The sequence below is a fragment of the Theropithecus gelada genome, chromosome 4, assembly GCF_003255815.1.
Source record: "Theropithecus gelada isolate Dixy chromosome 4, Tgel_1.0, whole genome shotgun sequence".
NCBI lineage: Eukaryota > Metazoa > Chordata > Mammalia > Primates > Cercopithecidae > Theropithecus > Theropithecus gelada.
This window is the reverse complement of record NC_037671.1, coordinates 62,239,689-62,311,777: the sequence shown is the minus strand read 5'-3', so window position 1 is coordinate 62,311,777 and position 72,089 is coordinate 62,239,689. Positions and strand designations below refer to the sequence as shown.

The 72,089-nt window shown below is 37.3% G+C and overlaps 1 protein-coding gene across 1 annotated transcript; it reads left to right on the top strand.

Annotated features, from left to right (window-relative positions):
- The first annotated feature begins 23,986 nt into the window (after positions 1–23,986).
- Positions 23,987–68,817, top strand: LGSN (lengsin, lens protein with glutamine synthetase domain). Its single transcript, XM_025383552.1, has 4 exons — positions 23,987–24,054; positions 49,354–49,480; positions 58,698–58,864; positions 63,214–68,817. The coding sequence occupies exons 1-4, from the start codon at positions 24,025–24,027 to the stop codon at positions 64,411–64,413; spliced, it is 1,524 nt and encodes a 507-aa protein (XP_025239337.1). The 5' UTR covers positions 23,987–24,024; the 3' UTR covers positions 64,414–68,817.
- The last annotated feature ends 3,272 nt before the right edge of the window (positions 68,818–72,089 follow it).

Here is a 72,089-nt window from a genome sequence, read left to right as displayed (position 1 = left end):
AGCCCTTTTTATTGTAAGACTCTGGTTCCTGTTTCCTTGCTGGCTCTTGGCCAAGGGCACTTTCAGCTTCCAGAGGCCATCTGCATTCTTTGCCGTGTGGTCCTCTCCATCTTCAAAGGCAGTGGTGGAAAAACTCTCCCTTGTTGAATTGCAGTCATAGTTTGAATCTCTCCAACTTCCATGTTGCTGACCTCTAAACACGGATTAAAGGGTTCATGATTAGGTCAGACTCTCTTAGAATGTTTCTCAACCTTAACTGATTTGAGGCCATAACCGCATCACAAATCTTTTCACAGCAACACCTAGATTAATGTTTGATTGAATACCTAGGAGAAGGTGTGTTTACACTAAGGTTGGAAATTTAGGGGGCCTTTTTAGAATTCTGCCAACCATGCTTCTCATCAGCTACAAGCATTTCCTAATTTAGCCCCCAGTCTCCAATCTCTGCCTTAATACTCCCACAATTTACATTACAGAGTGGCTTCTTAATGAATCATTCCAAAGCACAGTTCTGATGAAGTTTATTATCTTACTTAAGTCAATAACAACAAAACAACCAAAAGTTTGAGGGCAGCCTATGGCATGTAAACAGGTCTTTGAAAATCAAGGTCTAAAGGACCCCTGTTTCTGTTCCTTTCTTCACGCATCATTAAATTGAGTATTCACCTTGTTTTTCGGTGCATAGTAAGCTCAGTGCTTTGACTCTGCCCCCTTTTCCTTATCTTGAACTTTACAGGAACAAGTCTCAATTGTTTCAAGCTGCATTCCAATGCTAACTCTTCCAAAGAACTTTGCATTACCCTGTTCCCCTTTGAAAGCCTTTACTACCTTGTTTTAAAAATCTGTCCTTCTGACCAGATGTGCTGGCTCATGCCTGTAATCTCAGTGCTTTGGGAAGGCGAGGCAGGAGAATTGCTTCAGGCCAAGATTTCAAGACCAGCCCAGGCAACACAGAGAGACCCCACCTCTATTTTAAGAAAGCAAAAAAAATAAAAATAAGAAAATAAAAAAAGTAAAAATCTGCATTTCTAGTGCAGTTAGTATCCTACTTTGGGTTAAGATACTAAATAAATGCTCCATTACTCCTACCAAATGCAGATTCCTATAGGCCAGATCTGCAATAAGATGTCTCTCTTCAACATCTAGTAGTGCCTTGCAGAGATGATATGTTCCAAAATATTTGTTGAGCCATTAACTAAAAAATCAAAATAGAAACCAGAATGCCATGCACACTAAGAGCTCATAGACCTGCATTGTGAATACTTAATTATATTTCCATATATATATATATATAGAGAGAGAGAGAGAGAGTCTCACTCTGTCGTCCAGGCTGGAGTGCAGTAGTGTGATCTCGGCTCACTGCAAACTCCGCTTCCTGAGTTCAAGCCATTCTCCTGCCTCAGCCTCTCCAGTAGCTGGGATTACAGGCATGCACTACAGCTTCCAGCTAATTTTTGTATTTTTAGTAGAGACGGGGTTTTGGCCATGTTGACCAGTCTGGTCTCGAACTCCTGTCCTCAGGTGATCTGCCCATCTCTGCCTCCCAATCCATACTTTTATATTAGTGTGATAGTCTGTTCTTTGTTTTGTGGCTGCTAGTTTTCAAGGTCATTGTTTCCTGAGCTGCTGTGTTTACGTTAGACTATATTCTTCAGCTCTTGGCTAGTATTGAATGACTAGCTTATTTATGCTTTCTTTTGTTATAAATCAGTAGTTTTATTTGTTTTTTGTTACCTGGAGAAAGAAGTTTCTGCTCCAATTTTAAGAAAATTTTCAAGAGCTAGAAGCAGACTTGATCTTATATCTTATTTTCTTATTCACATAATTAACTTTTTTCTAATATTAGGAATATTTCCCTACAAGTCATTCCTGACTAAGGGACTCTGCTCTATGAGTCATATATGACTCAGCAAGCATTTCGGATTTTTAAATAAGTTACCGCTTATTTAAGCAGGCTACAGAAACATTAGTCATTGTGAGATTCAGCTTACACGTTTTCACTTAGTGACTAATTGAGAATAAGAATGGAACAGATATTTACGTGGTAGTTTTCCAAATTTTCAAAAGACTTTGGCATCAATTATCTTATTTCATTAAATGTGTCACTGTAAGATAAAGCAGTACCTTATCTTAGAGACCTCTCTAGCCTTTTAAACATACTCAAAAAAGCCATCTTGGAAAAAAATGAATGAATGAAAGAATGAATGAGTGAATGAACTGATGGAATAATGATGGATTAGAAAAGACACTGAAGCAGGAAAGACATAGAACTTGGAATTATATGTCTGAACAGTAAATTAGACCTTATTACTTATCTGAAGAGCACAAAGAAGACCTAAATAAATAGTAAACTATATCATTATGATAACCCTCCAAATTGTAAAAATTTCAATTTCCCCCAAATATTTAGTTAATGCAAATTCAAAGTACTGTGGAGTTTTTTTCAAAAACGACTGCTTTTGAAATTAATCAGTATGGAAAAGTACCTAAAACTAAGAAAGTTTTGAAAAGAAATAATGAAGTAAGACTTGCCCTATGAACTGTTTTTCCCTCTCCTACTCACTACTCATTCTCATTTCCTCACTTCTGACACCAGAGTGTAGGATTTATTTTTGCCCACATATTAATGCTCCAGCAAACATCAACTGGGTGTCTCTGGTGGCACAGAGCTTCCAGTCCCTTGAAATTTCCTAGATGATAGGAGTGCCTCTTGTTCTAATGAGGCAACTTTTGGTGGGCATCTGAATGGAGGCTGGTAACCAGAAAGACTAAGCCATGATTTGAAGACTGGAACTTTCAGACTTTGCCAGAACATGCTACCCCTCTCAGCTTTTCCATGTGTTCAACAGTCCATAGCTCTGCAAATTCATTGTTCAGGGATTTTTATGAAGGCTTTTTCGAGAAGGCATGACAGATCCTTAACTCAATCTCTACCTTCTCTCCTCTTCCAAAAGGATGGTGGGGTGAGCTCGAAAGTTCCAGGCCTATAATTCAATTCAGTTCTGGTAATACCTACCTAGAGTTAGAGTCACATCCCATGGGTTAAGGGCTCATTCTCACAGGTTTGCCCCACTTCAGAGGCCAACTGCAATCTGGGAACTTCTGACCGGCTGGCTATGAATTGGGATTCACATGACTCCCTCCTTAGGTTAAATCATTTAATCGTTTACTAGAGTGGCTCAAAGAACTCAGGAAAGCACTTTACTTTTGTTTTCCAGTTTATTATAAAGGATATTATAAAAGATATAGATGAACAGTCAGATGCATAAGGCAAGATATGGGGAAGGGGTACAGAACTTCCACGTCCTCTCTGGGGCTCAGCATCTCCATGTGTTCCGCAGTCCAGTTGCTCTCCAAACCCATTGTTCGGGGATTTTTGTGGAAGCTTTTTCAAGAAGATATGATCAATTATTAACTCAATCTCCAGCTCTTCTCCTCTTCCAGGAGGATGGTGGGGTGGGCTCAAAAGTTCCGGGCTTCAAATCATGGCTTAGTCTTTCTGGTTACCAACCTTCATGCAGATGCCCACGAAGAGTTGCCTCATTAAAACAAGAGACACTCCTATCACCTAGGAAATTTCAAGGGATTGGGAGCTCTGTGCCAAAGACTTTATTAGAACAAAATATTCACCTAGCACCCCTATTGCTCAGGAAATTAGAAGAGTTTTGGGAGTTATTTGCCAGGAACTGGGGACAGAGACCAAATAGATATTTCCTATGTCACAATATCACAAAAGTATACTTAAAATTTGTGGTAAATAAAACAGTGCAGAATTAGTGTAAGATTCAACAAATGCATCAACAGAATGGAATATGGAATCCAGAAACAGACCATTTAGTTTTGGAAATTTAGTTTATAAAAAGGATGGTCTTTCAATAAGCGGGGTTAAATTTTTAAGTAAAAGATATTGGACCAAAGAGTGTTCGTTGGCTCATTCTTTGCTGCTTCTGTAGTTATGGAGCCCATGATTTCTAGATGGACAAACGGCTGCCCACAGTAGACAATACTTCCCAATCTTTCTTGGAGTAGGGTGGCCATGTGATTAATTCTAGACCAGTAGGATGTAAGCAGAAGGTTGTAATCTTAAAGTGAGGGACATGACCACCTAGACAGGGATTTCCTGCTGCCTGAAGTGAGAACATGATATCAGCTACCTACAACTATCTTGGCTCATGTGGAAAATGCAATGGTTGTGACTGGTGGAGCAACAAGATATAAAAAAAGGTATCTCTGGCACTTTTAATAACCTAAGACAGGCCTCATAATGAAGATACTATATCTTTGGAATACATTACAAAACTTGAATTGCCTGTCTTTAAATTTTATTTTTGGAGGAAAATAAAATTCTAGTTAGTTTAAGCTACTATTATTTTAGATTTTCTGTTATTCTCAAATGAACTCAATCTTAGCTGACACAGATGTGAGGTTATTGAATATGCATTTAAAATGTAAAATTTACAGAAAAGTAAAAGAGAAGAAATAGAAAAGAAACCACCTTATTAAAATCTGTTAAACAGGAAACAAAGAATTCCCCAACCCAAAACATATATTTCTGAGTCTGGGTTTCATCCTTCTATTGCTCATGTTATAATTTTTGAAAGGAATATCTATTTTTGTGGGCTAATGGTGTCAATTCCAAAAGTGTATTTGTAAATCTTTTATTTAGGTCATAGAATGTATTTTCCTTTAGAAATTAAGTGATTAAGGATGATTGGGTTTCCTGTGAACCAATGCTACAGAGGACAATGGTAGATTTTAATGAACACATAATACTATAAACCAAAATACTGATAGTGGTATGCATTTCTAACACAATCACATTATCACATTGTAAGTTTATAGTATTATGTGTGCTTATACTATCTTGACTATAAAGGCTATTTATTCCTTAGCCAAATATTATTCTATGATTTTTTTTTCTGTACTACAACTTTTCATTTTCCTTTGGGCTAATAACGGTTTTTTTTTTTTTTTTTTCTCTATTTGCTTGTCTTTCTATATACTAATAATCAATTTGGCTGTAAACTCTCAGCCAGTTGTCTAAATCTCCTCTTCATACATTCAGACCCACCAGGCATTCTTACAATGTCCATCATTCTGAAGAATCTCTCCCAGGCCTGCAGAACTGCTTTTATCTGGAATGGTTTCCCTGTGGGCCCTGTGTACAGCCATCATCATGGGAACTCTTTTCACTTCTTCTGTAAGTAGGATCTGTTGTTTCTTGAACTGCATGATTTCTTCTTTTTTATTTGACTTTCTTTGTAGTGGAGCACATCTTCTAGTAACCTTCTAAAAGACTTCATAATCACAATACTGTGTCTTCAGCATATCTTGGTATATCCTCACGTCTGCTTGATAGTTTGACTGGATAGATAGTTTTTTTTTTTTTTTTTTTTTTTTTTTTTGAGACGGAGTCTCGCTCTGTCGCCCGGGCTGGAGTGCAGTGGCCGATCTCAGCTCACTGCAAGCTCCGCCTCCCGGGTTCCCACCATTCTCCTGCCTCAGCCTCTGGAGTAGCTGGGACTACAGGCGCCCGCCACCTCACCCGGCTAGTTTTTTGTATTTTTTTAGTAGAGACGGGGTTCCACCGGGTTAGCCAGGATGGTCTCGATCTCCTGACCTCGTGATCCGCCCGCCTCGGCCTCCCAAAGTGCTGGGATTACAGGCTTGAGCCACCGCGCCCGGCCTGATAGTTTTGAATTTGAAATTACTTTTCCTCAGAATTTCAAAAGTAACTTACATTTTCTTCTAAATTACAGCTTTGCTCCTGAGAAGTTCAAGCCACGCTTATTTCTAGCCCTTTATCACTGTATTCATTTTCTACTACTGTGTAATGAGTTACTACTAATTTGGGGACAACATCTATTTATTATCTCATAGTTCTATAACTTGGAAGTCAGAGTGAGTTTTCTTGTTTTAGGGTCTCACAAGGCCAAAACCAACGTTTTGATTTTGGGCTGGGCTCTCATATGGAGGTTAAGGGGAAGAATGTACTTCCAAGCTCTTTCAGATTTTTGATCAAATATGGCTTCCATCTGTAGGACTCAGGTCCCCGTTTCCTTGCTGGTGGTTCTCTGGGGGCAGCCCTCAGCTTCTAGAGGCCATTCTCATGGTTTGTCATGTGGCCTCCTCCGTCTTCAAGCTCGCAATGGTGCACTGAATCCTAATGGTTTCCTGCCTCTCTGAATTTCCCTTCTGTCAGTCAGAGAAAACTGCTTTTAAAGGCCTTATAGGATATGATTAGGCCCACCCAGATAATCTTTGTATTTTAAAATCAGTGATTTGGGATTTTAGTTGCATTAGCAAAATCCCTCCACAGCAGTACCTGGAGTAGTTTGATTGGAAAACCAAAGGAAAGAAATCTTGGGGGATCTCTCTTTAGAAGTCTGCCTACCATCATATTTTGCAAAAAGCATTCCCTTTCCTGGGAAGTTCTGATACTCTTCCTTGCTGCTTGAGTAGGAATGTTCCCCATACCCTACTCATTGTCATCAGCCAGAGCCTAGGTTTCCACTATAGATCACATGGAGAGTGACAGGGAAGCAACTAATGGCAGAGCAGGACTGCTTATTTATAAGCTGAAAAAATTGTGAGCTGGGTAATTCCTTTTTAAACACACACATTTATTTAAGTTACATTTTTGACTGTTCTGTTTTATAAACATATAATTCAAAGTGATAGGAACTCTTAAATGGCGGATCATATCTCAGACTGATGAAAGTAACTAGGAAATAATAAATATGTAATTGAATGCCTAATCTTTTATGGAGATTAAGGTTGAAATGTGAATAGGACTTAATTAAAAAATTATGCAAGCCTACATAATGAGTTAGTTTACAGACTGTTTTCTTTCAACTGTTTTGTTGGTATAAAATCATAATTAACATTCAAACTATTATATTTATAACTGATGTGAGTAGGCAAGTCATGATTGCAATGAAAGCCTAAGGAACTTGAAGACTTTTATATTAAATACATTTTATAATGTCATTAAAACCAAGAAGTAAATCTGAAAAGGTCTCATATGTTTGAGAAGAAGCAATATTTTGATCCAGCTAGGAAAAACTTTCAACTCAAAAGCAGGCTGAATAAGTAAATGTAGGGGAGAGAGGAGATTGGTGGTTCTCCTCAGTGGTTAATGGTCAGTGTGACATCACTGCAGGAAATGGTCAGTGTGACATCACTGCAGGAAACATGATTGGTGAATAAAGGATTAAGGCTAACTGACACAATCAAGCTAACATAGGCTAGGGCCAGAATTTGAAAGCCTGGTGTTATATCTGAGTCTCAATGCATGGTTCTGATCGATGTAAAAAGGGACAGTATTAATTCCTATTATTTTGCAAGTAAAACTTAAAAAGCTGATCCTCAAACCTTCCTATATAGAATACACTTCAGTGCTTTTAGTGAGATCTTATGAATCACACTATAATGAAATTATTGAGCAGTTTTCTATTTGGTAGTTCTTGGACACTGACATTCAAGTTCATTTTGTTGACTGAATTTTAAAAATATGGTTCTAATATTTTCTTTATAGACATAAAGTATAACTATTTTCTGTGTACTACTTGCTATGTTCATTATGTTTATTGAATCATAGCGTGTGTCATGACTATTTCCAACCCTCTTTTAACTATTTAAAATAATTTTAACAGCTTTAAATAATCTATTATATGCCAATACATAAATAATAACATTTCAAGTTAAAAAAATACTATTTCTTAAATCGTTTAAACTGAACTAATTCTATAATTGCATAAATAATATGTGTCAATTGGGGTTCTCAGTGACAGAAATCAAATTGGTTGATTTAAACAGAAAAATTGTAAAGACATTGAACAGCTTGCAGAGTTATCAAGGAACTTGGAAATGAAGAGTAACAGACTGAACTACAACTAAAAGCATGACACAGAACTGGGCTTACAAAGATACCTCTGCCATTGTACACTGGGTGATGTAGCTTGACCCACTGATATCACCCATGGGACACCATGTCTTGCGACTTGTACCATCACTACTTTTACCCATGGAAACTAGAACTTTCAATCACTGCTACCAGCTCTAAAATGAAATCTTCACCATCCCTGCTGCTTTGTATCCTTGCTCCTTTGACTCAGAATCCTGGTAGCTCTAAGTGGTTAAAGAGAGGGCACATGTCTGTGCTTAGATAAGGTACACAGGTTGGCTGCATTGTTAGACATTTGAGAATCTGATATTTTCTGTTTCTGTTGTGATAATCAGTGTATAGCTTGCACAAAGACTCTCAGGATAGGGTTTTCCCCCAGTATAGGAAGGGTTATAGAGGCTAGGCAGAAACCTTTAGCCCCACTGACATTCTCAAATGTCAGTTTAGGGTTTGCAGTGCCACAATGCTAACTGGACCCTTCCTTTCTAGTGTTGTAGGGGGTTCCATCACACTAGCCAATGCAGTGTCCTATATCCCAGGGAACAGGTGGACTAGCACACCAGGAAGTCTTCCCCCAGGACGAAGGAAGCCATAATGCATAATCTCCAGAGCCTTGGGAGCTACTTTCCTGGGGTTGCTGCTACTGACAGCAACCCCATCCACTCCAGAGTCAGGGTGGACAAGCACCTGAGCATGCTTTCAGGGATCCTGAAGACCGATCCACTCAAACACATTGCTTGGGAGTCTAAGGACAGGCCTGCCTAGCCCACCACTGCCGGTGTCTATACATGTTGTTTGGAGGCTTGAGGATCAGTTGATACCACCTACAACCAGTGATGCCCATGCATGCTGTATGGGAGCCTGAAGATTGGCCGGCCCTGTCCACTGCCACTGCTAGAATCATGTGTGCCATCTTGGGGCCTGAGGATCAGCTTGCTTCTGCTGGTACCTATATGCACTACCCAGGAGCCTGAGGACTGGCCTGCCTGGTGTTCCAGTTTCCAGCAAAGCCTCACCAAAGCCAACACTAACAAGTGCAGCCTAAGTCACTGAGGAACTCAGAGACACTGCTGGTGTGTTGATTATAGCTGAAGAAATCATATGGAGACTACGCTACTGCATCCACCCATAATTAAAGCCAAAGCACCTACCCAACGAACACTATAGATACTTTGACAGGAAAAAAGTCTTTCACCATAAAAACCAATCCATAAATTTGGAATAAGTGACTGTTACCCCAGGTATGCAGATAACAATGTAAAGACACATACACACACACACCCCACCATAAAAAAGCAAGGGAATGTGACTTTCCAAAGGAAAATAATAATTCTGTAATAACAGATCCTAAATAAAGGAAAACTATGAAATGTCTAAGAAATTCAAAATAATGATCTTAAGGAAACTCAGTGAGACATAAAAGATAAACCATACAAGGAAATGAGAAAAACAATTCATAATATGAATGAGAAATTCAACAAAGAGGTAGATATCATTAAAAAAACAAACAGAAATCCTGGAAATGAAGAATTCAAAAAAAGGGAAAAAAACACAAGGGAGAGCTTCAACAATAGACTAGATCAAGCAGAAAAAAGAACTTCTGAACTTGAAGACTGGTCTGAAGTAACCCAGTCAGACAAAACAACAACAGCAGAATAAAAAAGCATGAAGAAAGCCTATGTTACATGTAGGGCACCAAAAGGTAAACAAATATTTAATTTTGGGAGTTTCAGAAGGAGAGGAGATGGGGAAACATGTAGAAAATCTATTTAATAATATAATAGCTGAAAACTTCCCAAATCTTCAGAGAGATATAGACATCTAGGTACAGGAAGCTCAAAGATTCCCAAATAGATTTAATCCCAAAAGGTCTTCTCCAAGGCATGTTATAGTCAAACTATCAAAACTCAAAGAAAAATTCTAAGGACTGCAAGACAAAAGCGCCAAGTCACATATAAGGAAATTCTCATCAGACTAATAGCATATTTCTCAGTAGATATCTTATGGGCCAGGAGGAAATGAGATGATATATTCAAAGTGTTGAAAGAAAAAAATACCACCCCAGTAGTTAAGAAGAAAAATATAATCAGTACAGCTTTTTTTTTTTTTTTTTTTTTTTCCCAGAAAATAAGGAGAAGTAAAGTCTTTCTAAGAAAAGCAAAAACTGAAGGAATTCATCACTGTTAGAGGGAATCTACAAAAAAGCTTAAGGGAGTCATACATCTGGAAGCAAATGAACCCTATCTAACATCATGAAAACACATGAGAGTATAAAAGTCACTGGTAGAGCAGATACACAAATGAGAGAGAGAAACAAATCAAGTTATTACAGAAAATCACCAAATCATAAAGGTAAACAATAAAAGAGGAAGAAAGGAACAAAAGATATACAAAATAATCATAAAACAATTAACATGATGACAGGAGCAAGTCCTCACCTATTGATAACAATCTTGAATATACATGGTTTAGATTCCCCAGTAAAAAGATACAGACTGGCTAAATAGATGGAAAAAAACCAAGGCTGAACTATATGCTACCTACAAGTAACTCACTTCACCTGTGAAGACACACATACACTGAAAGTGAAGGAAGGATAAGAATATTCCATGCAGGGTGGGTGCGATGGCTCACGCCTGTAATCCCAGCACTTTGGGAGGCTGAGGCAGGTGGATCGCTAGGTCAAGAGATCGAGACCATCCTGGCTAACATAGTGAAACCCCGTCTCTAGTAAAAATACAAAAACTTAGCTGGGCGTGGTCGCGGACACTTGCAGTCCCAGCTACTTGGGAGGCTGAGGCAGGAGAATGGCGTGGACCCAGGAGGCAGAGCTTGCAGTGAGCCGAGATCGTGCTACTGCACTCCAGCCTGGGCGACAGAGCAAAACTCCGTCTCAAAAAAAAAAAGAATATTCCGTGCAAATGGAAGACAAAGCATGCAGGAGTAGTTATACTTATGTCAGACAAATTAGATTCCACATAAAAACAATAACAATGAAAAGACAAAGACCATTATATAATGATAAAAGGATCAATTCGGCAAAAGCCTATATCAATTATAAACATATATGCACTCAACATAGGAGCACACAGATATGTAAAGCAAATATTATTAGCACTAAAGAGAGAGTAGACCCCAATACAGTTACAGTTAGGAACTTCAATATCCCATTCTCAGCTTTGGAGAAGTCATCCAGATAGAAAATCAACAAAGAAATATCAGACTTAATCTGCACTATAGACCAAACGTACCTAACAGGCATTTATAGAACATTTCATCTAACAGTTACAGAATACACATTCTTCTCATCAGCACATGGAACATTCTCCAAGATAGACTATATGTTAGGCCACAAAACAAGTCTCAGCAAATTACAACAAAATCATATCAAGTGGCTACTCAGATAAAAATAGAATAAAACTAGAAATGAATAACAAGAGGAACTTTGAAAATGTACAGTTTTCAAATATATGGAAATTAAACAGCATGCTTCTTAATGATTATTGGGTCTATGTAGAAATTAAGAAGGAAATATAAAAAGATCAAAACAAATTAAAATGGAGACACAACACAAAAAAACCTATGAAATACAGCAAAAGAAGTTCTAACAGGGAAATTTGTAGCAATAAATGCTTACATTACAAGAGAAAGATTTCAAATAAACAACCTAAGGAAATAGAAAAGAACAAACCAAACCCCAAATTAGTAGAAAGAAAGAAAAATAATAAATATCAGAGCAGAATGAAACAAAATAGAGACTAAAAAAAGGATCAATAGAATGAAAAGTTTGTTTTCTGAAATGATAAAATCAATAAACAGTTAGCTAGACTAACCAAGAAAACAAGAGAGAAGACCCAAATAAGTAAAATTAGAAATGAAAAAGGAGCCATTACAACTGATACTATAGAAATACAAAAGATCATCAGAGACTGTTATGAACAACCATATGCCAAAAAATTGGAAAACCTATTAAGAAATGGGTGAATTCCTGGACACATATAACCTACTAAGATTGAACTGGGAAGAAATAAAATCCCTGAGGTTCAGAGCTTCAGTGAGGACCTGAAGAGTAGACAGATGCTACAGAGGGATCTGAAGTGTAGCTCTACCCCTACCCCAAACCCTACTCCTATGATCTCAATCATGGTGATGTTAGAGTGCATATAATGACATCTTATTTATTTATTTATTTATTTTTGAGATAATTTTGAACTTACGGAAGAGTTGTCAAAATATTACAGAGTTCTGGCTGGGCACGGTGGCTCACACTTGTAATCCCAGAAATTTGGGAGGTCAAGGCCAGTGGATACCTGAGTTTGGGAGTTTGAGAGCAGCCTGGCCAAGACGGTGAAACCTTGTCTCTACTAAAAATACAAAAATTAGCCAGGCATGTTGGTGCCTACCTGTAATCCCAGCTACTTGGGAGGCTGAGGCACGAGAATTGCTTGAACCTGGGAGATGGAGGTTGCAGTGAGCCAAGATTGCACCACTGTATTCCAGCCTGGGCAACAGAGCAAGACTCTGTCTCAAAAGAAAAATAAATACATAAATAAAACAGTACAGAGTTCTTATATAATCATTGCCAAGCTTCTCTTATGTATTTTTATTGTTTGTTTTTTTTGTTTTTTTTTGTTTTTTTTGTTTTTTTTTTTGAGACGGAGTCTCGCTCTGTTGCCCAGGCTGGAGTGCAGTGGCCGGATCTCAGCTCACTGCAAGCTCCGCCTCCCGGGTTCACGCCATTCTCCGGCCTCAGCCTCCAGAGTAGCTGGGACTACAGGCGCGCGCCACCTCGCCCGGCTAGTTTTTTGTATTTCTTAATAGAGACGGGGTTTCACCGTGTTAGCCAGGATGGTCTCGATCTCCTGACCTCGTGATCCGCCCGTCTCAGCCTCCCAAAGTGCTGGGATTACAGGCTTGAGCCACCACGCCCGGCCTATTGTTTGTTTTTGAGACAGTATCTCACTGTTATCCAGGCTGGAGTGCAGTGGTGCAATCATGGCTCACTGCAGGCTCAACTTCCTGGGCTCAAGTGATCTCCCATCTGAGCCTCCTGAGTAGCTAGGACCACAGGCATGTGTCACCATGCCTGGCTAAATTTTTTCTATTTTGTGTAGAGTTGCAGTTTGGCCATATTACCCCGGCTTGAACTCCTGAGCTCAAGCAATCTGCCTGCCTCGGCCTCCTAAAGTGCTGGATTACAGGTGAGAACCACCTCACCTGGCCCAAAGTCTTTTTTGTATGTATTTACTTATTTGTTTTTAAAATTGAGACAGAGTCTCGCTTTTGTCTCCCAGCTGGAGTGCGGTGGCCCTATCTTGGTTCATTGTAACCTCTACCTTGCAACCTCTGCCTCTCAGGTTCAAGTGATTCTCATGCCTCAGTCACATGAGTAGCTGGGATTACAGGAGTATGCCACCATGCCTGGCTAATTTTTGTATTTTCAATAGAGACAGGGTTTTACCATGTTGCCCAGGCTGGCTTTTTGTATTTTAGGAAACTACATTATATTTAGAAATGTCAGGCCAGGTGCGGTGGCTCACGCCTGTAATCTCAGCACTTTGGGAGGCCGAGGCAGGTAGATCAAGAGGTCAGGGGTTTGAGACCAGCCTGGTCAACATGGTGAAACCCCGTCTTTACTAAAGATACAAAAAAATTAGCCAGGCATGGTAGTGCGCGCCAGTAATCCCGGCTACTTGGGAGGCTGAGGCAGGAGAATTGCTTGAACTCAGGAGGCGGAGGTTGCTGTAAGCCGAGGTCCTGCCGTTGCACTCCAGCCTGGGTGACAGGGCGAGACTCTGTCTCAAAAAAAAAAGAAAAAAAAAAGAAAAAGACATGTCATCATTTTTGGGGCCGTGTGTGGTGACTCACTCCTGTAATCCCAGCACTTTGGGAGGCTGAGGCAGTACTATGGCCTGAGGTTGGGAATTTGAGACCAGTCTGGCTAACATGGTGAAAACCTGTCCCTACTAAAAATACAAAAATTAGCTGAGCGTGGTAATGCACGCCTGTAATCCCAGCTACTACGCGGGACACTGAGGTGGGGGAATTGCTTAAATTTGGGAGGCAGAGGTTGCAGTGAGCTGAGATCATGCCACTGCACTCCAGCCTGGGTGACAGAATGAGAGTCCGTCTCAAAAAAAAAAAAAAATCATTATTTTTTATTATTCCATGTAATCTATACATAGAAACTTTATAATTTTATACATGTATACATATATACACATTCTATAAGGAAAATGACCTTATAAATTGTATTACAATTACAGCATGGGAGTGAAGTCATATTCAAAACTAGTAATACCATCGGAAGCATAAGTAAGTGCAGGGGACTGCAGATGGGTCTCTATCTTTCTTTTACTTTTATGCTCTACATGTGTACATATTTATAGGCTACACATGAATCTGTTACATGTATAGGATGTGTAATGATCAAATCAAGGTATCAATTATCCAAGTATTTATAATTTCTATGTGTTTAGTACATTTCAAGTCCTCCCTTCTAGCTCTTTAAAAAAATACAAAACGTTGTTAACTTTAAAAAAAATACAATACATTGTATAGTCACCTTACTCTACAATCAACATTAGAAATTATTCCTTCTATTTAACTGTATGTTTGTATCCATTAACCCACCTCTCCTAATCCTCCCCCACTCATACAATCTTATCGGTTTGCGGTATGTATCTTTACCTCCATATGATCAACGTTTTTAGCTCCCACATATGAGTAAGAATATGTAATATTTGTCTTTCTGTGCCTGGCTTATTTCACTTACCAGAATGACCTCCAGTTCCATCCATGTTGCTGCAAATGACATGATTTCATCATTTTTTATGGCTAGATAGTATTCCATTGTGTATGTATAGCACATTCTCTTTATCCAGTCATCTGTTGATGGACACTTAGGTTGACTTCATATCTTCTATTGTGAATTTTCTTTATCCAGTCATCTGTTGATGGACACTTAGGTTGACTCCATATCTTCTATTGTGAATAGTACTGCAATAAACATAGGAGTGCATTTATCCTTTTAATATGTTGAATTATCTTTCCTTTGAATATCCAATACACTGCTGAATTGTATGGTAGTTCTATTTTTCAATTTTTTTTTTGAGAAACTTCCATTCTCTTCTCCACAGTGGCTATATTAATTTATATTTCCACTAACAGTGTGTAACAGTTATTTTTTCTCCACATTATCTTCAACATGTTATTTGTTGTTTTTTTGACAATAGCCATTCTAATTGGGGTAATAGGACATCTCATGTGATTTTGATATGGTTTTGATTGGCATTTCCCTGATGATTAGAGATGTTGAGCATTTTTTCATACACCTGTTGGCCATTTGTATGTCTCCTTTGAGAAACGTCTATGCATGTCATTTGCCCACTTTTTAATGGCATTATTGTATTTTTTACCGTTGAGCTGTTTTTGTTGCCTGTGCTTTGGATGTTTTACTGCTGAGTTGTTTTTGTTACCTTTGCTTTTGAGGTTTTAGTCATAAAGTCTTTGCCTAGACAAATATCTTGAAGAGTTTTCTCGATGTTTTCTTCAAGTAGTTTTATAGTTTCAGGTCTCACTTTTAAGTCTTTAACCCATTCTGAGTTTATTTTTGTGTGGTGAGAGATAGGGGTCTACTTCCATTCTTCTACATACAGTCATCCAGTTTCCCCAGCGTCAATTATTAAAGAGACTGTCCTTTCTTTAATATATTATTATTATTATTATATTTTGAGATGGAGTCTCATTCTGTCTCCATGATGGAATGCAGTGGTGCAATCTTGGTTCACTGCAACCTCCACCCCCAGGGGTTCAAGCGATTTTCCTGCCTCAGCTTCTTGAATAACTGGGATTACAGGCATCCACCACCATACTTGGCTAGTTTTTTAGTATTTTTAGTAGAGACAGGGTTTCACCATGTTGGTCAGGCTAGTCTTCAACGCCTTACCTTGTGATCCACCTGCCTCGGCCTCCCAAAGTGCTGGAATTACAGATGTGAGCCACTGTGCCCAGGCCAAAGTATTTTCCTGATGGCTTTGTTGAAGATCAGCTCGCCGTTAAGTATGCAGATTTGTTTCTGGATTTTCTATTCTGTTTCATTGGACTATGTGTCTATGTTTATACCAGAACCATGCTGTTTTGGTTACTACAAACTTGTAATATATTTTGAAGTCAGGTAGTGTGATGCCTCCAGCTTCGTCCTTTTTGCTAAGGATTACTTTGGCTATTTGGGCTCATTTTCAGTTCCATAGAAATTTTAGAATTGTTTTTTTCTGTTTCTGTAAAAGTGACATTAACATTTTGATAGGGACTGCATTGAATATGTAGCTTGCTTTGGGCAGTATGGTCATTTTCACCATGTTATTTTTTCTAATTCTTGAGCATGGAATTAGTCTTTCCATTTGTTTGTGTCCTCTGCAATTACTTTCATTAGTGTTTCGTAGTTTTCCTTGTAGAGATCTTTCATTTAATAGGTTAAATTTCTTTCTTTCTTTCTTTCTTTCTTTCTTTCTTTCTTTCTTTCTTTCTTTCTTTCTTTCTTTTCTTTCTTTCTTTCATTTCTTTCTTTCTTTCTTTTTCTTTCTTTCTTTCCTTCTTTCTCTCTCTTTCTTTCTTTCTTTCTTTCTTTCTTTCTTTCTTTCTTTTTTTTTTGTAGCTATTGTAAATGAGTTTGTCTTCTTGGTTTCTTTTTCAGATATTTCGTGATTGGTGTATAGAAATGCTGCTGGTTTTTATTATAATTTTGTATCTTGCAACTTTGCTGAATTCATCATTTTTTATTTTTTTGTAGTCTTTAGCTTTTCTAAATGTAAGATCATGTCATCTGCAAAGAGGAACAATTTGCCTTGATCTTTTCCAGTTTGGATGCCTTTTATTTCTTTCTTTTGCCTGATGCTCTGGCTAGGACTTCTAGTAGTACTATGTTGAATATGAGTGGTTAAAATGGGCATTCTTATTTTCTTCCAGTTCTTAGAGAAAAGGCATTCAACTTTTTCCTATTTGGTAAAATGTCAACTGGGCATTTGTTATATATGGCCTTTGTGATTGTGATGTATATTCTTTCTACACCCAGTTTTTTGAGAGCTTTAATAATGAAGCCGTATTGAATTTTATCAAATGCTGCTTCTGCATCTATTTAGATGATCATATGGTTTTTGTTCATTCTGTTGATGTGATGTTTCATGTTCACTGAGATGCCTATGTTGAACCATCCTTGCACCCACAGTATAAATCCCACTTGATTATAGTGTCTTATCTTTTTGATGTGCTGTTGGATTGAGTTTGCCAGTATTTTGTTGAGGATTTTTGAGTTTATGTTCATCAAGCATATAGGCCTGTAGTTTCCCCCTTCCCCTTTCCCTTCCTCTTCCCTTCCCGTTCCTCTTCCCTTCCCCTTCCCTGCCTTTTTCTTTTCTTTTTTCCTTCCTCTCTCCCTCCCTCCCTGCCTTCCTGCCTTCCCTCCTCTTTCTTCTTTCTTTTCTCCTTTCTTTCTCTCTCTCTCTCTCCTCTCCTTCCTTCCTTCCTTCTTTTTTTTTTTTTTTTTTTTTTTTGAGACGGAGTCTCGCTCTGTCGCCCAGGCTGGAGTGCAGTGGCCGGATCTCAGCTCACTGCAAGCTCCCCTCCTGGGTTCACGCCATTCTCCTGCCTCAGCCTCTCGAGTAGCTGGGACTACAGGCGCCCGCCACATCGCCTGGCTAGTTTTTTGTATTTTTTTAGTAGAGACGGGGTTTCACCGTGTTAGCCAGGATGGTCTTGATTTCCTGACCTCGTGATCCACCCGTCTCGGCCTCCCAAAGTGCTGGGATTACAGGCTTGAGCCACCGCGCCCGGCCCCTTCCTTCTTTCTTTCTTCTTTCTTCCCCCTCCCCTCCCCTCTTTCCTTTTCTTTTCTTGTCTTTTCTCCTTTCTCCTTTCTCCTTTCTCCTTTCCTTTTCTTGTCCTGCCTGGTTTTGGTGCCAGGGTAATACTTGCGTTGTAGAATGACTTAGGGAGAATTTCCTTCCTTTCAACTTTTTGTAAGGCTTGTTATTAGTTCTTCTGTGTACATTTGGTAGAATTCAGCAGTTAATCCATCCAGTCCTCAGCTTTTTCTGTGTTGGGAGACTTTTTATTACTGATTCTACCTTGCTACTCATTATTGGTTTGTTCAGGTTTTCTATTTATTCCTGATTCAATCTTGATAGGTTCTATATTTCGAGGGATTTCTCCTTTTCCTCTAGATTTTCCAGTTTGTTAGTGTATAATTGTTTATAACATTCTCTGGTGATCTTTTGTATTTCTGTGATGTCAGTTATAATGTCTCCTTTTCCATGTCTAATTTTGCTTATTTGGATCTTCTCTCTTCATGATTAGTCTAGCTAGGGATTTATTAATGTTGTTTATCTTTTCAAAGAACCAATGTGTTTGGTTGAACTTTTGTATTATTTTGTTAGTTTCTATCTCATTGAGTTCTGCTCTGATATTTATTATTTCTTTCTTTGCACTAGTTTTGGATTTGGTTTGTTCTTTTTTGTTGTTGATGTTTTGGGTATTTTTGTTTTGTTTTGTTTTTGTAATCAAGTTCCTTAAGGGGCATCATTAGATTATATATGTGAAAATTTTCACTTTTTTTTTTTTTTTTTTTTTTTTGAGACAGAGTTTCGCTCAGTCACCCAGGCTGGAGTGCTATAGCGCGATCTCGGCTCACTGAAATCTCTACCTCCTGGGTTCAAGTGATTCTCCTGCTTGAGCCCTCCAAGTACCTGGAACTACAGGCACACACAACCACGCCCAGCTAATTTTTGTATTTTTAGTAGAAATGGGGTTTCACCATGTTAGCCTGACCTCATGATCTGCCTGCCTCGGCCTCCCAAAGTGCTGGGATTACAGGCATGAGCCACTGTGCCTGGCCTCCTTTTTTTTTTTTTTTTTTTTTTTTTGATGTAGGTGTTTATTGCTATCAACTCCCCTCTTAGGAGAGCTTTTGCTGTACCCCACACGTTTTGGTACATTGTTTTTCTATTTTCATTTGTTTCAAATTTTTGTTTATTTTCTTCTTAATTTCTTCATTGACGCAGTGGCCATTCAGGAGCATGTTGTTTAATTTGCACATATTTGTAGAGTTTCCAAAGTTACTCTTGATGTTGATTTTTAGTTTTATTTAATTGGAGTCTGATAAAACATTTGATATAATTTTAATTTTTAAAAATTTGTTTAGACTTGTTTTGTGTCGTAACATATAGTCTATCCTGGAGAACATTCCATGTACTCATGAAGACAATGTGTATTCTGCTGTTGTTTTATAAAATTCCTTTAATATTTTATACAATCACAGAACAGAGTTAAGGGAAACCTGAGAGATCATCTTGCCCTAACCCACATTTTGCACAAAAGGAAACTGTTATCAAGAAAACTATGTGATATGCCTTTAAAAAGAAGTGTTTCCTGTAGAACTCAGGTCTTTAATCTGCTCCTTGTTTCACTACAGCACCAGTTCTCAAAGTATGGTTCAGGGACCCCTCGGGATTCCAAGAACCTTTGAGGAGACTGTGAGGTCAAAATTATTTTCACAATAATGGTAAGACCCTATTTGCCTTTTCACTCTCATTTTAGCTTTGGTGTATAGTGACGTTTTCCAGAGGTTGCATGACATGGGCTGTATCAAAAGAATGAATGCAGGTCGGGATCGGCGGCTCATGCCTGTCATCCCAGCACTTTGGGAGGCCGAGGCAGGTGTATTACCTGAGGTCAGGAGTTCCAGACCAGCCTGGCCGACATAGCAAAATCCCGTCTCTACTAAAAATACTAAAAATTGTTCAGGCGTGGTGGCAGGCGCCTGTAATCCCAGCTATCTGGGAGGCTGAGGCAGAATTGCTTGAACCCAGGAGGCGGATGTTGCAATGAGCCCAGATCGCATCACTGCACTCCAGTCTGGGTGACAGAGCAGACTCTGTTTCAAAAAAAAAAAAAAGAATGCAAAAGCAGATATGAGATTCCAGTGGTTTTCCTCTTAAGCTAGACATTAGAGAAATTTGCAAAAATAAGAAATAGCATCAATTTTCTATAAAAAATGCAATTTATGTTAATATGTACAATGCCCATTATTATTATTATTATTATTATTATTATTGAGACGGAGTCTTGCTCTGTCGCCTAGGCTGGAGTACAGTGGCGCTATCTCAGTTCACTGCAAGCTCCCATTCCTGGGTTCCTGCCATTCTCCTGCCTCAGCCTTCTGAGTAGCTGGGACTACAGGTGCCCGCCACCACGCCCGGCTAATTTTTTATATTTTTGGTAGAGACGGGGTTTCACCGTGTTAGCCAGGATGGTCTCGATCTCCCGACCTTGTGATCCACCTGCCTCGACCTCCCAAAGTGCTGGGATTACAGGTGTGAGCCACTGTGCCTGGCCTATTGTTATATTTTTAAATATGGTAATATTGAATAACATAACCTGTGTGTGTGTGTGTATGTAAGTGTGTGTGTATGTATGTACATATGTGTGTGTGTGTGAGTATATATATATATGAGGTTTTGGTGCTCTCAAGAATTCGTAGGTATTATCCCAATAAATAGAATGATGTCATTAAAAGAAGGAAACAAGGACAACAACAGCTACCAATTTTTAAAAATTAATAGTGTTATAAAAATGTCTTCTGTGAATAGACAGTGGAGACTCAAAAGGGGGGAGTGGAGTCAGTGATGAGAAATTACTTAATATGTACAATGTATACTATTCCAGTGATGGCTACACTAAAAGCCCAGACTTCACCACTATGCACTATATTCATGTAACAAAACTGCACTTGGACTCCGTAAATCTTACAAATAAAAAGAAATGTATTCTGTGGCACTCTCCTTCTTCTAAAAATAGCTTGGGCTGTTTTGGAATAATTTTTAACTTATTATATGTGATTGCAAGCTCCTTATGCGCCTTGGAATTCAGAATTTCATGCTTTCACTTTCACAACTAACTTCATTTAACTTTATGAAGCTTGTGCTAAATATATAAATGCTTAAGGATATGTGGAAATCATTGAAAATGCTAAATTAAAATGATTTAAAACTAGTTTTAAATTGTGTCATCTTTACAAAAAAATTTTTTTCAGAGAGTTATGCTGTTTTCTACTCGTTGTTTACTTAGGTTTATCGAAGGGGCAGATGAGAGGAGAAATTCCCCTTCTAAAACAAATGAAAAGGATACACAAAAATATTCTTCAGTTTCCCTGCCAATGTGGGTTTCTGCTCAGCCCTGATTTCACTGATTTTTTACCTGTCCTCACTCCAATTTTTTTTTAGTGATCGGTTTTAAATCTTAATTCTGTAAATAGATCTACCATTTTCTTAGAAAATGAGCTATTTCTGGGCAGAACTGAAAAGAGGTGGGGACTGGATTCATGAAAGGAACTTTTGGGGGCCTTTGTGAACAGGAGTTCTAGAACCACTAGGGAAGCTGAAATATTACTCCTCATAATTTTTGTATGACGTTCTCTTCAATAAAGGGTGTCAATGTAGCCTTCCAGTTATGTATGTCATAATTAGATGCATATAAAGGAGGAACAAACCCATGCAGTTTCTAGAACAACAAATTAGGGGAAAGATAGAGTGGAAGTATCCTTCTGTCATGGTTCTTACATTCTTATGCTGACCTGAAACCACATTTTTGTGATTGATGAAGGTCATAAGAAAGACTATTTCCTTCACTGAACTTATCTATTATTCTCACAAGTCAGTTATTCTCTTGGTCTCATTGGGCATGTTTTCACCCAATTTCCTTAGCAGTTAGTGCTGGGAAGACAAGAACTTTGTATTTTATACACTGTACTGTAACATATAATATACATAAATATGAAACAAAAACAAATTCATTGTGATTTCATTTTCTCCCACAATGAAAGAATAGATTTAATCCTTTACCTAATTTGCATCCTTTGCTCTTCCAATCCTGTTCAATAATTCATCAGAAGGCAGTAACTTAGTGGTAAACAACATATTGTTTCCCCTTGTTGGTACTTAGTAAGCTTTAGCTTCTGCAATCTGTTCTCGTGAAATGAATCCCATAATTCCTTTAATCATTTTAGTTACTCTTCTCTGGATCCATTCAATTAGATTACAACTTTTTGGCAAGACAAGTACTTGAGTTGAACAGTCTTTCCATATGTTGTCTCAGAAGAGTGGTAAGGGAAAGGCTTGTATCATTTACATTCACGGCTCAATGGCTACATTCTTTTTGACAAAGATAGCTTTCTGGATGTAGTACGTATTGAATAAGTGCTTGTGAATGAAAGTGTTTAATATAAACTTATTGACCATTTATTGTTTTTCTAATCTATTTGTTAAGCCCTTTACTGACATTTGGTTTCTCCTTTGGAAAAACAGATTCTAAATAATGGTAACACTTTTAAAATATGTATCATGCTAATATCATAAATTAGGTTATATACCATATGTCCAACCAAGCTTTAGAACACTTTTTACAAAAATGGGCAAATCAAGGGTTCTGGAAAGGATATTATAAAAAACTCATGGATACACATTGAGAAGAAGAGATTGTCCAAATAAGGTAAGGAAAAGAAGATAAAATGAATCAAATTGCATATTCAATAACAATAAAATTCCCAGGAGAAAATTTGGGTAAGTAATACTATGAAGAAATGATTTTTTTTTAACATGTCCCAATACGTAACTGAATATGTAAACCAGCTTGGAGTTCTTTTCTTTGACATAGGAAAGGGAACATTTCAGAAACAAAAATGAAATTTTTCACAAAACTTTTTTTTCCATACCTCAATGGCACCTGTTTTGCACGGAGACAAGCACATGCAGGAAAAAGTTGTAAAAGTGGAAGTAAACGTGGTTTCAGAAGAGGATTGAGAAAATCTTAGGTAAGACTCTGGTATAAGACATTGTGGGAATTAAACACTCTACTAGAGATCTAGGGGAAAGCACCAAAAGCAAGTCAAATACTAGAATAGGAGATAGAATCCCTTTTCCTGGGGAGGTTCAAGAATCCAAAACAGCCATATTCAGGATGCAGTTTCAGGTATCAGCATCAGAACTAGGTCCAAATCCAAGATCTGGTTGTAGATCAGGCTACACAGAGCAGAAGCTTTAGAGTCAGTCATGGAACCAGTACCAATGGAATGGAAATAGGAATAGTTAATTACTGTCTTTAGGAAATGGGGCTTTTGAAATGGGCCAAGAGAGTCAGGCAGGATTGACTGGTTATAATATTGGCTTGGCCTTCCTCAGGCCCAGAAGACCTGGACAGAAGTGATTAGCCATGGAGACTATAACTTCCACATGGAAAATACTTAGAGAGAATTTGGTTTGGTTCAGAAGAACTCCATATTCTCCTTTATCAACTATACTTGAAGTTGAGTTGATGGCAGCAGAAGTGTGATTTCAAACTCCCTTTACTAGTGAAGAGAAAGCATTCCCTATTTCCTCTACTGAGTTAGGATTGTTTATGGGACCCTATGGGGCAGCCTGTGGATTATTCCATATTCATTGTGGACAGTGGGGATGGTCTGGGATTTGTCATAGACTGATATTGGAGAATTGGAAAGGCTAAGGAAAGATATTTCAGTTTTATAATGAAGGTCCAAAATTAATCTGGAGGCCAGAGGGACCCAGAAAAGAAAATAAAAATGAGAATTACTAATGAGTGGATCTTTGCCATTGGTAAAAATCTGGGTCACTTATAGCTGTATTTTTCCATCTGTGCTTTTGTCTGTGGGCTTTGATAGCATAGTTGTCTAATAAGTGTTTCAGCATCTGAATCTGACAATAGATATCATTCCAGAATACAATTGTTATGTAACAAAGATTCTGTATTCTGGAGAAAAAAGTCAATCAACACAATTTTAAGCTTTCTATGTCTTTTGTTTGCAGGGATTCAGGCATAAACAAGCATTTGTCATTCGATTCTTCTAGTGCATTTCCAGCATAGTGTGCCTTGGGCATGACACATCAGGGTCTGATGTTTATCTTTTATTACCTGCCAGACCTCTCTGGAAAAGCCTCCATGGAATTCATCATCTGCAGTCTTTGTTGTAGGTACACATATAAATACATGTTGAACGCATTAGTTGAGGATATTGTGGTTTCTAAAGCTGAACTTAAATAAAAAGTATTGAGATGAATAATGAAGAGGACTTTCTGCAGAAGGTATGAAGCTAATCATTAAAATGTTTTTAACTAAGATATTGACAGCAAATCTTTTAAAAAATGTGAAGTATTTGAGTGCCAGTAAGAATAAGTGTAGCATAATTGTACTTGTTATATGTCCACTTTGGAGAAGTTAATGAAGAATTGCCCTTCTCTACTACACAGTGAGTTTATAAAGATAATGAAAACTAAACAGTTCAAAATATTAATCTAGGAAAGCCCATTTGGTTTGAATAGTCATTTAGATTCAATAGGCACCAAGTTTCAGAAGAATACGTATGCTATAAAAATTTTTATTTCTATTTTGGTTGTTATTGAGAGAATAATGTTTTGTTTTTCTCAAAGCTTTGGCCTCATTCTAACAAATATGCTTTGAGATTAAACGACTAAAGGTGGAAACCTGTTTTCAAATTATATTTGAAATGCACAGCATGAATAGTGATAGCCACTCATTGGGTCTAGCATATATTAAAATAATCAGTTGTCAGCATATAGCATTTCTCCTCACTTCTTAATGTGTGTGTACCCAACCTTTACTCTTGTATTTCTGACCGACCATTTTGAAAGACTGAAGTACAGACTTGGAGGCAAGCTGTGGTAAAATTTGGGAGGATGTGCGTTATCTTTATTAAATTAAGAAAATATATTGCAAGAAGCATACCTACTATGTGAAGAGTGCAGTGAAAACCAGTGCATTATGTATGAAATAGTGGCATATAGAGAACAAACCTGGTCCGCACTTATGCATGGAGTGTAGAAGATCGCTAACATCTAAGAATGGGTTCACTGATCTGTATAGTGAATACAAGCAGTTGTTTTGAAAGAGACAAGAACAAATGCACTTTCCATAAGGAAACTGGGCAAGGCTGTGTGAAGAAGGGACTCCCTGAGGCGGAGGTGTGGCTTATCCTGTACTGTCATGTCACTGTTGTAGGCATCAAATGGTGGTTTGTGTGATTATAATTAATTTAGCTAAAAGTAAATTCATAGCTGCAAATGAAGGCTTATAGAAAGAAAGTAAGGGTGATTAGCATGTACATTATTAGCTTTTGGGGATTTCGATTTCTAACTATGTAACTTCTTGGACTAGGTTTTACTTACTACTTCTGAACCCACAGCAAGAACTCTGCTTTCTTCCTCAGCTCCCACAATTTTAGCCCAGGATTCCAGGTGATGCAGCTCCTATGAAAGCCCTTAAAAGCCATGCCCTCCTCAAGACCAGTCTAGACCAAATGTTGACTGTTTACTCTTAGGAGGGCAGAAAAATGAGCAACATGATTTTTACACTGCACAATTCTCACAGCAAGAGACATTCTGTGTCTTTTGAGGAAAGTTCCTTTGGAGTTGGAATAGAGCATTGTATTTACTAGATGTTATAAAGGTGAATGTTGACTGTCCACTTGACCCAACTCCACTGAGTAAGCTCTTTTATACTCTCCTGTATAGGGTCACATTCTCAGGAAGTGAAAGAATATGGAAGGAGGCAGGGAGATGACATGTGACATTCCTTTTCCAGCTAACTGATGTCTGGTAAAGGACAAGATTGTGTTTCATACTAGATGCTCTGGGAACGTGAGCAAGAGCAGCATGAAGTAAACTACAAAACACAGCACCTGAACAAAAGCTCAATGGATTCCGAAAGGCAGATAGTGTGTATGGAGAAAATCTCTCAGAATAATTACTTCCCCAACCTGAACAAATTCTTTGTTAGAATCTTCAGTAAAATGAACAGTTATTAATCTTAGATTTGGTATTTCCCTAAAGAATATTTTACTGAGATTCTCTATTTAAAACAATGATGTAAAGTCATGCATTCAGCCACATTCTTAGCAGTGGCAAACAAAAAATTGATTGAAAACACATTCTTATTTCTTATAGTAGACCCTATGGGGTGTATGAAGTTGAGAAATTGAGTGAAAGAGTGGCATATCATAACAATTAAAATCTGTTTATCAAGAACCTTGTGTGTGGTGCTGAGCTGGGTAATATGTCAAGTGAGTAAGATCTGTTCTCCGCCCTTCAGATATTTATAACTCAATACAGAGAACACTGACAAAGGTAGACACAGTTCTGACGTTTCCATATCACAGAAGGAATGAATGTCATCTGGGGTGAAGTCAGAGATCCATCCAGCTCTGCAGCCTGTATCTGTTGGGGGCATGAAGTGCAGCCCCATGGGAGGCTCTGCCTGACCTTCTAGAGGCTTGCTTTAAGAGGCTAGAGGTTTACCTACCCCAACTCTCCCTGCTTTGTGCTGTTGTCTATGTGACTCTAGAGAACACCTGATTCTTGTTTTATATTTTCCATTTGTTTTGTCTTTTAGAATTCAGAAGATTTGTCTTCTGAAGATTTCAAGGTTTATAGTTCATTTTATAATTATTTACCTCAAACCTACCTACTTCCAGTGTATCAACTAGCTCTCCATTTAAGAAATCTCAGTGGAGAGACAAGACAAAAATTTGATGAGAGTTTCAAGAGCAGTGGGTTAAGCTCGCACTTCCTGAAATCAGAATGCCTGCATTTTAATCTCGGCTTTGCTGCTTACTAGCTGTGTGATATGGGGCAAATTATTGGACTTCTCTGTACCTCACTGGGACATTAATAGTGTCCACAGGAAGAGATTTTGTGGAGATTAAATAAGTTAACACATGCAAAATGCTTAGAACTGTGCTTACAATATAGTGAGAACTCATTAAAAAGGAGTCATTCATTACATATACTTTATTTTGTTATGTTGACCTCTAATAGCTCTCCTGTTTTCATTTTTACAGGACTTAAAGAGTTTTATGCTTTCCTTTACATGATGGAATGTATTTGCTTATGATAGTAATGATAACAATTATATATAATGTACCTTTTTACATAAACATATATCCATCCACTTCTAGCCTATAAAGGCTTTCCTAAGGCATAATGACTAGAACTATTTTTAACAATCTAGTTACAGGCATATTATAATTTTTTAAAAGGATAGAACACCTTCCCCTCTCATATTTAAAGTATTTTTATATTCATATTTGCAGTATTTTTATATGCTGCAGCAGCCCATTAGCTGATATCTTCACTAACAGTTCCATAACGTTCTTGGATCTTTTTCATACTGTATTACAGAGCCCATTATCTTAAATATATATTATATATACATGAATATCTAAATTTTTTCCACGTCTTTTTACCTTTGAAACATTTTTGTTGCTTTTCTGCTCACCCACAAAGTCTTCACAAATTATTTTTGTCCATCTGCATGGATAAATATATTTTTAGCCATACAATCTTAATTTCTCTAAAAAATATGGAGAATTTTTTGATATACTTATGAACATACTAAATAAAACAAAACTTTTTGCTTCCTTTATTATTTTAGTTTTCTTTACTATTTAGCTTCATATTATCAAAATCACATGGTGTTAGACCTTTGTAAAAATTATGTTTTTCCTTCTCTGAAAATGTTTGGTTAGGTATATTTTTCTTGTGAAGAACTTCTATTGTAGATTTTGCATAACTTGCCCATAGAGGTGAGATTTGTTTATGGGTTGATGCCACTGTTGACTATTTGCCAATTTGTTGGGAATAAAAACGAGACTCATAGCGTTTCATATGGAAGCAGCTATATCATTTACATTCTGATACTTCTTTCACACAGAGCTCTCAATAATGATTGTTGCTCTATCATTCTTGGTCACATGTCAATGTTCCACCTAATCCACCAGCTTAGATCTAGGTTATTATCTTGTAATAATAATGAGGATTAAAAAGTCAGAAAGTGAAAATTTGATGGTAGAAGTGGAAATTAACCAGGTTGACCCTGACATTTGGCTATCTAATCTCCCCACAAATGTGCTTGGAGATGAGAAACTCAACACTTTGACAAATAACCCATTCCATTTTGGGCCCATTATATTAAGTAAAATTCTGATTCCTTGCAAATTCCAAGAAATTTATCTGGATTTTCCTTCTGTGCTTTGTTTTACTTCAAAAGATATACTATTGAACTCTCACTCGAAGTGTGGAGTTTTGTTTTTTTTTTTTTTTTTTTTTAGACTTGGATTTCCTTAGTTTTCAGTATTTTGTCACATATAAAGTTTTTAAGCAGCATGAAGAAATGAAATAAGAGTTGCAAACCACACATATTTTAATTCTGCTATGTTTTAGGTATGAAGCCAGGCAAGTTGCTGTATTTATCAGATCCTCAGCTGCCTCACTGAAATATATATACATATATATATTTATATAAATATATGTATATATGTGTCTATATAGATATATAGAGAGTGAAGGCATGCATACACACACACACACACACACACACACACACACACACACCCCAGAGACAGAGAAAGAGAGAGAGAGAACGTTTTAGCTATTTCAGAAAAGCATGAGAAATAATGTTTTCTCAGTATCTTAAGTGGGGTAATCATAACCCTAGGAAAACGGCTGATATTGAGGATAACTACAGTGAAAAAACCCTAAAGAAAAGGTAAAATTTATAGAGCAAAGCTACAGAGGCATTGTAGAGCAGACTTTCACCAGCACAAGCCCATCTAAGCGAAGAAGCACAAGTCTAAGTCTTTCTAGAGAAAACTTTGAAGAATGCCATGCCATATTTTATCTAGGAAAGCTGTTTTGACTGAATCATCCTACTGGGTTACCATCAGGTCTTGTTGACATCCAAAGAAGTCTCATTCAGAATCTTTTATAAAGGAGAAGTCTGAGTCAAATGTCCTTTCTGGCCTTATACTTCAACATGGTAGGTCTTGTTTGTAATTAATTAATTAGAAATTATTTACTCAATTACTACTTTATGCTAGGCAATATATTAGGCACAAGGATACATCTAAATGCCACCTTCTAAGAATCTTCAGTCTTTGACATGTTCTTCTTGTCAGCCTTTCCTGACTTTACTTCCTATCCCATCTGTCTTGGATTCCATATCCTATTATTATTATTATTATTTTTCCTTTTTGTGGAGAACAGGGTCTCGCTGTATTACCCAGGCAGGTCTCGAACTCCTGGGCTCAAGCTATCCTCCCGCCTCTGCCTCCCTGAGAGCTGGGATTACAGGCATGAGCCACCGCGCCCGGCTCCATATCCTATTATTTTAGCATCTTCCTTGCCCAAATCCTCAACTTATTTTTGCCATTGTCCTTCTGAGTTTGTGACCTCATAAAATCTTAAACCATGGTGTCTTCACATTTCCAGCTGAGCATTGCTAGAGAAAATAATTACCTGTGCAGATTGGTGTCGCTACAACTTTAAAGCCTCCAATTCTTTCTGGGCCCTTGATATTTTTCTTTCCTGAGTCGGCTCTTTCTCAGTCTCCACTATAACTATGTCAAAGAATTTCCATTCTCCTTAAGCCTTTAGTCTTCCATATTCCTACTCTATCTGAGCACTTCTTACCCTAAAGGGACAACTGGAAGCACCACAACTCTCCACCTTTTCTTATCCAGAATGGGTAAGATAGATTAAGGTTTAAGATCAGTTTTAGATTGAAATTCTACCATTTATTGGGTGAAAAATCTTTCTGAGACTCAGTTATCTCATCTGAAAGGCACTCATGAAATGTTAACAATTCTTTTCTTTCTCTCCTTCTCCTCCTAATAGTCCTCTTCCTCCTCCTCATTTTTTCTCTTCCTTCCTTGTTTCAGCCAGTTTGGGCTGCTATAACAAATTGCCATAGGTTGGCTGGCTTAAACTACAAACATTTATTTCTCACAGTTTTGGAGGCTGTAAGTCCAAATTCAAGCATCTGGCAGATCTAGTATCTAGTAAGGCCTCACTTTCTGGCTTATAGATGCACATATTCTTGTATCCTATGTGGTGGAGAACAGAGAGAGAGAAGTAAGCACTCTTCTATTTTTTTTTCCCCCCCAGTAAGGGTACTAATTGTATCATGAAGGCTGTAGCTTCATGACCTAATCACCTCTCAAAGGCTCCACCTCCTAATATCACCACATTAGGTGTTAGGGTTTACTGTATGGATTGTGGGGGACACAAACATGCCGTTCTTAACTCTGCTCTTTCTTCTAACGATCTGCGTTTTTTCTTCCTCTGATAGAAGAAAATGTATTAAAGTTAATTCTGTTATTTCAACCCCAGATTCCATCTTTTCTGTCCTCCCAGGGACCTCCATTTATTTTTTTTCTACTCAATCCTACATCCCCTTTTTTGGTTCCTTTCATTAAGCATGTATTTATATATGTATGTATGTATTTATTTATTTGTTTTTGAGACAGGGTCTCACTCTGTTGCCCAGGCTGGAGTGCAGTGGTGCAATCTTGGCTCACTGCAACCTCCACCTCCTGGATTCAAGCGATTCTTGTGCCTCAGCCTCCCAAGTAGCTGGGATTACAGGTGTGCACCACCATGTCTGGCTAATGTTTATATTTTTAGTAGAGACGGGGGTCTCGTTATATTGGCCAGGCTCATCTCCAACTCCTGGCCTCAAGTGATTTGCCTGCCGCGGCCTCCCAAAGTGCTGGGATTACAGTGTGAACCACTGCACCTGGCTGTCTTAGCATTTAAATATATGCAAGTCTTCTTTACCTAAAAGCAACGTAAACTTTTCTTGAGCCTCTATATACTCCGCTGGTACACATCTTTTCTGTCTTCTTCATACTTTTGAGTTATATTTCATATCTTCATTTGATAATATTTCTTGTGTGCTTACTGGGTATAGATCCTGGGCTAAACAACTCACATTCCTCTTCAACTCACTGGATCTTGCTGCTGCTCACATGCTTCCACTGTGACTGTCCTTACCAAGGCCTCCAGTAACTTGGGTTGCAAAATACAATGGGCAAGTATTAATACCAACCTTATTTATCATTTCAGTAGCTTGGTCCATTGGTACTTCCTTTTTATGTTTGCTCATTAAATATGGTGGGTTTTCAATTCTATTTATTTATTTATTATTTTTACTATACACCATTTAAATGAACATCTCAGTTCTGTTTTAGAATTCTTATTTTCTCAGTCCCTGTTCTTTCCCTTAATAATTCTAACCACTGTCAGGGCTATTTTTTCCTTACATTTCGCTTTTGCATTTTGACCCTTATGGTCAATGCTTGCTGGACACTTCCAGGTGACACAATCACCTTAGACTCCATATGCTCAAAATAGAACTCATAATTTCCCTTCTCAAGTCTTTGCTTTTTGGGTTTCCTAGTAGAAATGTGGCTGTCATTTTTCAGTCCTCTGTCTCTGACACTTCCTATATCCAGCCCGATACCAAACTGCGAAATCTACTTCCCAAGTATGTCTGCACTATGCTCATTTCGCCCCCTACTCCAGAGCTATTCTCCTAGTTCAGATCAATGTAATCTCTACTCTAGATTACCCAAGTGGGTATTACAGATATAAAAAGTTCCTTGGTTTATAGTATCCTGACCTAGATGTAGTGTTTCTCAATTCTACAAGGGACACTTAACTGTATATTTGGCACTTAAGAGATCATAATGCCTGGACTAAAGTAATTAATGCCTTTTAGTTTGGAGAAAAAAAACTTATAGATGGACGAAAGCTCTACTTTAATGATACTGAAAGTTATTTAATGAAGCATTAGGTGAGATCTCCAAAGGGAGACTATATAATTTACTAATTATAATGAAGACAACATAACTATGAGTTATTTGAAGAGGACATAAAGTTTAATAAGGATTCTACTTTCATTGGAGACTTAAGAACATCAATCATCCATTAAAAATAGAGCTACTATATATGATTCAGCAATCCCACTACTGGATATATATCCAAAGGGTGTGAAATCAGTATGTTGAAGAGATATCTGCACTCCCATGTGTATTACAGCATTATTCACAATAGCCAAGATATAGAATTGACCTAAGCATCTGGCGATAGATGAATGGATAAAGAAAAAGTGATATATATACACAATGGGATAGTATTCAGCCTTTAAAAGGAAGGAAGCCTTAAACAGGCAATAATTAGCTTAGCCCAGGCATTATGATCTCTTAAGTGCCAAATAAAATTTTCTCTTGTTTGTTAAAACATGAATGAACCTAGAGGACATTATGTTAAGTGAAATAAGCCAGACACAGAAAGACAAATACTTCATGATCTCACTTACATGTGATGTGTAAAAAGGTTGAACTCAGAGAAGCAGAGAGCAGAATGTGGTTAACAGAGGGTAGGTGGTGGAGGGATTGCGGAGATGTTGGTCAAAGAATAAAAAATTTTATTTAGAAAGAGGAGTAGTTTTGAGAGATCTACTGTACCACATAGTGACTACAGTTAATATATAAGGGGACCTCAAAAAGTTCACGGAAAATGCGTATTATAAAAAAAAAACTGTACATGGATTTTAAAATCTTTTTGAACCAAAGTAAGTTCATGCTAATTTGTTATAACGTGTCTGAACAGGATATAGTTTGAGGCACTAAGCATAAGACATCAGTTTGAATAGAGCGTCTATCAGAGCAGCATGAATTCCGCTAAAATCAAAGTAAGAATGAACATCAAATTTATGGTGAAGGTGGGGTGGAAGAATGGTGAAATCTTTGATGCTTTATAAAAAGTTCATGGGGACAATGCTCCAAATAAATCAGCAGTTTGAAATGGATGACTCTTTTTGAGAAGAGATTAAACAATGTTGAAGATGAAGCTTGAAGTGACAGACCATCCACATCAATTTGCCCTAGTTGTTCACGTCTTGATTGAAGACGGCTGGCTTTTAACAGCAGAAACAATAGCCAAGACCATAGACATCTCAATTAGTTAAGTTTACACAATTCTGACTGAAAACTTAAAGTACGGCAAACTTTCTACTTGATGTGTGCCAAAACCATTGTACCCAGATCAACTGGAGATAAGAGCAGAGCTTTCAGTGGAAATTTTAAACTGGTGTGATCAAGATTCTGAAGCATTTCTTCAAAGAATTGTAACAGGAGAAAAACATGGCTTTACCAGTATGATCCTGAAGATACTGCCTAATCAAAGCAATGGCTAGCAAGAGGTGGAAGTGGTCCAGTCAAAGCAAAAGTGGACCAGTCAAGAGCAAAAGTCATGGCAATTGTTTTTGAGATGCTCAAGGCATTTCGCTTGTTGACTTTCTAGAGGGCCAAAGAATGATACCTACTTATTAGGAAAGAGTTTTGAGAAAGTTAGCCAAAACTTTAGCAGAAAAATACCCAGGAAAGCTTAACCAGAGAGTTCTACTTCACCACAATGATGCTCCTGCTCATGCCTTTGATCGAACAAGGGTAATTTTGTGAGCATTTTGATGGGAGATCATAAGCATCCGGTTTACAACACTGATTTGGCTCCTTCCGTCTTCCTTTTGTTTCCTAATCTTACAAAAATCTGTAAAGGGGATTCATTTTTCTTTAGTTAATAATGTAAAAAAGACTACATTAATATGTTTAAATTCCAGGACCCTCATTTTTAAAGGGATGCACTAAATGGCTGCTATGATTGCTTACAAAAGTGTATTAACCTTGATATAGCTTATGTTGAGAAATAAAGTTTATATTTTATGTTTTTATCTTTTAATTCCATTTCCATGAACTTTTTGACATACTCTCATATTGTATATGTAAAAATTACTGAGAGAATAGATTTTAAGTGTTTTCACCACAAGAAATGGGAGCTAATATATATCCTAATAGCTTGATTTAGCCATTCCACAATGTATACATATATCAAAAGATTATATTGTATACCATAAATATATACGATTTTTACTTGTCAATTAAAATTAATAAACATTTTAAAAGGAAAGGAGATCCAGATCACCTTTTGCAGCCCTTCTCTCCCCAAATAAGAAAATTAATCATTTTGTAATGGATGGCTACATCAAACCACCCTGCAGGTTAATTTTTGGTTGTGGCCAGAAAAGTAGGTAACTGTCTTACCAGGACAGGCTAGAGAATCAACAGGAGCCTAGGAAAGAAGGAAACAGTGTGGCCACAAGAAATGATAAAACTAGTTTTGTACAGATGGAGATAGGGTTTGTACGTGAAAATTCCCAGCTGTGAAGGCTGGAGAGATTGTTGAGAGGCTGGATTATGCAGAGCCTTAGAGAATACCAGTTTCCCTGAAGGTGAAGGGAGAATTGTGGAGGTATTTTCAGCAAAGAAATAACAAAACCAAAACTGTGCTATAGAGAAACAACATGGCAGTAGTATGAAGGATGGATAGAAGAAGGGTAACATTGGATGCACAGAGAATGGTTAGAGATTGTGGAGTTGGTCAAAGAATACAAAATTATAGTTAAATAGGAAGAATAAGTTCAAGACATGTATTACACATCATTGTGGCTATAGCTGATAATATACATTCTTGAAAATGCTAAGAAAGCAGATGTTAAGTGTTCTCATCACCAAAATGATAACTATGTGAGATAATGCATATTTAATTAGCTAGATGTAACCATTCTGTAATGTATATATACTTTAAAACATTATGTGGTATATACCATACATAGAATTTTATCTGTCACTTTAAAAAATTAAAGGAAAACGCTAAAAAAAAAAAAACCCATTAGACAATCCTATAAAAATGGGCAGTTTTAAAAAGACACATCAAAAAACAAGATATTAAAAAAGTTGTGTCAATTCAGGTGACAAAAGACGGAAAATGGAAACGCTTTTTTTTTAGACAGAGTCTTGCTCTGTCGCCCAGGCTGGAGTGCAATGGCATGATCTTGGCTCATTGAAACTCTGCCTCCCGAGTTCAAGTGATTCTCCTGCTTCAGCCTCTGGAGTAGCTGGGATTATAGGCACTTGCCACCACACCAGGCTAATTTTTGTATTTTTACTAGAGGCGGGGTTTCGTCATGTTGACCAGGCTGGTCACAAACTCCTGACCTCAGGTGATCCACCTGCCTCGGCCTCTGAAGTGATGGGATAACACACATGAGCCACCATGCCTGGCCAGAAACGTTTATTTTTAAATGTTAAATCAATTGAAAATAATTGCCATGTGTATTTACTCTTTCTAGTTTGTTGTATGTTACTTTCACATTTTTACTATTATAATGAAGGTGGCACTGAACATACATGACGTATCTTGGATTATTTTCTTAAACCAAGTTGCTAGGAGTAGGAATACAAGGTTAATAGGTACGGGTATTTTAAAAGTAGTTAATACAAGTGTGTGATGTAGTCTTTTAAATAACACTTCTCTAAATATTTTAAGCACGTTTTCTTTCTTTTTTCTTTGAAGAAGATACTTCAAGGTAACTGAAGGCACATTTTTTCATCTTTGACTTATTCTTTTAAGTTTGATAATTATTGATCCCCTTTTCCACTATTTCTAACAGAGGTTAAAACTTGATGAAATTTCGTTTTGCTTGTTTGCGTTTCCATGCACCTCTCTCATTAACAAAATCAGAGTGTTTGGCAAATGCATTAACGGCCACACCTCAGACTATAACTATTATACAGGGGTCAAAAAAAGTTTGTTTTGTTTTTGTTTTTGTTTTTTGTTTTTAGTATTGACATTAAAAAGGTAACTGTTAGAGAAAATTAAAAGTAAATCAATAAAATCAGTGATATTTAGAACCTAAATAACACATTATTATATTGGAAATAAATTTATTAGGTCAAATTAGGGTCTACATTTAATGCTTGGCAGTATTCCTTTAGGTTAAGCATTTTTTGGTTAATTTGATCAAGTCACTGAGTTGAAATGCAAAATGACAAACTTATATTAAACCATATAAACACCATTTCAAAAGAATCACCATGGTAAGAAAAACAGGAATTATGAAAATGTCTTGTAATGAACTTGAATGTAAGAAGGAAACATTCTTGGCCGGGCGCGGTGGCTCAAGCCTGTAATCCCAGCACTTTGGGAGGCCGAGACGGGCGGATCACGAGGTCAGGAGATCGAGACCATCCTGGCTAACATGGTGAAACCCCGTCTCTACTAAAAAATACAAAAAACTAGCCGGGCGCGGTGGCGGGCGCCTGTAGTCCCAGCTACTCGGAAGGCTGAGGCAGGAGAATGGCGTGAACCCGGGAGGCGGAGCTTGCAGTGAGCAGAGATCCGGCCACTGCACTCCAGCCTGGGCGGCAGAGCGAGACTCCGTCTCAAAAAAAAAAAAAAAAAAAAAAAAAAAAAAAAAAGAAGGAAACATTCTTTATGGCCATTCCCATGTATGAGACAAAAAGGAGCCATCTGACGAAACGATAGTGAAAACATTTTGGAATTGTGAAAAGCTGCTCTGGTGAAAATATCAAAAGAATGAAAATCAACCTGTTGTAGGAGAAATTTGGAATTGTCTAAATTAAGCATAAATTAAATTTGTATATTTATGCCATGCAATCAAAATGAAATTGCATATCTGTACTTAGGCTCATGATTCTTCCAGTCTGGTTTACCTCTCTCCCTATCTTCAGCTCCAATGCTCCCTCTTCTGTTTAAGCTTGGCCTGTCTGAAGACTGAAATATTCTGCCTGTGCAGTAATAGCATTACTGTAGAATCCAAGCAAGGCTATTTGGGTCACACTGCTCCACTCTGAGAATCCTTGGACTGCTTAATATGCCTTCAGGATCCTGAGAGGTTACCTTATTTTATTGTGTTTAGAATATAGAACTTCTTAGACAAGGGAATAGAGCCCGACCCAAAGAAAATCACCTCTAGGCTGGTCAGGGCCTGTGAGGTAATCTAGAATGAGTTATCTTTCCATGGGAAATCCTCAGTAATGCATGGTGCCTAGGTAATAATTCTGGCTGACCTCTATTTAGTACTCACTATGCATCAGGCATTGCTTTTCCAACATAATGTTGCAACCAGGGAGAACTGTATCACTGAGTACTTGATAAACGGTCAAATATTTCTAAACTAATTGGTAAACAGTGGCTAACAAGAGCCTCTTAATGGTCTACTCTACCCAAACTTTTCTACCTGTCCTAGCATTTTCCTGGGGCTCTTGGACTTGTCCACAACCCATCAGTTAAATAGTTAAAGAACTAGTACCTGGCCCTACACGGGTCCTCCAGGACCTTGCTACAGCTTCCCAGCACCCCAGCAATGGTTGGGAGGATATCCTGATGACAGTGTTCATCAAGAATGTGCCAAGTACTTGGTGCTCTGGAGCCAACTGGCTGGGTTCAAATCTTAGCTTTGTCACTTATGAGACTTGTGAGCTTGGGTTAGTTGAGTAGTCTTTCTTTGACTCAATTTTTCTCATCTCTGAAACAGGATGGTAATATATTTATCACATGGGATCTTTTTCAAACTAAATAAATTAAGACATGTAAAGCATTTAGAAGAGATCTAGCACATAATAGGTGCAATGTAAGTGTTGGTTATTTTTATTAGATGTACTGATGGCTAAATGTTGTCACTATCACCCTTCAGTGCCACGCTAGATACCACTGTTGGGGAAAAGACAGGTGGTCACTGCTGATACAGTTGTGCCTCATATCTCTAGAGCTGCTCCATATTCTAAACAGCATTCCAGTAGTTTTGAGACCTAGTTGTGTGGTAGTTGAGAAAGTTTATTTCTTTACTTCTTACCTTATATTTTAAATCAATTGACAGTATTTAACAATCACAAAATTTCAAATAAAAATCCATATTTCTGGCATTTTTTGAAAATTTGTAAAACTGGCAACATGAGGGCCACATTTTAATATGGCAACAATTGGCTGGACTCCTGTTTTGGCTCCTTCTTGGGAAGGGGTATCAACTACTGTGCCCTCCAGCCGACTGTGTTTTTTTGTAATCTGTCTGGTATTTGAGTTTGCTCTCCGTGAACTAGGCTAACCTAAGCATATCTCTTTCTTTAGAACATGGAGGCCCTTAACTGCCACAACAACACTTTATTGCCTCTACTAGATTGTAATATTCTTTGTGAATCATGTTTTATATTTTATTTATTTTTATGTCTTTGATTTTGCCTTATCCATAGTAGGTTACATCCTCACTCTTGGGACAAATGAAGTTTAAACTGGTGGTGATCTGAATTAAAATGGGTTTTACTTTTATATAGAAAAGAGTTATAAAAATACAATTGAAAAAGAATATATAATTGAAGAAGTTAAACAAGTTTTATGAGTTACACAGATAACATTATATAATAAAAACAGAATTCCATTTAAGTCAATTGTCAAGCTGTGGTGATGTAGGAAGAACCTCAAACAAAATACGTGGATTTGAATTCCCATTCTTCCTCAGATATGACCTTGGACAAATTACCTAACCCCTGTGGGCCTATTTCTGCTTTGGAAAAAATATAGGTAATAATAAATACTCCCTGTATGTTGTGGGTATTAGATGAAATATAAAATATTGTCTTGATATGACAATGCTTTTAAAATGTTAATATTTTTATAGGTATTGTTTTAAAGACTTTTTTTGTTGTTGTTGTTGAGACAGAGTCTCACTCTGTCACCCAGGCTGGAGTACAGTGATGTAATTTCGGCTCACTGTAACCTCCACCTCCTGGATTTAAGTAATTCTTATGCTTCAGCCTCCCAAGTAGCTGGGACTACAGACGTGTGCCACCAAATCTGGCTAAATTTTTGTATTTTTTGTAGAGATGGAGTTTTACCATGTTGCCCAGGCTGGTCTTGAACTCCTGGCCTCAAGTGATCCGCCTACCTCAGCCTCCCAAAGTTCTGGGATTACAGGCATGAGCCACCACACTTGGCTGGATATAATTTAAAAGACTTTAGACAAATTAAATTTAACAGAGTTTAGTTGAGCAAAGAATGATTTGAGAATTGGGCCTCCCTGAGAACCAAAATAGGTTCAGAGCGACTCTGAAGCTGCCACATTGTCGGATAACATTTATGGACAGAACAAGAAAAGTGATGTACAGAAGACAGAAATGAGTCACAGAAACAGCTGAATTAGTTACAGCTGGGAGTTTCCCTTATTTGAACATGGTTTGAACAGTTGGCTGCCTGTGATTGGCAGGCATCTGAAATTCTAATTGGTACAGGAGTAAGTTATAGTCTGTTTATAAAGTTCTAGGCCAAACTTAAGATATGTAAAGAGGCAGCTTTATGTAAATAATTCCTCCCTTTGGGTCAACCTCTTAAGATTGAGAGGTTGACCGAAACCTTAAGCATTGACGTCACTCTCACACCATTGTAAATGGACTTATTTGGTCTCAAATTCTGCTGGGAAATAGCAGTACAGTGGATTTTGTAAGGTGGGAATATGGAAACAGAATGAGGGAAAAATAACCTGATTGTTTACTTTAGGTTAATTTTTTGTAAGGGTTAGAGCAGAGGGGACTTCTTTATTATGCTGGTATCTCCTGTTTTCAGAAGAAAAAAATACTATTCTGCTTTGGAATCTATCTTCTTCCTTAAAGTTTCACTGTGATTATGTTGTATTAGCATGAGTGATTTTGTTTTGATTTGGTCTGTTCTGTTGGGGCCTAATGCAAGAGTTCAGTCCAAAACAATGGTCTTCCATAATTTTAATAATTCTCTTTTTTTGGTCATGTTCTCACCTAGATGAGAGTGTGACCAAAACTTAGGGCTTTGGTGCTACTTCATATTACCATTATTTTGGGCTTTCTGTCTTAGCACGTTATTGATAGGTTATAGTGTCCTCATGATCAGGCATTTCTTTGAGATTTTGTCATTCCTGTCAAAGAGACCATCTGACATTCTACACATGGCTGTCTGCAAACATTTAAAACTTTGGAGAGATATAGCATACCAGGGAGAATACTGTTGTGACTGTCAGAATGATAATGATAATGACCACTATAGTGACTGGCAGGAGCATACCAAGAATTTGGAGTATGCTCCTTAGCCAGGGTTCCTATTGGTTCCTATTAATCAGCTAAAATTAAATAGCTCAAAGAATAAGCCAGGTGAAAAGTCTACATGTTTTAATTAAGGATCCTGTTCATTAATCTCTTGTAACTGAATCTCTACAAAATCCAATGTGTTTATTCATGTACAATAAGAAGTGCAAGCCACTGTGCAGATTTCTCCCTGTTCAGCCTGTAGGTAATCTAGAGCTATCTAGCACAACTTTAGCAAGAGAATTTAAAGAAGTCTGCTGCACAGCCACAGGGTTTGCAGTAAAATCTGCTATAGAGACTACTGTAAGGGATACATTTCTAATCATTACCTCATTTACTCCAAGCCATAGAAAAAGGGACCTAACAAATGATGCCCATCAAGAAAGGTGAAGGCTCCTGGCAATGTTTTATTTAACCTAGGATGTAGGTTAAGAGAAGTGGACTGATGTTCTATTTCTGACTGATTATGGAGTAACAAAAGTGTCATTAAAATTCTTAGCCTACACTGGCCCTTCATCTTGCATCCGTCAAGAGATAAGGTTGCTCATGTATAAGGTTGTCTGTGAAATCTAACACAAATAAAAATATACTCCATGGGTACACACAAGGCCCCTTTTCCCACTCTGTTGTTCAAAGAGGCATAAGCAAGGAAAAAGTTAAGAAAGGTTAGGAATCTTATGATGGGAGAGAAGTCTTGTTCCATGATCTTGGGAAAGCTTTCTATGTCTAGGATGCCATCTGCTTCTAGGGAGAAATTTCTCTGGTTAGCTTTACCTTAAGGTCTCTAAGAAGTATTTGGTTTCAAGAGGCTGGATGGGCCTTCTGAGTTGTAATATTACAGACTCAAGGTTCAAAGTCCCAGCACTTTATTGCAGTGTGGGTGGCAAGGGAAGTCTTTCTCTGATGGTGTTTCCAGAAGGCCCAATCTCTAAGTTTTAGACCATGAAGGGTTTGACTGTACTCGGTCAGTGGATCATAAAAAGCTCTTTTTACCTAATGAAAATACACTTTGGCACAATGCATTAAAGCCTGCATTGTAGCATTTAGTCATATGAGAATTTAGGTGCAGAAGATACATAAGGTTCTATTATTAGAGGCCTTGCAGTGACTGTTTCATAAATAGTCAACTCATGTTTTGATTGGAAGAGGAACTGATTGTCATCAGTCTGCAGTACCTTTGACCAAGACAATTCAGTCCATTCAGTTAGATTTGCCTAATCCTATTATATCTGTAACATCTTATGTTTTACAACTTGTCCAGTGAAACAAGTACCTTTATTGTTGGAGATTTCTCTAGGAATGTCCCATGACAGAAACACATTTCTTGGTAACCGTTAAGCTATTTTAGCTATGGTTATTGCATTACCCTTCTTGCATGAAGAAAGCTTGTGTATAACTAGAAAACATGCATTACAAATAACAATTGAATAGAAGCCATGTGTAAATGTTCAAATGGCCCATCAAGTAGCAAAAATGTCCTGAAGTTTTTATTGTCTTCCTGGGATTATGGATTTGACAAAACAAAATAAACCACTTTGGCAACTTAGAATAAATAGTCATGACACCAATAAAATTTTAAAAATATAATTTGGACGCAGTCTCGGCTCACTTCAACCTCTGCCTCCTGGGTTCAAGTGATTCCCAAGTAGCTAGGATTACAGGTGTGTGCCACCATGCCTGAATAAGTTTTGCATTTTTAGTAGAGATGGGAGTATCACCATGAACTGGTCTTGAACTCCTGACCTCGAGTGATCCACCTACCTTGGCATCCCAAAATGCTGAGATTACAGGCGAGAGCCACCATGCCTGGCCAAGTGTAGAGCTTTCAATGATGGAAGTTTTAATCACACAAGAAGGACCAGGCAGCTCTCCAGACTCTCCATGAGTACACACTCGACACTGAATTTATATTATCTTAAATACAAATTTTGTTTCTTCAATTCAGGTGCACAACACTGTTTGTTAAATGGGTTATTATAGGCAACTTGACTTGAACCACGAACCTCATTCAAATGGTGTATTTTAACAATTTCAGTACTGGCTGATCTAGCATGGTAATCTGCCAAAGTATTTCCTTGGTATTCAATTAGTTCTTGTGCTACTTAAGTTAGCAATTTTATAAACTGGTCAACTTCTTCATTAGAGTTTTTAGTATTCCTATCCCGTCCAAATGATATAATTCTAGAGTTATCAGAAACCTGTATTCAAGAGTGTTTATGAGCATTCTTTCAAACCTTTCCATGAACCTCCTTGAGGACACAACATTTTAGGATTTTACTTGATTGTAATGGGCTTTCAGAAAGTTCATCAGAATTCATAAACTGTCAATAAGACTTAAAATGGTTATGGTTAAAGATGCAAATGACAAGGAAATTTGGCTGTTTCTGTATCCTATAATAATTTGACATAAATAAACATAATTATTACTGATAACTATATTAAGATATATCAGAATATTAGGAGTCACATACAATTTTGAAACACATATTCACAATATATTCATAAAAATATAACTCAGAGAATGTTAAGTATCATTTATTTTACAATGCTTTCCATTTTATTTACCATATCAAATAAGCCTATTTATTATCTCTTCTTTGGATGCTTCAGGGACCTTTTGGAACATCCTAAACTTAGTTTGAAGTAAAAAAGACTTAATTTTAGAATTTGAAATTTGATTTTAGGAAGCCTATCAAATATGCCAAAGGTTTTAAACACTGTTAAAATAGAATCGCAGATTATGGCAAAATAATAGTAATTCATTTAGCCTAACTGATAATTAAAAGGTTTTCAAAAGCAAAAATCCTTATTCTTTGATGAAGAGGAGACTCAGTTTTCCTAATCAAAAGACATAATAAAGACAGCATAAAACAAAATCTGTCTCTCCTCTATTTTTCTTTGCATTTTACTCAAAAGGTGGATGAAAATCTTTCACTCTTATTAATACTACAGTAAATTCTTATTCAAAGGAAAAAACAGAATTTTACTTTTTTCCCCTGTGAACTCTGCAGAGAAATATGAATTTGACTTTGTATTAGTGTATAATCAATACTACAGCTAATTTTAATAAAACCTTATAAACAAATACATTCACCTTCAATCAGCTTTTGAACACACAGGATTTCCATAAACCTTTTTATAGCCTCTTACATTTTTTTCTATTTTCCCTCAAACTTGAATATCCATTAGATTTTATCTATGTCATTTTTTCATTTTGAAAGAACCTTTAAAAAACCTCTAAACTAGACAAAATTATTTTTTCTCAACAAACACACATTTTCATTTTCTCATCAAAGACAATCTTGCTTTTCTTGTACACTTTGCATATGCAATTATTTATTTTATTTTGTTTATTTGTTTTTTTAAGACAAGAGTCTCACTCTGTCACCCAGGCTGAAGCACAGTGGTGCAGTCTTGGCTCATTACAATCTCCACCTCCCGGGTTCAAGCCATTCTCCTGCCTCAGCTTCCTTAGTAGCTGGGGTTACAGGTGTGCATCACCATGCCTGGCTAATTTTTGCATTTTTAGTAGAGACAGGGTTTCACTGTGTTGGCCAGGCTGGTCTCTAACTCCTGACCTCAAGTGATCCTCCCAGCTTAGCCTCCCAAAGTGCTAGGATTACAGGCATAAGACACCATGGCCAGCCAAATTATTTACTTTAGTAGTTATAGTTACATATATTAACTTAAATTTAACTCTTAATAATTCTAACTTCCAGTGTAAAACCTAGAAAGTAAATGATTTTGAAGTGTTTTATATCAGTATCTGCAGATGAAAACCATTTCATAATTTTTTAGAAAGACGTTTCCTCAGTTATTTTTAATAGATCTAAATATATTTACCTTTTCAATATCATATAAAATAAGATGCTAAAGCATAAATTTATGTTAATAATTAATATTTCAGTATTTTAACTTAATTAGAAATGACTCAGATATTTAATGAGTATTTATTTCTGAATTTATTCTTATTTTTTATTTTTATTTTTTGAGGTAGATCTTGCTTTGTCACCCACATTGGAGTGCAGTGGCATGATCTTGCTCACTGCAATTTTTGCCTCCCAGGCTCATGTCTTTCTCCCACCTCAGCCTCCTGAGTAGCTGGGACTACAGATGCACACCACCATGCCTAGCTAATTTTTATATATTTTGTAGAGATGCATCTCACCATGTTGCCTAGACTGGTCTCAAATTCCTGGGCTCTAGTGATCCTCCCACCTCAGTCTCCCAAAGTGCTCGGATTATAGGAGTGAACCACTGCTCCTTTCCCTATTTCTGAATTTAACACGGCTTTAAGATTTTAAGTTTCTGAAAATAATTTTGAAAAAATAACATAGGTATTCTCCCTAATGTCTTTCCCAGTCATCATGGGTCCTGAGTGGCACCTAGGATGGCTAGGAAGGCCAGGGCCCATCTGGGTCCCTAATTTATACACCAAGTGTAGAGTCAAGGACAGAGGACGGAGCTATGAAAAAGATGTCTGGAGGATCCAACCCCTCTCAACATGGCCAGGAGGCAAAGCTGGAGGAGGGAGGGCAGGACAATATTGGGCTTGGCTGTGCCCTGCAGCTGGTGGCCCAGGTACAGTGGACATACATGTCTCCAGGCCTCACCATGACCACCTCTCCATGCCTCAGAACTCAAAGGCTCAAAATCAAAGACATAAGCTCACAGTAAGATGTGTGAAAGGCCTCAGGGGAGCCCAGTAGTCAGCCTTTTCAGTGTCAGCTTACAGACAAGTCAAGCACATATCAAAATTTTACAGAAGCAGCAATTTTATGACCTTAAAACATATAGCAAAAACAGCATAAACCTTTCTGACCAGTAGACCCAGAAAAAAAAATTCTGAATTATATTTAGTATTGGCAATTCTGAAGATATTCGTATTTTATTTTGCCAACAATATAAAAGCATGCTTCATTTGCCAAATATTATATAAGATCAGAAAGAAACATCTGATACACATAACAGATATATACATATAGACAGACACACAGACAAGAGCAGAAGTTAAAGTTTTCAGAAAAATTTTTCATTTGCTAGTTTCCAAATAGTTTTTCTTTCCCCCAGTTCAGACTATCAATATTCCAATTACCTGTTTCATTGTTCTAAGCAATTCTTAGCTAGAAAATCCTAAAATTTCACTTCTAAAGGGATGACTTTTAGGTAAAATAATGTAGAAATTTTATCTCTCAAATGCATGCAGCTGAGACTTTAGGCCTACGTGTTGTACCATCTTTTGCACTAATCAAGGAAGGAGGATGTGGATAAATGCCCAGTAAAGACAGGATGGATAGGAAAAGGTACTTTAGAGGTGAGACTTCTTACATAAATCTAAGTCAATGATAAGAGTCTCTAGTAACTTAGTCTTTCCTCTCTTCCTACTGCACAGAGGCAGACACCCTTAAAAATGGAGGTCTCCTTTACAGATGTAAATTTCCTTTAAAAATGTGTTTCAAAATAGCCAGCTAAATGCCAGAAAGGTGAATTTGGAGACCAATTTAGTTCAATACGCAGTCTTTTTAAGTTAGCCACTATTTTTTAGCTAAAATTACTGAGTTCAGGTTGGAGTCCATTAATTAATAAGGCCAGGAAACAATTCTCTATGTGTGGTCTCAGCATGGATAGCTCAGAAAAGAAAAAAGTCTACTTTACTTGAGGGCCTACCTTCCATGAACACTTTATATAACTCGCTTTTTATCTTTGGGGCAGGATAGTAACTAAGCCAAAAGATTAGCAGATTCAATTTTTCTTGTCAATTAGCTGCTTAAGCTTTCTATTTGCCTTTTGAAAGACTTTTAAAAGAGGCAATAGAAATACTAACTTTTTTAGAAGGTTCTGCACATCAATAGGCGTGCCTGGATATGCCTAATTTGGGAGACTTCATTTTTAAATGCACTTCTTAAAGTGTGGTGTTGGTGTTATTTGGACCATTCCACTATAATTTTAAATTATCTTTATGAGATTTTGCCATTTTTGTACGTATTTGTGGCTCGTAGGACCTAATAATTATACATGTAGAGGTATGGGGTAGACAAAAGTAGAGTGCTCCATTCTTCAGAAATTAAGGATCCCATTTTTATGTTGAATATTGGTTTTGGCTCTCACATCTCGATCAACTAAGCCAAAGGTTTTTCCCTACCTAACACAAAATCCTGGTGAATTTCTGAAAGCCAGAGTTCACACCTTCTGCAGTATTGCCATTTATTGCCAGTTTGTCTGACCAGTCAGCTATCTAAGACTTCTAACTGGATATAAACCAGTTAATTATTAAGTCTAACCCAGTCCAGTGTCTGTCATGACTTCTGAACCTAGTTAAGATAAAAAATCTGCACATCCAAATTCAAATAATCAAAACACAAACACAAGGATCTCCATAATTGGAGAGACAACTTACCCATGATCCCCTGTTGATTCGAGAGAGCAATGGATACGATGGAACTGGTGGATACCTTGCTTAATCACTCCGTGCTCCTGGGGGTTGCTGGAAGCTCTACTTCAAATCTCACTTCTGAGGCCATCTGTTAAAAGAAAACCTTTAGAAAAATTAAATTTTAAATTCAATTAAAGAACAATTCAAGAGTCAGGCAGCCCTCAGAACCAGAATACATTCAGAGCGACTCTTAGACTGTCACATGGTCAGATGATATTTATGGACAGGAAAAGAAAAGTGATGTACAGAAGATTTCCATCTTGGTGCAGAAGATGGAAATGAGACACAGAAACAGTGTTTGAATATGTTTTGAACAATTGGCCACCTGTGATTGGCTGAAACTCTGTGATTGGTGGAAGAGTAGTTTCTAGTCTGCTTAGAATGCTTAAGTCAAGCTTAAAATATGTAAGGAGGCAGCTCTAGGCTCAGTTAAATTTAACAATATGATTGTATTTATATTAGTGTTTACAGATGAGAATGCCAAGGCTCTAGAAGGACTTGCTACTTTGTGGAAAGGTCAGAATTACAACACAAACCTCAATCATCTGGGCTAGTAGGTTTTTTACTGAAGCATCATTCACATTGCACCTAAGTGCAATTAAAAGATTAAGGATTAAGGAGAATAAAAATACTCTACTGGAGGTGGGATAAATGAGAGATCCAATAAATTTGTTTCATTATAGCTATGTTTATATGCTGATCACCCTCATATGTAAAAGAAAACCAAAGGATTGAATGAAATGTATTCTTCATTTGAAACTCCCACTCCCTTTTTTGAGCATTTTTATGAAGTAAAAGGTGTGTACTACAACTTAGTTTTTGGGCTTTTTTATTTTTTTGATACCGAGTCTCACTCTTCTTGCCCAGGCTAGAATGCAATGGCGCCATCTCGGCTCACTGCAACCTCCGCCTCCCGGGTTCAAGCGATTCTCCTGCCTCAGCCTCCCGAGTAGCTGGGATTACAGGCACGTGCAACCACGCCTGGCTAATTTTTGTATTTTTAGTAGAGATGGGGTTTCACCATGTTGACCAGGCTGGTCTCGATCTCCTGACCTCGTGATCCACCCTCCTTGGCCTCCCAAAGTGCTGGGATTACAGGTGTAAACCACCACACCCGGCCGTTTTGGGGCTCTTATTGGTAAAATTCTCAGTTAGTAACTAGGAACATTTTTTTTTTTCCTTAAGAAACTTTCCCTTTTGATCTGGTTTATATGAGGGCAAGTGAATGTTTCTAAAAATACCTTTCTTTTGTCTTAGATCTCTGGCTTTTAGGAAGCAGAATGGCATGTTGAAAAACAAGGTATTTTTAGAAACTGCATCTTTCATTCACTCTTGTGGCCTGGGGCAAGTTACTCTGAGTCTCATTTTTCTTATTTGTCAAATGGTGAGATTTTATTAACTTAAGGGGTACCATGAGAAAACATGCTTGACAATGTGCTCAATTTTAACACATTGTTATTTAATTGTTTATTCAGTTGGAGGTTAGAGTTTGAAGCTCAAAGAGATGTTAAAGTTTATCTCACCCGATTCCTTCAATTTATATATGAAAAGATTATATATGAGAAAGGATCAAGCTAAGACAAATTTAGTCTGCTCATATTGCATTGATAATTATATACCTGGCTAAGTATTTCATTTTCTAAACAATACTTCTTTAAAAGACTATATAAATAAATAAATAAAAATAAATCTATACATACGAATTTAACAAAAGTAAAATTATAGACTATGCATTTCTAGCAAAACAATTTTAGACATGGTGAACATGTACAATAAATCTTTATATTTCTGCCAGATTCTATCAGAAGTGTGTTGGGAAAATTTATGCAAATATTGAAATTAAATCCTAAACTACTTACAAAATTATTTATTATATCATATATTAAGTATCATATTATCCAAATATAAGGTTATGTGGAGTGAAAAAGACCACAATTTTCTAATAAGTGAAACTTTAAAATTACAGAAAAGCCTTTGTTCTAGAAATATAACTTTGTTAATAACAATAATAGCAATGCATCATAATTACATACAAACAGCAAAAAATGAAAATCTTTCTTTTTCTGTTTTAGCCTTGGGAGGATGAACTGGTTTTATAGGTAAACTGATACAGTTGCTCCCCAGCAACTACTCAACATATATTTATATAACTTGCCTACAGAGGTGAACCCCCTCGGAGGCTGCTTTTCATGAAGATACTAAGCTCAAAGCATTTACGACATGCTTTTTGACCCTGACCCTGTCACTTTCCTCTCTCTTCAAACCACTATGAGGGGTTTGTAAAAAACCTTAAAAATATCAGTGTCAGCTTTTTCAAAATTTTTGGTATATTTTTTTCAGTGACAGCTTTTGTGTCTTGGGACTGCAGGGGTGACTCTGTGCACTGTTAGTGCTGAGATTCCTGAGTTCCCAGCACCAGCCCTTGCCTCACTGTCCAGCTCACCACTGGGCACATCCTCTCATGTCGAAGATTATAACTAGATTGTGAAAGCTAGGTTATTTTGTTTTAAATGCATTTCCTTAGATTTTTCTTATGCTATAAAATGGTTTGGTCATGATGTTTGTTTTACACATATAAAACACAGTCACAAAATAGCACTTTATGAACTCAAGTACTTTTTTGAAGTGAAGTAAATATTGATGCAATTATTAATTGCATTATTAATTTTTCCTTTTACATAAGGAAAAAGAGAGCAGAAAACACAATTCTTCAGATGCTTATGCCTTCAGACAAAAAGGTTAGAAATCCTAAAAAATAGAAATCATAAAAAGTAAACTTTTTAGTTAAAATAGGTTTTGCAAAAATATTTAGGAATAAATAATATAAAATTCCCCAAGTAAAAAATAAACATAGAAATCTTGAGCAATTAGACAAGGTTTTAATTAACTTAACAATATTTTCTGTACCACATATAAAAGGAGATAGAGAATATCTGGCCTATCAGCACAACGTTGGGCTTTTAAATTTTGAGTTATTCAGGTGAGTGTGGAAGTGACAAAATTTTCATCATTATAAAAGTCTTCTATGCTCATTAAAAAATTGAGCTATTCAAATATACTCTTTTGACATCCAGATATCATTGTTTGAATAATCTGTTATTTGGCTTTTTGTTTATTAATTATCAACAGGACTCAACAAGAGATGAAGGCAATGAGACTGAAGACAACAGCATGAATAAATTAAGAAGGAAGAAAGTCACTAAACCACATGTTTGTTCCACTGAAGTCGGAGAAATGGATATGTCCAATTCAAATGGTATCTAACTACTCTGAGCCCTCAGAAATGGTGTGGTCAATGGCAATCTCCATTTGGTCTTTCTTTTCATAAAACATCTTCATTTCTTTTTTGGGAGAAGCAAAAGGACAAATAAAATTTATTCCTATATAGGTGTCATAAAAGGTGGCAAATATAAGCTTACAATGTGAATATATAAAAATAACCAACCAAAATATTTACAATGTAAAGAGGGTTAGGATTAGGATGATAGTAGTAGAAAAAAAAAGAGAACAAAACAGAGGAATGTATGAGTAGGAAGAGAGACAGTTTTCTGCTCTGAAAATGAATACAAGAATCATTACAGAGGATTTGAGGGGCCATAAGAATGGTATGGAAGGTGTTTTCATAACACATTTTGGAACTCCAATTAGATCTCAACAGATCTGAGACACTGCTAAAACTAGAAGTTAATTTGGGCGACAGGCTCAATCCTAGGAATCGCTGTGTCCCCAGGAATTCCCAGCATACGATTATAATAAAAAGAAATCAGATTTTAGTAGAATCTATCTATCTATCTATCTATCTATCTATCTATCTATCTATCTATCTATCTATCTATCTATCTATCTGTTTAGAGACAGAGTCTCACTCTGTCATCCAGGCTGGAGTGCAGTGGCATGATCTTGGCTCACTGCAATCTCTGTCTCCCGGGCTCAAGCGATCCTCCTGCCTCAGTCTCCTAGGTAGATGGGATTACAGGGCATGCCACCACGCCAGGCTAATTTTTTTGTATTTTTAGTAGAGATGGGGTTTCACCATGTTGGCTGGTCTGGTCTCGAACTCCTGACCTCAAATGATCCACCTGCCTCAGCCTCCCAAAATGCTGGGATTACAGGCTACAGACATGAGCCACTGCACCTGGCCTGTTTTTAAATTCTCTACAAGCAATGCACTTTCTTGGCCAGTGACTAGGGTAGACCACTCCCATTGCCCCTCATTTAATATGTCACTGCTAGGAATATACTATTTTCTCAAGTATTCCTCTCCATATTATATTAAGAGACAGCTGAAAACAATGGGAACATATTTTAACATTTTTCCTTATTACTACAGAGAGGATCAGAAACCAAATTGTGTGCCACAAATTAGGGAATACAAGCAAACCCATCACGGGACCTGGCTCTGATGAGTCTCATCTGTCACATCATGACAAGGAGTCTCAGGATGAGACAACAGTGATAACACCATTGCCCCCCAGAACAACAACCAATGTTCCTGGAGGTGAATTTAACCCAAACTCTGGTAAGGATTTACTGGTAAGGATTCTGGAACAAACTGGTATGTGGTTCTAGCCACTAGCCCTAAGTTTGTATTTGAATTAGAGAGAATGTAATGTTGGTTGAGGAATACTAGCCTGGAAGTCAGAACACTTACAAAGATTTTTATACCTATCTTTTATAAAATGCTTTGTAGTTTTCTTTACCCTTTAGGCTGTTCATCTGGAAAATAGCGGGGTTGCAATGGAAGATGTCTTGCCTTTTCTAAAAGTAAAATCCTATTATTCTAAGTTTCTGGCTGATTGATAGTGATGTAACTATTTTGGTACATGAGTGTATTGATTAAAACTCACTTGAATGAAAATGCTGGAAATTGGTTTTAAAAGGAAATCTAAAAGCCAGGCACAGTGGCTTACACCTGTAGTCCCAGCACTTTGGGAGGCTGAGGTGGGGAGATCACTTGAGAAGTGGAATTCGAGACCAGCCTGGGCAACATAGGCAGACCCCGTTTCTACACAATAAAAAAATTAGCTGTGTGTGGGGGCACATGCCTGTGGTCCTAGCTACTTAGGGGAATGAGGTAGGAGGATCATTTGAGCCCAGGAGGTTGAAGCTACAGTGAGTTGTGATTGTGCTACTGCATTCCAGCCAGGGTAACAGAGAGAGACCCTACCCCCCTACCCGCCTCAGAAAAAAGGAAATCTATAATGACAGGGTTAAACATACAAGATTTGGAAAGATGAGAATATACTAGAGTGGGAAGTTAGAGGGATAGTGTTTACCATGTTACCCTCACTTCTGACACAAATTACAAGTTTTGGAATTCCCCAAGTTAACCTTAATTTAGATAATTTGCTGGAAGGACTCACTGAACTCACCGAAAGCTGTTATATTCAAGGTTATGGTTTATTACACTACAAGGATACAGATTAAAATCTGCCATGGGCAGGCCAGGCAAGTTCTAAGCACAGAATGTTCACTTGTTCTTTGTTCACTTGTCCTTTCTTAGTGGAGACATGGACAGACAGCACTATTCTCTTGGCAATGACATGAGGAATATTGCCAACCAGGGACGCTCACTTGAGTCTTGGTGTCCAGAGTCTTTACTGGGGCTTCATGGTTAACTGGGCATTTGGCTGACCTCACTCTCCAGCCCCTTTGGGGATCAAGCAGTTACTGCATGACTTGAAGTCACCACTATAAATAACATTGTTAGAGTTTCTGGCGTGGCCTAGAACCTCTTGGTAAACAAAGACACTCTTGTCAGGCAAGACATTCTAACTGTTTGGAAGGGACCAAGGGCAGAGACCACAGCTTTCTTTGGGCAAGGTTAAATCCTTTAGTACACACAGGGCCTGAGGAGGAGCTACAGCCTGGAAAATAAACACTATCAGAATTCTATATGTATTAGTCTTCTATTGCCACCATAACAAATTACCACAAACTTACTATCTTTTTGAAAATACAAGTGTACTATCTCACAGTTTTATATGTTAGAAGTCTAGGTTGGTTCATCTGGTTTCCTTGTTTCAGGCTTTCCAAGGCTGAAGTCAAGGTATTGCCATCTGGGTTCTTATCTAGAGACTCCAGGGAACAGTACATTTACAAGTTCATTCAGATTGTTGAGAGAATCCAGTTCTTTGTGACGGTAGAATTGAGGTTCTTGTGTCCTGGCTGGCTGTCAGCTAGGGTGACCCTTATCTCCCAGAAGCCTCTCTCAGTTTTTTTTTTTTTTTTTAAATCTCAGAGATAACAATGCCTCAAATCCTTCTCATATTTAGAAATTCTCTGAATTCTCCTTCTTCCACATCCCTTTTCTGCCTTCAGCTGGAGAAAGCCATCTAATTTCAAGGGCTTACATGGATAATCCAAGATAATATCCCTATTTTAAAGTCCATAACCTTGATTATATTTGCAAAGTCCCTTTTGCTATGCAATTTAACATATTCACATGTTCCAGAGATTAGGTATGGTAGGAATTTTCGTAGGGCTATTCTGTCTACTGATACCAAGAAGAGGCAGGGAAATACTGTGTAGAAGAGGGCAGTTCCCCGGCAAAGGCCCCACCCTCAAGCCTGGAAACCCATGGCCCTGAATAGGAACAGGCATTTCTGTTTTTGTTCCAAAATGTTGCCTTTTCCAAGACCACTCTGGCCCACCATGTCCCTATCCTATGCCCATATAAACCCCAAGCTCCACTGACAGAGCAGCAGAACAGCATGGCAGAGAAGGAGCATCTGAAGGTGGAGAGGAGTTTAGCTGGGGACGGTCAGAGAGGAGATCCATCGCAGGACAGCCAAACTCCAGGGGAAAATCGTATTCCCACTCCATCCCATTTCCTGTTCCCCAACCATCCCACTGAGAGCCACCTCCATCACTCAATAAAATCCCCACATTCGCCGTCCTTCTAGTCCATGTGACCTGATTCTTCCTGGACTCCAGACAAGGAGCCGGGTACCTAGAGAATAGGGTGTAAAAGACTGTTACCCGGACTTTCCACTGAGCTGGGTAACACTTAGTCGTCCGTGGATGGCAGAGCTAAAAAAGCATGGTAACACCCCTAAACACTGCCATAGGGCTGCAACCCGAAAGTGCTCACCTTGGCTCACCTGCACATTCCCCACTCCCATAAGTGGTTTGAGTGCAATGGCCAAGTAAATGAGTCATGTCCCCGTTGCAAGCCCCGCGAGGAGGTCAGGGGACTCTCCCATCTCACTACCACACCATCTCTCATAACTGAATTTCTCTCTACTTTGGCTTTATGAATTTCTCCAAAGTGAAGAGCATGAGCACTAACAACCTCTGAACATCAGGCAGCTGTTGATACAAATGTCCACAGGAGCCATACAGTTAATACAAAAGATGGGCTGGTATAAGAACATAGGGAGTGGTTCTGGTCATGAGTAAACTGGAGCAGAGAGCAACAAACTATGGCCCAAAGGCCAAATTCAGCTTGCTGGTCAGTTTTTCTAAGTAATGTTTACAAATTGTTTATAGCTGCTTTTGTGCTAAGATGACATTGTGCTAAATGAGTAGCTGCAACGAATACCATATGGCCTACATAGTTTCAAATATTTACTATCTGTTCCTTTACAGAAAATGTTTGCCACGCCGTTAAGTAGAGGTTGCCTGCCCATCTAGACTACCTCAGAGTTCCAACCAGTTGTTGCTGTGGAGAAATACCTACCCAGGGTTGCCAGATCTAGTTTCAAAATAAATTTGAACTCAAGATTTTTACATAAAATTTTCTAATAGTGAAGTGCTGTCCACTATTTCAAAAAAGTTTCTGAACACTGGGAAGACTAATCAGATAACATCTGCTGGCCACACTGGCTCCTCCAGAGCTTATGGTCATTGTTTTATATATTCTAGTTTTAGCTGCAAAAGAGAGATGGATTTACCATTTCTTTGTCTTAAGCCAGAAATCTGGAGAAAGATCTTGTGTCATGAGCTCTCTTTGCACTGTCAGTTGTGACTTAGGGCATGGGTACCGTTACTAACTCAACTTCTTTAGCTTAGAAGCTCCCTTTTTGGCCCAGAGTGTATTAAGTTCTCTATAGGCCCTCAGTACGAAAAATTTAAAACACAAACCAATACATATACATAATTAAAAAATAGATTTAAAAATAAACCCCAAAAATAAGTGTAAGGAATTTTGATATGGTATTTCTTCTTTGGAATAACTTCTCTGAGTTTTTCCAAAAATAATACTTTGTTTTTTTCGAAGAAAAGCCCCCTTTCTCTCCCACTTTTTATTGTATTGCTTTTTTTCCCTGCTTTGTACCTGGTTATTCTGCCACCTGGGCTTTCCAACAATGTCTGCGCTAATATGATGTGGCCAGAAGGTAGCACAAACAGGGTGACTCTCACCATAGCCACAATGATGAAAGACGGCTGGACCTTGAAACAGCATGGTACATTATACTAGGTGTGCAATAAGCTGAATGTATTCCAGGGTTTTCTCTCAAATGCACTTTTCCCTTTCTTTGAATTGGTGTTTCTGAAGCCCAAACGTCTCTTCAATCTCCCTTTTATAAGTGACCATGGCTTGTTCTGTATAACTGATATATGTCCTCATTGTCACTGAACACGGACAAAATTTTTCCAAGGCCTACTAGTTGCTATAGAGCTTTGACTTTTTTTAAAAAAATGTTTTCTTATTTTTTCCCTAAACATGCACAGCACTAAAACATCTTCTATAAAAACACATTGATTTAATTTATTAATCCCTTGATGGAATAGAAAAGAAGAAAATCTCCCAGGAACCACACTGTAGGAAAAACAAATGAGCTCCTGAACTGGCAATTATCTGCCAGCTATTCATCTTGTGCCACTGGGAAAGGCTGACCAAAAGGTTTAATTGTAAATAACAAGTATGATTTATTGAAGAAAAATTCAGATGATGCAGCAAGATAAGTTGATGCCTTGAAAATGAAATGGGATTGGATAGGTTTCTCATATTTGGTGAAAGAATTAAACTTTTAAATGAAAAATAAATACTTAGGATATATACTAAAATATATGATGACAACTTTTACTTATCAATTAGACAAGGTCAAATCACACAGGATGTATTCATTCATTCACTCACTCACTTATTTAAAAAATATTTGTCGAATGGCTATGAGATGCCTATACTGCTACAAGTACCAAGAAAACAGCAGCAGATAAAACTAAGCCTTGGCTCTCAAGGAGCTGATAGGCAATGGGGGATGACAGGAACATGTGAGTATACAGTGTGGCAGGTGCCAATAAGGACACTGAAGATAACAGAAACAGAATGATATACTGTTATGTGTTGAATGGTGTTTCTCCAAAATTGTTAAAATGATATCCTAACCTTTGGTACCTGATAATGTGGCTGAATTTGGAGGTACACTCTTTAAAGGGGTAATTAAGGTTAAATGAGGTCAGCAGGGTGACCCCTAATTCAGTATAATTCATGTCCTCCTAAGAAGAAGAGATTAGGTCACAGACACGCACAGAGAAAAGAACATGTGAAGGTGCTGGAAGAAGATGGCTGTCTATTAGCCAAGGGGAGAGAGACCTTAGAAGAAGCAATCCTGCTGACACCTTTGGTTTCCGACCTCTAGCCTTCAGAACTATGAGAAAATAAATTTCTGTGTAAGCCGCCTGTCTGGGGCATTTGTCATAGTAGCTTTAGCAAACTAATACATGTACTCTACTCACTGTCCAGTCACAGAGCAACTTAGAGACTTCAAAATGAATCAAGGGTTAGAGCTGTCTATGTTGTGATCAAGTCTCATACAATTAATACTTCAGGTGAGTATGGTTTTGTTTTGTTCTTTTTTCAGCCCTTTTACTGTGTGAACTTATCCCACCCTTGCATTTGATGACATGTTTATTATCTATACCTGCCCCACTTTATAATAAAGTTCTATGAGGGTAGGGCTCTTCCTGGCTGATTCCCAGATACACGTTCAGTATGAATAGTATGTGATGATGAAAAATATCTATGTTGAGTGAATGAATATTATTATTATTTTTATTGATTATTTTTGTTTTTTGAGATGGAGTCTCACTCTGTCACCCAGGCTGGAGTACAATGGCACCATCTCAGCTCACTGCAACTTCCGCCTCCTGGACTCAAGAGATTCTCCTGCCTCAGCCTCCTGAGTAACTGGGATTACAGGCGAATGCCACCGCCTGGCTATTTAAAAAAATTTTTTTTTATTTTTATAGAGATGGGGTTTCACCATGTTGGTCAGGCTGGCCTTGAACTCCTGACTTCGTGATCCACCCGCCTCAGCCTCCCAAAGTGCTGGGATTACAGGTTTGAGCCACCGTGCCCAGCCGAATATTATTCTTATTTTAAAATAATATGTATTCATTGTAGAAAGTTTAGGAGACACAGATAAAGCAAAAAGCTAGTAAGACTACCTGTTATCCTATTACTGGTGAACCAATAAAATTACCTTTCTCCTTTTATAAGGGATGTCTTCTTTATAGCTTATGTATAATTTCTTATTATGTTTAGAATATTCATTATCTAAAAATTTCCATATTATTATTATTATTTTTTAAGACAGTCTCTCTTTGTCGTCCAGGCTGGAGTGCAGTGGTGCGATCTTGGCTCACTGCAACCTCCACCTCCCAGGCTCAAGCAATTCTTGTGTTTCAGCCTCCTGAGTAGCTGGGACTACGGGAGCACAACACCACACCCAGCACATTTTTGTATTTTTAGTAAAGATAGGGTTTTGCCATGTTGCCTAGGCTGGTCTTGAACTCCTGACCCCAAGTGATCTGCCCACCTCAACCTGCCAAAGTGCTGGTATTACAGGAGTGAGCCACCGCGCACGACCCAAATTTCCATATTTTAAAATGCCTATCAATTTTGCTTTAAGGAGCATTATTCATCTTGGGCTGAATACCTAATATTTCAGAGTAGGTTGGGAATACAGCAAGTGTTAATTTAGCATGAAACACTTTAATTGCTACACTTTGTTTGTTTTAAATGGAAGGTAGTTATAAAGCCTCCAGAGTTTCAGAGTAGCCAAATGTATCAGTGATAGCACATTATCACTAATGTATTTGCATATATGGAACCAGTAATTTGTTTTTCCCATGCTTCATGTACTTAAAATCTACTTAATCTATGTTTCTAAACTGTCAATCTTTATGCTTAGTTTTAAAGCCTAATTATATCTTGCAAAAGAATACTCAGGTATCTCTTTAGAATTATAGCTGCTCAACATCAGTGATGTGACAGATTGATGAGTGTTTGGTTGCAGACTTGATCATGATACCATTTACTAGGGCTAGAGTACTTGTACTCACTTTATGCATTTAAGTAGCACTTATATGGTGCTTACTGTCTGCCAGTAACTGTTAATAACCTGTTTAATCCTCCTAACAAGCCTGTGAAGTAGGTCATATGTTACTGATGAGAAATTCAAGGCATAAAGAGGATAAGATTGTTGCTGGGGCAAAGGTAGGATTGGAATGGAGGTGGATGGGCTTCAGTGTTTTGTGCTAACCCAAACTACACTCTGCTGCCTCTCTTAAAAGTTCTGACAGCAACTAACATTTATAATGTATACTATTTGCCTGACAATTCTATGTGCTATAGACATACTAATTTAATTTGTGGTAATAAACCACCCAGCGTGAATCAAAACTCTGCATTCTAGTTTCAGTTCCGCAGTGAACTGATAGTGTGGTTTGGAGTAACTCATTGTGCCACTTTGGGACTCAAGCTAACGAGTTGGTTAGATTAAATGATTTATCTCCAAAGTTCTCTTCTAGCTCTGAAGTTGGAATTTGCAAACTATCTTAAATTCTTGAAAAGAACATTTTTTATGTTTCTAATTTTAAATTGAGTACACAGTCCAGATTTTTCATCTCCTACACGCTCATTCTTAAAAAAAAAAACAGACACGTTTGTTTGCTTATTTAAGCAAGTTTTAAATTTGACAGAAATGTGTAGACTTCTTAGAGTTAGATGCCATTAAAAAGATATAAAGCCCTTTGGGTAAAATACTCCCAGAATGAGACAAAACCCCAGAAAATAAAACCAAATTCACTTTTAATCACATAGAAATTTAAATTTAGAAATTAACAGTTAGTTCAAGAAGCCCAAATATGTTCAATAATAGCCACCTACAGACAGGCTTTTATGGTCCCTTTTTTGCTGTGAACTTATGCAAATGTGTTCTAATTTCCATAAGCAAAAGGATTTTCAGTATCTACATATGATTTCGCTATATCCTTATGCAAATAATGTCAATTTTGACCTCGTCCTAACTGATAAATGATCTCAGGTTGTTTAGACACAATATTCTTGGGAAGATGGTAAGGGTAGAATGAGAAAGGTAAGAGATCCAACTCTAAGCCAGTGACATGATGAATATTAATGTTTTTATTAATAATATTGACTAATTCACTACTCTGTAATCTCCTTTTGCTTCTCAGTCCATCATGATCTCCTGAGTTAGAACCTATTTTTTTTTATTTTGCAGATTGCATGAGGGACAGCAGTCAAATTCTGGCCCCACCTCAACTCTCTTCTAGAATGAAACACATTAGACAAGCCATGGCCAAAAATCGCCTCCAGTTTGTACGATTTGAAGCAACAGACCTCCATGGTGTGTCCAGGTCTAAGACTATCCCTGCACACTTTTTTCAAGTGAGTTTAACACACAGTTGTGACTGAATGTAATTTCATGACCATTAGCAGGCAAATGGTTCTTATTACTGTTTCTTATTTTCTTGTAATCTATACAGCAATTCAAGCTGAAAATCAATAACTTATTTTGTTTCTTCCCTTGTTCCTCCCAAACATGTTATTGCTCCCCAAGGAGCTAAACGTGTACTCTCGGCTCTCAAACAGCAATTTCTTTACCCAATAGAAATACAAAACTAATTAAGACTGGTAAATGTAGTCCTTCTGCCTTGAATAATTTTGCTCTACAGAATTATTTTTTCTCCCTTACTGCAATTATGAAGATTGTATTTTATTTGACACAAGAAAATTGCAACAGAAGACCCAAGAGCAAACATAAAGAGTAAAAAATGATTAAATAGAAATAATTTGCTAGATAAAAAACATATTCCTTTCGGCTCCAAATTCTGATAAGAAAATAGTCCATTGTTGTTGGATGACTTAATGAATATTATTAAATTCCTGAAAATGATGATATCAACAAATATTGTGTTTTTGTTGTTTTGAGACTTCCTTAATTTTTTGTATCAGTTTTTGTCATGTGTTTATTTTGATAACTGAGTTGTTATGTTAATTAAATATCAAATTTCTTAGCAAGGGACATCAGGTCGGTACTATTTAAGAAAGTGTGAAAGTTAAGCATCCTCTAGGTTTAACTATTTTAAAATATTATACTTTTATCACATTAATATCAGATTCTAATTGTTAAATTTGCTTCATGTTGGGAAAAACTGGACATCTTCAAAAACACTTTTTAAAGAATTCTAACAGATTCAAACTTGTTTCTTAAGGAATTATTTGGAGCTGCTTGCAGATATTGTTTCCTCTTCATCCAGGCAAGAATATATGTTGTTTAATTTTTATAAAAAATGTGGATTTTCTTGTGGACAGGCCCAGAATATAATTCAAATGAATCTCTTCCAATCATAAGGAAAAGTAACTGGCACTTTAAGTACTTGCCAGAGAACTCAATATAAAACTGTTTGCTATTCAGTTTTTATCAAATTTTAATCATTTATTTTACTAATGGCACCTACAAGTCCATTACTCTAGTTTCTCAGTGGAATCCTTTTACAAAAATAAAACAATATGCTGCTTATACTTGCTAAGGATTGATATAATTGGCACAAAGAGAAAAATTCTGCATACTTTTTTTATCCAACTGTTACTGAAAATATTTTTCGCTATTTTGTTCAATATCCCACATATAAAAAACACTTTTTTTTTCTAGAGTTTAGCTAGAGAAAAAGTTTGTCTACCATGAGAATTTTAATGTAACTCATTATACACCTTCTCAATGGCTATATTTATTTTTAGTCCCAGTTTCCTAATAACTAACTTCACTATTTCATTACCTCATTATTATTATTTTGTTCTCATTTAATGATCATAGATTATTTTTTTAAGAAGCCACTTTAAATTCATTTTTGAAACTTGTGAAGGTATAAATAATGAGTATTAGCACAATGAATATTTGTAATTTAAGACAAAATAATTTATTTTGGAAAATTTGCTGTGAATAGACATTAAAAATAGGTTTAAGAAGCCGGGCGTGGTGGCTCATGCCTGTAATCCTAGCACTTTGGGATGCTGAGGTGGGCAGATCACCTGAGGTCATCTGCCTGACATGGCAGTTTGAGACTAGCCTGACCAACATGGTGAAACCCTGTCTCTACTAAAAATAAAAAAATTAGCTGGGCCTGATGACAGGGGCCTGTAATCCAGTTACTTGGGAAGCTGAGGCAGGAGAATCACTTGAACCTGGAAGGCAGAGGTTGCAGTAAGCTGAGATCACGCCATTGCACTCCAGCCTGGGCAAAAAGAGTGAAACTGCATCTCCAAAAAAAAAGAAAAAAACAGATTCATCTGTGCAAAGTAACCTAAATATCGTGTGTGTGTGTGTGTGTACTTTATTCCATCTCAAAAAAAAAAAAATTCATTTGTGCAAAGTAACCTAAACATTGCATGTGTGTGTGGTGTTTAAGATTTAAACCTTACAACCAACTTATATTATCTCTGTTCTATCAAAAGTGTTGATATTTATTTAAATTATATGCAAATAATGTAGGCTCTTTCTATATTTGATCTAGCCAAAACATGATACATTGCTATAGACTCGTAACTAATTCTTGGCTTATTTCAAAAGATAACCTTTACTATGGTCCAAGTTTCATTTTTGATAAGGTTTAAGTTATTCTGCAAACATTTTATTGAGCCCATAGTGATCTATATTGAAGATGAAGTTGTTCCAGTGCTTTATATCTATAAACACTGCTTCAGACAATATATTATCAAGAATATATTCATGTATATTCATATACTTCCTGTAACTAATAGAGAGTAGTTTGCATTCTCTATGTCCAAAAAAAGAATAAAGCAAATTACAGTGCCAGAAAAGAGTGTTCAAAAAAATACAGATTAAATAATCTAAAGAATAAAGTGTGACTTTTTACTATTTTTTGAGTTCATGAAGGACTATTGGAGTGAAATGGCAACCCAGCTGTTCTCTACTACTCACAGCCAAGTGAATACAAACACAGATTTAAATTGCAGGAACTCATAGAAGTCTCATGAATAAAATATATCATTTCTCATTTTAGTTATGTAAAGAACTAATATACGGAATTTCAAACTAAAAAACTGACAAGCAGGGAAATGACATTATTGCTTATAGTGAAAATATGAATTAAAGGATTCCATGCTATAGTATTCAAATATCCCACAGTATGCGTGCGTGTGTGTGTGTGTGTGTGTGTGTATAAAGTTTACATGTACAGGTCTATGAGTGAGTTGGAAAATTAGGTAGACACCAAATAGTGTTTGGCTCACTCAACTTTATTATTGGTGAAAGTAGACTTGGATCAGTTCAGTCAAATAGCATTCAAAAATGTGTGTAGAGATGGTGGAAAGTGAAGGAGGCAGTGGTTCATGGGCAAATGCAGAAGAGTGAACCAGTAAATTATTTTGGCTAATACCAGCCCCTCTTTGATAGCCATGCTTCTTGGGTTCTGGAGGTAACATAAGAAATAGTCTGGCTTCCTTCTACCACGTGAGGATACACAAGAAGAAGCCATATAAGAACCAGAAAGCAGCCGTCACCAGACACCATATCTGCTGTTGCCTTCATCTTGTACTTCTCAGTCTCCAGAACTAAAGAGGAATAAGTTTCTGTTGTTTATAAGGGGAAAAAAAGAGAAAGAAAGAAAAGGAAAGCATCTGGCTTACAGATTGCTAGGTTGTTTTATTAACCTCATGATCTTCACTGACTTCATGGGAACCAACCTTTTATACTCAGTGATTTTTCTCCATCTATTAAAGTAACCTTCAACCTTGTTGATATATCTAATACATAATTTCCAGAAATTGTTTTACGCGTCTGTTCAACTTAATAACCTTATCGCTTCCCTGTTGCCTGGCACAGAGCAAAAGTTAAATAAATGACCAAATTCACTGAAATCTAGAAATAAACGACTAGAAAGTACCTTAGCAATCGTCTAGTCTAACATGTGTTTTACCGATGTGGAAGCTGAGGCACATAACCCAGTGACTTGCCAAAATTCACAGAAGCAATTAATGAAAGAGCTAGGATGAGAAGGCAGATCTGTTGACACCCAGTTCACGCTGACTTGAAGGTTACAACATTTTGGAAGCTCTAACTTTGGAGTTACAGGTCCACATTCACAGACAAGGGTTCTGGGACTCTGAGACAGTGAGTTTTTTAATTCTTAAATGGGTTGTAAAAGTGAATAAAGAGAGGAATGCAGCTGTCAGCGTCCTGGCTCCCCTGGTGTTAGGACAAATGTGCTGTGTGCCACAGTATTGACCATAGTCTGCAATTTGAGAAGGATTGAGAATTGTTTACTGTAGACTTTTGAGGGTCAATTAACTCAGGGTTACAATAAAATAAGCAAAAATAAAGCCTTATCTGAAGAATTAACAACTGTACTATAAAATAAAAAGTGCTTCAGGAAGTACTTTTGATGATGATAATTTCAAATAATTCCATAAAGCTTTACCTTTATTTTTTGCTATAATGGATTTTCTTTATCATTATACCTTTTATTTATAACTGCTATTTTGAAATCTAAGAGCATTTAAGGCCTTCAAGGCTTAAAACATTGCATTGTTTATAAAGTTGCCTTTAGGGGTTTTATTTTAAAATATTTGACATTTATCTGATACCTAGTTAGTGTTAACCAACAAATGTTAAACATATATATATATATATATTTTTCATTAGCAAGGCTTTTTCTCCCCCAACCCTTTTGTTTGTTTTCAAAACCTGATTTCTTCATTTTTTTTTCCTTCTTTAGGAGAAAGTGAGCCATGGAGTTTGCATGCCCCGAGGTTATCTTGAAGTGATACCGAATCCTAAGGACAGTGAAATGAATCGCATAAGAGCCACATGTTTTAATAGTGACATAGTCCTAATGCCAGAGATATCAACCTTTAGAGTTTTGCCATGGGCTGATAGAACTGCAAGAGTGATATGTGATACTTTCACTGTGACTGGTGAGCCTCTTTTGACTTCCCCAAGGTACATTGCAAAGAGGCAGCTGAGCCAGCTGCAGGCCTCTGGCTTTTCCCTGCTTTCTGCTTTCATCTGTGATTTCTGCATTTTTGGTGTGCCCGAATTTTTAAATTCAAAGACTATATCATTTCCTGCTTCAACATTTTTAAATAACCATGATCAGCCCTTCATGCAGGAACTTGTTGATGGCTTGTATCACACTGGAGCAAATGTCGAGAGTTTCTCCTCCTCTACCAGGCCTGGTCAGATGGAAATCTGTTTCCTGCCTGAATTTGGCATTAGCTCAGCTGATAATGCATTTACCCTCAGAACAGGTGTCAAAGAAGTGGCAAGGAAATACAATTACATTTCCAGCTTCTTCATTGAGACTGGATTTTGTAATTCAGGGATTTTGTCTCATAGTCTCTGGGATGTCGACAGGAAGAAGAACATGTTTTGCAGCACTTCTGGAACTGAGCAGCTGACGATCACTGGGAAAAAATGGTTGGCAGGACTCTTGAAGCACTCTGCCGCACTCAGCTGCCTGATGGCGCCTACTGTTAGCTGCCGAAAGCGTTATTCCAAGGACAGTAAAGACCTGAAGGACAGTGTGCCTACAACGTGGGGATACAATGACAACAGCTGTATATTTAATATCAAGTGTCATGGAGAGAAAGGCACCCGGATAGAAAATAAGCTAGGCTCAGCAACAGCAAACGCTTACTTGGTGCTGGCTGCAACTGTTGCTGCAGGCTTAGATGGACTTCATAGCAGTAATGAGGTCTTGGCTGGTCCAGATGAGAGCACAGACTTTTACCAAGCGGAAACTTCTGAGATCCCTTTAAAACTGGAAGATGCCCTTGTGGCACTGGAAGAAGATCAATGTCTGAGGCAGGCTCTAGGAGAAACCTTTATTCGATATTTTGTTGCCATGAAGAAATATGAGTTGGAGAATGAAGAAATAGCTGCAGAGAGAAATAAATTCTTAGAGTATTTTATTTAGAATAGAACTCATAACTACTCCTTTAGAGATGTAATTGTTACTTAAAGCTAATCTACCAAAACAAAGACTGAACTTTTGTAATTAACAACAGTAACAATAACAAGACTACGAATGCTTTTGACTTTTTTTTTTTTTTTTTTTCCTCCATGGAATATTTGACAGATGAAGTAGGACTGCTGAGAAGATTCTGATAACAGAAACAAACAACAAAGTCGTGGTGAAGCTACAATATGCAAACTTACCAGATCTTGTCAGTTAGTCATTTCCTATGTGTATGTTGACCTGGATAGGAATATCCAATTTTGGGGGGCAATAAATATATTTGCACATTAAAAAAAAAGACTTAAGCATTAGAAAGCAAATTTAAATGACTAAAAAAGAAAAAAAATAAAAGGAGGAAAAATTTTAATGGTACACATAGGTTATGACTTCCAGGGAGACAAATATACTAATATAGTCTTGCTAATCAAATAATATTGTGAATCTAGGTTGTGTGCATCATTATGGTCTTTCTAAACAAGTTAAATAAACTTTTGCCAAAATAATGACAGGTAGGCAGTTTTCCCCTAAGTCACTTCTCTTTTCACGCTTTTCCACTAGCTCCTGAAAAGCTTATGAATTTCAAGGTTATAATGTCCTCAAGAAACAAATCCCTAAGGAATAGAATTGGAATTGGGAACAACGAGGTCAGATTTTAAAAGTAGTTAAAGCCTTTCTTTAAACAATGCCTCGTATAGAAGTTTGATACATAAAGTATAGATAGAAAGAAGTTTGTGTGTGAGGGTAGGCGGGCTCTGTCTACTCTGCTTCACTCTTTGAAACTAGATGTCCCTCTGAAACCTCTCGTGCTCTGTGGAGTGTCAGAACAACTTCCTGGCTAGCCGGGGCTGTTTGGAGTTTAAGTTTGTTATTCAAATTACTAAATCTGCTGCTCACAGAGCTTGGTACCTCCCCAGAGAATATTACATGTTCCAGGCCTTTGTTTGAATGAGATAATATTGTAACTATCACTAAAGTTTAGCTTCTTTTGGGAGGAAGTCCAAAATCCACTTACTAGCAAATGAAAATGTTGTTCTACTGCTTAGGATCAAACAGCAGATTTTATGTTCAATTAAAACTGACTGTGGTTTCAATTTAGATAGCAAACACAAGGAGAGGATTAGAATTTGGCTCAGATCCTCTTATTAAAATTCTTAGTACTCAGTAGCTTAAATAGTGAAAGTCAGTCTGTCCTTCACTAATTACTCCCTTCTTTTCTCCACACACAAAAGAAGTGTGTTTGGATACATAAGAAGAAAGTTCCCAGCACTTTGGGAGGCCAAGGCGGGAGGATTGCTTGAGGCCAGGAGTTTGAGTCCAGCCTGGACCACATAGAGAACCCATTTCTAAAAAAAAAAAAAAAAAAAAAAAAACAAAACAAAACAAACCCTGGCATGGGTGGCATGTACCTGTAGTCCCAGCTAATTGGGAGGCTGAGAAGGGAGGATCGCTTGAGCCTCAGCATTTGAGGCTGCAGTGAGCCATGATCACACCACTGCACTACAGCTTGGGGGACAGAGTGAGACACTGTCTTAAAAAAAAGAAAAGAATAAAATTCATGGATGCATATGGGGTAGAGAAAAAGATAGTGTAGGGTAGGTGGGGGAAGGAAGGGAATCTGTCCTGAAACCTCCAAAATGAAATCCCACACATTACATCATGTGAGGGATAAGGAAGACTCTCATGCCAATTTTCTAGTTGTCTGCCTATATTCATTTCCCCCTCTGTTCTCAGTAATAAAGCCTCAATGTGTTCATTGAAAGCAATGAAAAATGAAATGATATTTCTGAGCCTTCATTAAGGTTGGATGTGGTCATGTTATTAGGTTCAGTGCAAAGAGGTGAAAGTAGAAGTGTTGTATGTAAGTTCTTTAGGACATTTTCTTTTCTTTTCTTGTATTTTTTTTTTTTTTTTTTCGAGATGGAGTCTCACTTTGTCACCCAGGCTGAAGTGCAATGGCGGGTCTTGGCTCACCACAACCTCTGCCCCCTGGGTTCAAGCAATTCTTCTGCCTCAGCCTCCCAAGTGGCTGGGATCACAGGTGCCTGCTACCATGCCTGGCCTTTTAGTAGAGATGGGGTTTCACCATGTTGGCCAGTCTGGTCTTGCACTCCTGACCTCAGGTGAACAGCCCACCTTGGCCTCCCAAAGTGCTAGGATTACAAGCGTGAGCCACCATGCCCTACCACACTTTAGGACATTTTTCTAAGTGACGGATGCTGTGTACTCTGCCTTTTCTCTCTAGCTACCTTCACCCTTCCTGCTGACTGGCCTACAGATAATATGGCTAGGATAATGTCCTTGGGAAGGAAGGTTTGCTCCACAGGGTGCAGTAATAAGGTGGAACCTCTGCTTTGTAGAGCAGTTTGACTTGCCTACATCCAGACATTTACCTGAGAGAGAACCAAACTTCTATCTTCTTTAGGCCACAATGGTTTTGATTCTTTGTTAGTTGCAATGAAATTTTTCTCTTTTGCATGTGTGTTTTGAATGTGTGTGTGTGTGTGTGTGCGCGTGCGTGCATATGAGTGGGGCATTTGAGGGATTTGGGGATGAAAGAAAAAAGGTGTAAGAACCAGTGAAAGACCACTTCCTCAATATTCCCACTTCTAAAGAGGATAATCCCACTTCTAAAGAGGATAATCTGAGTTAATCAAAGGGATCCACACATGCAAAAAATGGGATTGGCTCTAACCTATCCCTATAAACTGGCATATCCCTTTATAGTCCATAGGCCTTAATGAAACGTGTCTAATGCATTGACTTCATTTTACCATAATGAGTAAAAGATGCTGTAAAAAGTCTGTTAATCACAGTGTTTGAAGCCCTTTTTTCCCCTTTCACATTAATAGCATAACTTAAAACACAGTACTCAGGATGCCATGTGAAGACATTATATATATTATCTTCAGAATTAAGTGTACAGTAGTGAGTCAACAGAAAATATTCAGCCATAGATTACAAATCAGTTGATAACGTAAGTTGGTGTGGCAGTCTCCACCAAGATTTCAGTCAGGTGTGTGCTGATGTATATTCTTGTTCTTTAAGGCAACCCGAAAAGAGCCATTGGCCAACAGAGTTCAGGGCCAAAGACAAATTGGGGTAGGTACATGTAAAAATCAGTTACCTATTTTTCTATTTCTTTCATCTGTTCATAGGCTTTCTATTGTTGAAGGGACTTTCTGCTGATGCTTCTACCTTCTTAGGCTGGGTTAAGAGGGTCAGACATTCATTCAGCAGCACTTATTGAGCACCATTTGTGTGCTAGGCCTTTTGCTGGGAGCCATTATACTAGGGGAGACCAAAACAAAGATGAGCAGACAATGAAAGAGTTTTGGATCTGGGTGTCTTAAGCAGAACAGAAATAATTTTTTTTGGAGGCCTAATGCTGAAAAAACTATTTGGAAAGCTTCTTCATGGCTCGAAAAGGGTTTTTTATGAATAGCTTTACAAAAATTACTTTCTTATTTTCATTTACTATAATTGTTCTAATCAAAGCTTAGGGGAAAAATCTGATTACTGAATTTAAAGTTGGTTATTAAATGAGTATACATAAGAAATGTAAATTAAAAGCGATAATGTTTTAAGACTAGAAACTAAAACATTAGTATTGTAGTGACAAGTTTCTATTTTCAAGGACATTCTATAATCTAAAATTTCATTTTACAGTGTCTGAATAACAACAAAGCTTGAAATGATTATTTGAAGGCAATGAAAGATAAAAAAACTTTAATCTGAATAAAAATGGAAAGCATACAGTGAAGTCTGAGCTTATCAGTAAAACAGGACAGTCTATTGACATATCTCCAGTCATCTGTTTGACAAAATATACTTACCAATATGTTTATGATATAGATATAAATGGACGATACTTTTAACCCTGGGTTTTCTATTACAGGGGTTAGAATTTGTATCTTTAAACATTACCTATGTGCACAGTGCCTTCCCTATTAAAGCTCTTCTCATGCTGCCTAAAATTAGGGGTTTGCATGATACTTCCTAATTAGGATGTGAATTCTAAGAATAAAAGGAACAGATCTTACTTACATTTGCATTAATACTTCTTGTTCCTTGCATATTTTCTGGAATTCAATTAATGTTTAATCAATCAATCAATCAATGCATATGTTATTAGCATAATACAATACTGTGCTTGTCCAGTAAAAAACACACAAATTCACATACCCTGAGAGAGGGAGGAATGGAGACAGTGGAGAAGACCAACAGTTTGTGTTTTTTCATTGATCCTACAATTTCTGCCATTAGAAGAACTTCTTCAGGTTTTCTACTTCTAGAAACTCCTGAGTAAACACCATTTGATTAGCTTGATGGGGATCAAAAGAACAAGAACAACAACAACTAAACAAAAACAAAAAAAGAGCAAGGTGAAGTTGTCATGTTTTTTAGCCATGGGGAACCTTTCAATAGCTCTCTTACATTTGTGGAATCCCTCTTCTTTGGGCTCTTGTCTCCCAAGTAGAAGTCAGAACCTCACCTTCCCAGTTTCTCTTGCTGCCATGGTACAAGGACCATGCAAGATGCAGTCATAAAACCCTCAGGGACTCCACTCTGCTGAGCCTGAAGGAGGCGGCAGCGACAGGCATCCATGGGTGCCATCCTGGGGTGGCATTGTCGAGGGACATTGGTTTTGCTATTGTCCAATGCCAGTGGCTGTCAGGTCTCTGGAAGAGTCAAGCATAGCTTCTGAACCTGATTTTCTGGACCTCCCAGATTCTATTAAATATCTAATTTTTTTTAAAAAATTCTCTTTTTCTTAAAGTAGTTTGAATTTTTAAAAAGAAGCCTGACTGAAAAACAGTATATAAAAAGACAAGCAACGAGCAAGAAAACTTTGATAAGGGAGAAGAAGAAAGAAAGGGAGAGAATTACCCTTAATCAGAAGACTAGGAACAATTGAATGTGTATACTAGATACAGATTAAACAAAGGTTTATTAAGCTCCTAGTACATAACATACATCATGTGGGTACTTTCTCATTCATTTCCTTATTTCATGCTGTCTACAATTTTATGAGAAAGGTATACTCATTATTTTTATAAACAAGAGATTTAAGACCCTAAAAAGTTGTTGTGTTGAAAGAACTAGGAATCAAATCCAGGTTTCTACTCTCAGTCTCATGGTCTCTGTGCTACACCAAAATGCCCTTCACTACACGGACTCAGCTGAGCATAACACCGAAAATTATGCTGAATATTACATTTTAATTTTAAGGCTTCTAGGCATTAAAATGAACAGAAGTAGGTAGTAGATATGTGCTTGATATCTCTATCCAGACCAGAACATCTTATCAAAAGTATGATGCCATAACATTATTTCAGAACTTTTGTCAGATAATAGTAATTCAAGCCTTAAGTAGTTTCATAATTTTTTTGAACACCAAAAAACACCTGGCTGAAATTTCTGATCGTCCTTAGAATTTGAAATAGTGCCAATCATTTATTTTGTTTCATTTTTAGAAATATTATTTGACAAGAACTCAGCATTCATTGAGAGCATAAAGGATTTGATGCTTCTCTCTGGCTGCTTAAGAAATAAAAGAAAAGAAAACACATTGAGTTTTGAAGATAGCCAACCTACATGGAGGGGAAATGTGTAAATTAAGGGAAAAATAAATTGGCTGAGAACCTGCTACACAATGACATAACAAAGCTTTTTCTTTTCTTTTCTTTTAAAGATGTTCCCTAAGATTAATACGATCAGTTTTACCTGGAAAGAAAAATAACACTTTGAATAATAACTATAAAAATTTAATGTTTATAAAACCGCTAATATATGATTCATTAAATACAAATGAATATCAATTTATTGGGCATATCCAAGAGATTACTGGATAAATTGTTACATTATAGAAAACTTTTCAAACATAAGCTAGAGGGCAGCAACGTACCATTAAACAGTCAGTGTTGGTGGCTCAGAATTCAGTGCAAAGCTGAATATTAAACATAAAAGTAACTGGATTTCAAATCTAGTTACTGTGAATAAATGAAAATTGAAAAAATGTATTAGAAATACTAACAGCAGAAAGGCATTCCCAACCACATGACTTGCATTTGAATATATTTAGGTTAATAGATATTAAATACAGGCTCAATATCAGAGGGGAAGGGGGAAAGGATTGTTGGCAGGATATGATATTACCAATATTTAAGGGTATATTCAAGAGATGTAGAAATATAAAACCGCAGAAACATTAGCTGCATTCTGTGATGCCTAAAATTAATCTAAATGTCTTAAATTTTGGATGACTCTGCAATGGATTTGAAATAAATAGATCTGAAAAGAACTAAAGAAGAAATCTTTAATAAACTATGAAAAAAAGAAAATCCAGTAATTTGTTACTTTGGAGGTTCATTAAAACGAATCACATTATAAGAGCTTCTACAATATCTACAAGTTAAATAAATGCTACAAAGTGTTTGTCTTCTTTCTGTGATCACTAGAAAACATATATATCAATTCACTTTTTATGAGGTAAACAGAAATTATGATACTTTAGTGTTTGAAGTGAAAAACGATTATTAGATAGATAATGAATTGTTTAAGTTAGTAGGTAGCATTTTTATTCAATTTTTGAAATAATTGCTTTTGAGAGCCATTTGTATGTAAGTTACTGAAGGGGAAGATACAAAACTGGACAATACATGTTTTACTCCCACAAAGAGTTTTTAACTTAATTAAGAGAAGTGTTTCTAAATGTCTATGGACAGAGGATAGAATTTATGTTGTGAGGAGAAAACAAAGCAGCATAGAGGAGGATGACACTGATCAAACAGTGCGAAGGCTTGGGCTGGATCACAGATTTCCTTAGCTCCAACCACCTTTCTCACAGGATGGCAAGGGTTATAAGGTCCCATGACCTCAGCACTTGAAGAAGGGAAAGAAATGTGGCTAGGAAGGGGCAGATAAAACTAACTCTAATAGGGCTGTGTCTCGTGGCAACACTTCCTTAATTCCCTGACAAAGAACAGGCGTCTTATGTCAGACTTACCACCTTTCTACTTTCTCTCTACTTTCAGTGCAAGTGGTGCCTCTCACTGTTGTCAGAATCCCACCCCTCTGGCCTTCTCATGCACTAATGCTAGTAATACCCTCTCTCTACTGTATCTCCAGTAATGTCCCTCTCCGTTTCTTTCCCATCAGAATTTAACATGTTGACATGGTTGCAAGGTGCATAATGCAACACACACGCATGCTCACACACACAAGGCCAAAATCTATTAACCCCAAGTACCCTTCTCACTTCTCTCCTTCTCTTTAAAATCAAACTTATTTGTTAGGTTACATGTCCTGGCTCTTTCTACTTCCTCTTACTATTTACTCCCCATAGCTTCCTGTCACTGCCCCTAAATATTTTGGTTTCTACCTCCACCAATCCACTCCAACCGTTCTCATTAAGGTTAATAGTAACCTCCCTCTTGTTAAATACAGGGGATATTTCTCATTCATGTTTTATGACTAGTAAACAGAATTTGAAACTGCTGACCTCTACCTCTTTGTCAAAATGGTTTTCTGTTGACTTGCAAGACAATAGAGGTTCTAGATGTTCTGTCTCTGGCCACTTCTCAGCTTTTCAATGTCTTGTGAATTCCTCTTTTCTGCCTGAAATTTGATGTTGA

Bases quoted from the DNA above. Each gene is read 5' to 3' on its own strand.
- LGSN (XM_025383552.1), top strand. From the start codon at position 24,025: ATGAATAATGAAGAGGACTTTCTGCAGAAG. The intron at 24,055-49,353 runs GTATGAAGCTAA...AATTATCAACAG, and splicing joins AAGAGGACTTTCTGCAGAAG to GACTCAACAAGAGATGAAGG. The intron at 49,481-58,697 runs GTATCTAACTAC...TTTATTTTGCAG, and splicing joins GGATATGTCCAATTCAAATG to ATTGCATGAGGGACAGCAGT.